The sequence below is a fragment of the Labrus bergylta genome, chromosome 15 (genome assembly GCF_963930695.1).
Source record: "Labrus bergylta chromosome 15, fLabBer1.1, whole genome shotgun sequence".
Taxonomy (NCBI): domain Eukaryota; kingdom Metazoa; phylum Chordata; class Actinopteri; order Labriformes; family Labridae; genus Labrus; species Labrus bergylta.
In genome coordinates, this window is record NC_089209.1 from 3,297,114 (window position 1) to 3,369,054 (window position 71,941).

At 42.5% G+C, this 71,941-nt stretch overlaps 4 protein-coding genes across 4 annotated transcripts in view; 2 read left to right on the top strand and 2 right to left on the bottom strand.

The window, feature by feature from the left end:
- The window catches only part of hivep2a (HIVEP zinc finger 2a), a 117,416-nt gene extending 104,516 nt beyond the window's left edge, over positions 1–12,900 (bottom strand). Inside the window, exons 1-2 of the mRNA XM_065963915.1 lie at positions 12,367–12,900; positions 2,227–2,281 (exon numbers count right to left, since the gene is read on the bottom strand). The gene's annotated coding sequence lies outside the window, so the exon portion shown is untranslated. The remainder of the gene's footprint in view (positions 1–2,226; positions 2,282–12,366) is intronic.
- Positions 12,901–24,165: 11,265 nt separating this feature from the next.
- On the top strand, positions 24,166–41,595 carry aig1 (androgen-induced 1 (H. sapiens)). Its single transcript, XM_020659154.3, has 6 exons — positions 24,166–24,491; positions 28,576–28,731; positions 31,899–32,000; positions 39,908–40,023; positions 40,794–40,960; positions 41,123–41,595. Exons 1-6 carry the CDS (start codon positions 24,351–24,353, stop codon positions 41,140–41,142), a joined length of 702 nt encoding a protein of 233 aa, XP_020514810.1. The 5' UTR covers positions 24,166–24,350; the 3' UTR covers positions 41,143–41,595.
- Positions 41,596–45,220: 3,625 nt separating this feature from the next.
- adat2 (adenosine deaminase tRNA specific 2) lies at positions 45,221–47,575 on the bottom strand. The gene is made up of 6 exons (XM_065963918.1): positions 47,342–47,575; positions 46,359–46,463; positions 46,034–46,184; positions 45,829–45,935; positions 45,598–45,670; positions 45,221–45,339 (listed from the first exon to the last, which is right to left on the bottom strand). The coding sequence occupies exons 1-6, from the start codon at positions 47,414–47,416 to the stop codon at positions 45,311–45,313; spliced, it is 540 nt and encodes a 179-aa protein (XP_065819990.1). The 5' UTR covers positions 47,417–47,575; the 3' UTR covers positions 45,221–45,310.
- A 1,049-nt stretch (positions 47,576–48,624) lies between these two features.
- On the top strand, positions 48,625–57,263 carry pex3 (peroxisomal biogenesis factor 3). The gene is made up of 12 exons (XM_020659152.3): positions 48,625–48,844; positions 50,196–50,327; positions 50,483–50,564; positions 50,765–50,808; positions 50,899–51,020; positions 51,217–51,283; positions 51,403–51,457; positions 51,725–51,863; positions 51,943–52,013; positions 52,113–52,235; positions 52,979–53,075; positions 53,852–57,263. Exons 1-12 carry the CDS (start codon positions 48,772–48,774, stop codon positions 53,933–53,935), a joined length of 1,089 nt encoding a protein of 362 aa, XP_020514808.2. The 5' UTR covers positions 48,625–48,771; the 3' UTR covers positions 53,936–57,263.
- The last annotated feature ends 14,678 nt before the right edge of the window (positions 57,264–71,941 follow it).

Below are 71,941 nucleotides of genomic sequence, written 5' to 3' on the forward strand. Positions count from 1 at the left end.
GTGTCATCAGGATGAAAACGTGAAACAACATATTTTGGATGATGTGAGAACAGAATGACGTCGGCCTCTTTCATTCTCGTTTTAAACAAAGGAGGACCGGATGAAAGCTCGACAATGATCTTATTTTATTTATTCATATTTTCACATTATCATGGCTGATTTTCATGAATCTCTTATTCTGTTTGGTCTTTAGATGACAGGGTGATGGAGTTTAAAAAAAGTCCAAATAGAGAGAAAACAAACACAAGACTTGTTGCCAATGGAGCGTACGAGCCAAAGCCTGTAAATATGAATGTTTGAAGTCTGAGTGTCGTCACCCGTCTGTTCCTGCAGGGGGCGCTGGAGTCCCATCGATGGCGGTCTCCATGCTGGAAATGCTGTCTCAGTCTAACTTTCAGTCAACCTAACGACAGGCTGAGAGCTGGAGCTGAGGCGGGTTTTAAACCTCCTGATGAACCGTTACACCGCACCCACCTGTCAATCAGGTCAGCTACATGCCTTATTGTGAATAACTCTTATCCTTCATCAAATCAAAACTGATGAGTCATCAAAACATTCACCCCCCTTACAGTGTGTGTCCATCGAGACATGTGCTAATCACACCTATTTGGTTTTTTGAACCAGGCTGTAAACATGAACATGTGATGAATTCAGACTGTTGTGATGTGTGTGATAAATGCTCACATTGCCATAGCGATGAACTACAAATAGATCATGCAGCCCTGCCTACAAATCCTCACGTTGTGCCTCCCGTCACCTCTGTTTTACTACACCTGGCATCGCAACACAAACTGTCCTGACAGAGAAATCAACACGACGCTGTGTGTCTGAAAAAGAATCCACAGAAGGCCGTGCCTGTGTCTCTCCTCGCCGTTGTAATCAAAGTGTGAACACAGAATAAGATCCTTCTTCAGGTCGGAGCGACAATTATACAGAAACTTGACATCATGGCACTGAGTGGTGTCTGTGTTTTTTTTTTTCATTTACACTCTCAGCCGAGGTCACACCTCCGGTAACGAAGCTGGACGGTTGCCCCGGCAACAAGCCACAAGGAAACACAAGCGAGAGTAATTCTGGGTTAAGTGAATACGGCTCGACTTGCTCGCTGTCTTAGCTTCTGTTCCTCTGTTGGGAGCCTCTCTCTCTCTCTCCCCTCTCTCTCTCTCTCTCTTCTCTCTCTCTCTCTCTCTCCTCTCTTCTCTCTCTCTCTCTCTCCCTCTCTCTCTCCTCTCTCTCTCTCCCTCTCTCTCTCTGTCTCTCCTCTCTCCTCTCTCTCTCTCTCTCTCTCCTCTCCCCCTCATCTCTCCTCTCTCTCTCTCCCTCTCTCTCCCCTCTCTCTCTCCCCTCTCTCTCTCTCCTCTCTCTCTCCCTCTCTCTCTCTGTCTCTCTCTCTCTCCCCTCTCTCTCTCTCTCTCTCTCTCTCTCTCTCTCTCCTCTCTCTCTCTCTCTCTCTCTCTCTCTCTCTCTCATAACAAAGGACCAGCCAGTTTCATCCACACTGATACTTTCTGATCACAATGTTCTCCTTCTATTTTTTTAAAGACAATCTGTCTTCTGGTTTAAACACATTTATTCCACCGACTTTTTCTTCATTTTAATATAGAATTTTTTTTGAAAACGTTTCATCTCTTCTGTCAGGGCGAGATTATGACCTTTTTCCTCCCACTTGATCTTTCTTTTATTTTTATACTTTTACAAACTCCACATATTAACATAGTTAGACATAGTGTTGTTGTTAAGACCACAATAGCAGAGACCAAGACATACCCGAGGCCAGAGTGCTCCGAGACCCAGACAAGACATACTGGAAACCAGAGTGCCAAGAGACAAGACCAAGACATTTTGGGATCAAGACGGAGTCAAGACCCGGGACTGAGACAAGACCATAAATATCCAAGACAAATCATCATCTTGTCTTTAGGGGGCGTGTCACTCATTTAGACCGTAACACCGCGAAGGTTGCAGCCGTAATCAGGGGATAAAAGACAAGATGGAGAAAAAATGCTTTCGATTCAGAGACGAGACCGAGACCTTCAAGAAGTGGTCTCGAGACCAAGACGGATTTGGAGTACAACAACACTAAAAAGCTTTTTCTCCAAACATCACTTCCATTCAGAGTCACTGTGGACAACACTTCATGTGATCCTGTTGAGCAGTCAGCTCAGTGTAAAGGTGTAAAGACAGCGAGATGCAGAGGCAGTAGTAGTAGTGTTTAACGGCTCCTACCTGATGTAACTGTCCTCCGGTCCAGTTTAACAAGTCCACAAACTGGTCACAGCCCCTGAGAGAGAGAGAGAGAGAGAGAGAGAGAGAGAGAGAGAGAGAGAGAGAGAGAGAGAGAGAGAGAGAGAGAGCATGATAAAGATGTACAGTATGTGTATGAAGAGTGACCGGGTGCACACAACATGGCTGAGCGTTGATGTATCCCAAAATGCAGGTGGATGTTACCTTTGGCTCGTCAGTTGTCAAGTGAAATGAGACATTTTAAGGTGCAAACTACGGTGTGCAGAAAGGGACAAAATGGCACGCGATTAATGCAATAAAGAAATAATAAATGGGATAATTTCAGACCTTAATCTCCTGGTAAATAATGTGTTAACGCTAACAGGATAAACAAGATTAACATCACTGATCTGTTGGCTGACATGGTGTATGTATGTCAAATATAACCATAATGATAAAGCTAGCCTCTGGTTAGCTTAGCTTAGCCTCCACCTGACACAATATATTCTAAATGTTTAAATCTTTGGCTCTTCCTGTAGCGATCCAAATTTCTGATATTTTTTAACCAATCAGATTTATTTATCTGCAAAAAGTTTGGATCTCAGTCAGCACTGAAGCAAGAAACTGAACAAAACACACACATTTAAAAAGCGCCTCACACACTTTTTGATACAAGTTTCCATGCACACATCCGCGGCCCACTACTGGACCCCGACCCACCAGTTGAGAACCACTTCATTAAACCATTTGAAATCCAGATCTTGCTTCTTTGGTTTGACAGCCATGAGAGTCTCTCATCATATAAATATCTGTGTATCATTACTTAGATTAACATCAACGGCGATGTTTTAGTAAACAACAGGAGTGACACGCTGATCCTCTGGTTTGTAATCCGACGTTTGATGAAACACTCCGGCGTACGTCTCTGCTGCGTTCTGAGCGATAGACGCTGACATTCCTAACTCGTCGATGAATCCAACGACAGACTAATAAAAGGAGTGACATCCTGTTTAGAGTTTCTCGTCTCCGCTGTCATCTGTTTGTCACTTCTTGTCTTTTGGGTTTTCTTTTTAAAGCCCGCTGGGGTTTCTGTTCTGTCGCACCCGCTGAGATTGGACTTCTTTTCATCCCCTGATGTTGTTTGAAGTGTTTTTTTTTATCTTTTGTATGGATATGCAAATAACTCCACCTAAACCTACAGCTCTAACCGTCTCTGTGTCTTTCATTGTGCGAACGCTAACGCTAACACCGGTGTGGTAGATGATATCAGACTTTAGGAGAAGAGCATGAAGTGGGTAGTAACATTCAAAAAAACATCTTTATTAACCTTCAGTTCTCCCTGGTGTTAATGCCACCCATTCAGGTGCTTCTCATAATTAAAGGTACAAGATGTAGCAGTTAGATTGAATGTTTAGTATATCTTTTTTTGTCGAGTACTTTAATTACCTCAAAAATGTCCAACGGTTATCAAAGCCAGAGAAATCTGTAATTTCATAGATGTAACGGGACGTGTCTTGTCGTGGTGGCCACCATGACATGTTTATCGTTGTCGTGGAAACACAGGATGTTACGTCAAAGACCGAAGGAAGCGTGAGGTGCTGCTAAAAAGCTGCTGTTCTTTTTTTCAAATTACACTCGGATACATCAGCTCGTCTGTAAACATATCCTCTTCCTCAGGTCGGTTTCGCCCGGTCGTCGTGACTACGGTCAACACAGAGTTCGTTTTAATCGGAGGTGGAGGTTTGAGCAGAATCACTCCCACGATTCCCCGCCAGCCTCAACGTCATCTCTTTGTTATTGCTTTGGGGGACATTGTGTAAAAATCGTTATAATTTTAAGATTATACAACTTTTGAATTCCCAGCATCAGTTGTTAAACAGTTGTGACGTTCACATGTTCACCGCTCTGTTGCATCACCTCTTCTTTTAAAAAACAACGTGTGAGTGTTTTGGGGAAGTGAGGAGAAAAAGTTCCTGTCATTTTGAAAGTTAATCTGAAAGTACCATTCTTGCTTAATGTTGTTTTTTTTCGCTGTTTGACGGATCTTTGTCGTATTTTACTTTTCAAATGCGAGAAAAGTAAAAGTGTGGACCGCAGGCCGGTAGGTTTTATCACCTGGTTCTATGGAGCCATGCTGCTGATAAGCGTGCAGAATGTGGTCGGGCATTAACCTGCTGGAATAAACGAAGACTCTCCTGAAACAGAAGTTGTCTATGTCGCGGAATATGTCGCTCCAAAATCAATCTTAATTTGTAAAGCGCAAATAAATAAGAAATATTATCTCAAGACACTTTACAAAAGAGCACGTCTAGTCCGTTCTCTCTGTTAGAGTATTCACAAATATCTGTATAAATGGTTCAGCTTCAAAGGCAGGGTTGGTGACTTTCAAAATCTAGCATGATTTTGAAAGTAGCATTCCCTCAGTGCTCCGTCTGCACCCCTTTCCCTCTGTGCTCCCTCTAAAGCCACGCCCCCTCACTGATTGGTTCATCAGATTAGTACCTCGTGGCATTGGTTGAAGTTTTTTCAGGATTACAACTGATACAGATGACGGACTTTCCTCATTCCTGTTTCAGAGAACATGAGTTATTAATTTCTGTCAGGATCTAAAGAGAATTTCAACCAAAATCTGAAAAAAACTGGATCTGGAGGAAATGACCAACCCTGCCTTTAATGGAGCTTTAACAATGAGCATGTTACCTCATGACATGTGCACTAATGCAGCCCCCATACCATCACAGAGGAAGGTTTATTAAGTGAGTTGGTAAAAACCAGACTTTGGTGCACTTCAATTTCCCTCTTAGAAAAAGTTCCACATGTAGATCGAGGGAGTGAGTGACTGTAAGAACAGAAGTAAGGATTTCCCACAGAAAGCCAGAGAAAGTTTCAGACTACAGTCATTACTCAGAAGGAGAATTTCTTGCCGTTGTGATGCATCCTATCGTGGTTTCAGTATGCGTGTGTGTACGTGCAGATTCCTCGCGGTATGACTGTAAAAAGTTGCTGCAAAAGAGCGGCCTTAGATCCAGAGAGTCTGATATGAAAAGCTTTGTTTTTTTGGTTGAGTACGCTGAAACCTTCTTTTTAATCACATTTCACCGGAGCGTCAGGGAATTATGTGGTGGTATCTGTACCTGAGCTAAAAAACAAAAACAAGAATCAAACAGAGTGATGAAATATAAGATCAGACTCAGGGACAGACTTTTATTAAATCTGAACCCAGTAGGTGTCAAAACCAACATGCAAGACTTCATATCTCTTATTGTAGGCAATACAACTTTTGGATCTAAAGGCCCTGACTCACCGAGCAGACGGCAAAGAACTAGTGGTGATGAAGGCGTCGCCTCACATCTTGGCTAAAAAGTTGCACTTGAACACACCACAAAGACTACAGCCGACTGCCAACCACCACATGACAGGAAATAACTCTCCACGCCAGCAGGGGGCAGTAGTCCGTTGTTATGATATGAGAAGACCATTTTCACACCGCTGTCGCTCACAACTCTGGAGAATAATGTCTGATAAAAAGTTGAAGATGGCGCTGGCGTTGTCAGCTTCTTGGTCTTTTAGTGGAAAAAGAAAAGAAGAGGAGGAGGAGACAAATAAGGAGAAACCGCACTAATGGGTGAAAGCATGGAGACTACAGCGACATGCTCAAGAGGCTTTACTGAACCTGAGAGGAGAGCTGGAGAGAAATGAAACCTCCAAAAAGCCAATCAGAGAGATCCCTCTCACCGACGCTGATTCAACATGTCGAATCGGCCAAAAAAAGGCCGACAAGTAGGGACAGAGCCGGACACACCACAGAAACTAGGACGACGATCGCTCACTGCCAGTCAACGATCTCCTCGGTGTGTCAGGCTTAAATCAACTAAACTAAAACAACAACTAAAAATATTTTGATCAACAATTCTTCATTCAAGTTAAGAGATTCATGTCCAATTTTCAAGACTTTTCACGCACATTCAGGCCCCAAAAAACGCCGTCATAATAATAATATTCCTTGCATTTCAATCTCTCGCTCTGAGGTCGGTGCTCAAGCCCTAATATGTCTGTACTTTCAGATTTTCAACAGGCAGTTGGTTGGTTGCTCATCATTTCTACAGTTAAATTAAGTAATGAAAATGTTTTGTGTCTCAGTTTTGGCCTGCTGTTGTCATGGTCACTTTTTGTTCAATCAGGAAACAAAGGGTCCTGAAGTCGTGTAGTTTGCTGGTGGCTCTGCTCTCACTGTGCGAGTTAAAAAGGTGTGCTGTGTCTCCAGATTGTCAGTGTCCATCATCTCATCGTCTGCGTATTTCCTCATCAATCGAGGAGCTTTAAAGTGACAACAGCTGCTCAGATTTGAGAGTCTAACACGACTTAAACCTGGAGAGTAACAGTGAGGCTTCCCACCCTGAACGTGATGTCACTGAAACATGGCCACCGTGGGAAAATGGTCTATTGTTTAAATCTTTAAAAGCAGTGAAGCATCGCTTACTTCTCTCAGTAGACCCCTCCCCTAATCGTACACAAAATATCGACATGTACACATCAAAAACTCATCTGCGTGTGACTTACTTCACACAGGGTTTATGATCCGCTCACAGGCATTACTCAGGAAGAAGAAGCTGAACGTCGAGTTGTGTCAGTCGGGGCTTTTCTGATTACAAAACACTGATTTAGCTCGACCGTGTGATGCATAAATTCATGAAGTGAGAATAATTAGAAGCTGTTAAGAAAGTAGGCCAGTTTGGGTAAAGGTCTTTCTCTCTCCTCCTCTCTCTTATCCCTCGGTCTCTCAATTATCTTCCTCTCCACTGAAACAGCCAAACACACACACACACACACACACACACACACACACACACACACACACACACACACACAATCACAAACAGTTTTCTAGTAAGTGTCTCAAAGGAGTGTGCTGCACATCTTTTCTTCTCGTTTCTTCTCCCCTCCTTTCTCCTAGCTCGTCATATTCTTTCCTCCTTTCCTCAAATGTTCTCGACCCCCTCTTTCTCTTCCCCGACCTGTTTCCTCTTTTCTTTCTTTCCTTACTTCCTTTCCTCACTCTGTGTCCTCCTCTTCATCCTCTACCACTCTTCTCTTCCTTTAATGCTTCCTGTCTCCTCTCTCTCCTCCTTCCATTCCTTCATCCCGCATGTCATTTCCTTCCTCTTGTTACCTTCTCCTCTCACTTGTTCTCTAACTTCCCTCTTCTTCTTCTCCTCCTTCTCCTCCAGGTGTTTATTCAAACCGATCTGCAGAGCCACAATCCAGTCAACCAGCTCATTAGCTCCGTGTGTATGTGTGTGTGTGTGTGTGTGTGTGTGTGTGTGTGTGTGTGTGTGTGTGTGTGTGTGTCTTAATAATTCAGCCTGTCTCCGTCAGGAGTCCGGCCTCCGCGGCGCTCTCAGGTTCCTGCACAGCTCTCAGGTGATCTCAGGTGAGACTGACATTGAATGCGATGTGAGAGATGAAGTGTGGATGAGGTTCAGGGTGAAGGTTTTTTTTAAATCGGTGAGGTCATCGCTCAGTCGGCTCACACAGGAGACTAACTGTAACGCCGTGTGTCACTGAGCTGCAGGTGCTTCATGTGAGAGGTCGCCTGCTCGATAGAAAATAATCCACTCTGAGGTGTCTGAGGTGTTAAAACGACAGAGAGAGAGAGAGAGAGAGAGAGAGAGAGAGAGAGAGAGAGAGAGAGAGAGAGAGAGAGAGAGAGAGAGAGAGAGAGAGGGGAGAAGGCTGCGATATTACAACCAGGAAATAAAAACCAGCTCCTTCAGTACCTCCGAGCTGTCCCGATATCAGAGTGTGAAACTTAGATATGAGACTAGTAACAATCAAACTATATCCATTTATGTTTCGGTGCCATGGCAACAACAAAAATCGATGTCCAAGGCACCAAATATCAGATGATTTCTTCTTCAAATTACCAAAAATAGCAGGAAACTCCTGACTACACGCTCCTGCAGCCACATGTATGATGTGTCCTCGGGCAAGACACTTAACCCCAAGTTTCTAGTGCAGCCTCTACCATCAGTCTGTGAATGTGTAGGTGTGACCTGCGGTGTAAAAACGCTTTGAGTAGTCAGAAGACGAGAAAATAAATATACGAGCTGAAGTCCGATCACCGTTTCCTGTGCTGTACAGGAACGTGTTCTAGACCAGCGGTTCTCAACTGGTGGGTCGAGACCCAAAAGTGGGTCTTGGAGGCGTTTTCAGTGGGTCGTGAATGTGTGCACAGAAACAAAAAGCTCTGCCAAAAAGTGTCTGGAAAGCTTTTTAAAACATGCTCGTTTTATTCTGTATGTTTTGGACCGTCATGGACCAAACATCCACTTTTTTAAAAAATATAATAAATCTCTAACTCGTTGAAAAATATTCCAAAATTTGGGTCGCGATTTATCGTTAAGGAGTTGGTGGTGGGACCTGTTGAGAACCACTGGTCTATATGTTGAAAAATGACTCCCACATTTGGGAGGCAGTGGTCAGTTTTGAAAAACTTTGGGACAGCATGAGTCTAGATGGAGATCATTTACGTTTTAAAAAATGGAGTTCAAAATGAAAACCTGGTCATGTAAATGTCGTGAATGATCATCAACTGCACTGGGAGTAAAACGCATTCCCAGTAAGGCCTGTAGTTCTTTTAGTTTTTTTTGTCTTCATCACACATGACTGCAGGTCAGCTCTGGTGCAGCAGTGATTACTCCTCATGATGACACAACTCTGTGAGGAATCAGGGATCGTTACATAACTGCAGTAATTGTTTCAGCCCTGCTGCCGCCCAGTTTTTAGTGTGTCATATATCTGCACACACACACACACACACACACACACACACACACACACACACACACACACACACACACATGCACACACAGAGTTCCCACAAGGCCTGAGTAATAAATTAATTGAATGTTTAGCGCAGAAAATCAAGTCACACCTCATGCACGCTCTCCATACGCCTGTCCAGCCTGCTAACTGTGTGTGTGTGTGTGTGTGTGTGTGTGTGTGTGTGTGTGTGTGTGTGTGTGTGTGTGAGCGTGCATGTGTGTCTGCCTGGACGCTCGCTCCTACACACACTACACCCTGATCGCCATCTGAGGTAGCGGTGGGACAGATGGTACGTAGGCTGGTCTTTTCCTCGTGCACACACACACACACACACACACACACACACACACACACACACACACACACAGCCGTGCACAGTGTGTGTGTGTGTGTGTGCTGACAACAGAATACACACTTTAATGATCGCTTCAGCTGCAGGATTATAACCCCACTGACACCTCAAACACATGCAGGAGAAGTTTCTGTTTGCTGCTGTTCTCTTGCAGCTCGGACGAGAGATTCAACAGCGGAACATTTCACAAAAACAAAATGCTTCAATCCATCAAGAGAAGAACTTAAAGCCAATTCAAATATAACAGGACTGAAATACTTCAAGACATCATTTGTTCTCCTTTCATGATCTCTCTGATTGTCACATATGAGATGCACATGACGCTCAGGCCTCGTTTGTGATTGACACCCCCTCTGCAGTACACACTCTTCTTCTTACTTTGTCTTGAAATGAATCATTATTACTTCTGGTAAGCTATCGGGGACTTGCTGCATTTGTTTTCTAGTATTTTGTCTCAAATGGAGCGACATTGTTAAGAAAGCCGTCACTCCAAAATACAATCAATTTGTACTCCTTAACCGTATGACCGACTACAAAGGATGAGATGTGGCCGGAAAAAGTGTTTAATATTCGGGTCTGCTTGGGTTACTCTGTAGCTAATGTTAGCATTCTCGCACTGCAGTGGTTAGGTGGTCCCCTCTTAGCATGCAGAGCCCGACAGTGAGTCACCAACGATGACCATCTGATGCGGTCTGAGAACACCGACTTCTACCGGACAGAAAAACCAAGGTCCTCCCCCCCAAATGAAGCCAGTGTGTTGCTGGCTGCAGAGCCTGTCGTCCCGGGCGAGCCCTGCTACTGTGATCCCAGTCCTGAAGTAGCGGCCTGTGTTGAGGCCCTAAGCGAGCGTAGAGCTGGCAGACTTCAGAAAAGTTTATTTTCCTTCATATTTAAGTCCACATGAGAGAACTGAGAATTGCTGCACAGATGTTAAAGATGTTTCTCCTTGTTAGCTAACTTACGCTAACCGTTAAAATTCGGTGGTCCGTTCTGATGCGTTTGTTTCCTTAAAAAAATCCATGCCTGTTTTATTAAAACATGAACAAAACTAGACACCTTAAAGTTAAACATGTCTTCTTTTTAGTCTCCAAAAATGCAAGAAAAACTCCCTCACACTGTCTAAACTGCACAAACACATGAGCAGCGTGTCTGTACCAAACGGGTTACCGATGTATTTGTGCAATTAAACGAGACATAAATGCAACTTTTGCATCTTTATGAGACACCGAAAGGATTTAAGAAACGTCTTCCAGTATCCTGACCTGTGAAACCTGACCACAGCTGCCCTCACTTTACTTTACGACACTGTGGATCATTAAAATACAGAAGCGTTTATCCAAAAAGCTATCCAGACATTTGTCAACCTTTACTTCCTGCCTCCTGCAGCTTCCATTACCTATAATTGTTTTTGCAGCACACACACATCGCGTTTCTAAAAATACCTCCTTTAAAGTGTCAATCTGAGTTTAAAATTAGCTGCTTTCACCTTCAAACGACGACAGGATGTGGAAATGTGCCCAAAAAAATAAAGCATTTGATTTGACGCTTGTTTTCCGTGTCATCGTCTCTAATAAATATCTTGATGGATTTGTTTATTTACTGCGTGCCTGCTCGCTTTATAGCTGAACTTTATTTGAGCTTCCTGTGACATGTTAAAAACATCAAAGAGCAAAGCACACAGAGTGGTGTTGGCAGCAGCCGGGCGGCACGCTGTCACACATGCAGGGCCAAAACCCCTCAACACACTGCCCGGCGGTGTGTCCTCAAACATATACAGTAGTGTTTGACCCTGATTTTTGACCTTTGACCTCACTGTGGAGGAGTGGAGGCAGCAGGGCAATAGAGAGAGAGAGAGAGGAGAGAGAGAGAGAGAGAGGAGAGAGAGAGAGAGAGGGAGAGCTTCTCTGCAGCAGGAATGAACAGCGGATCACAGGATTATGACGGCGTGCTTATATGATGAGGCTTTAAAATCTCCTCTCTGCAAAAGAAAGACTGAAATATTTTCCAGCACAAGAGCAACAGCAGAGAGAGAGAGAGAGAGAGAGAGAGAGAGAGAGAAGAGAGAGCAGGGCCCAGGCTGTGTGTCGGAGTCCCCCCCGGCTGGGGCCCCTCTCTAGACGGCAACACGTCATGGAACATTCCCGGAACCAGCCAGCGCACCACCCACCATTTCTCTCACTCTCTCTCTCTCTCTCTCTCTCTCTCTCTCTCTCTCTCTCTCTCTCATACACAGACACACAAACAGGAGCAAAGAAAAAGATGCATATGAGATAAAGTCCTCTCTCTAAGTTAAACTCCTGCCTTCATCGAGGTGTTTAAATGTCGTCTCTCTCCGGACAAACATTTTGAAATGTCTCGGGGAATGTCACCACTGTTGCGGCAACGCGGAAATACTCCAAGCGCTAAGGTCACAGCTTTAAAAACTCACTTTTTGAACAACCCCAACAAGCGCGTTGTGCAAAGATTACAGGAGTGACATGTCTTTTGTTTTTCGCGAAACATGGGGGAACTTGTTTGGCTGAAAGCGAATTAATGCAGAAGATAATCGACCTTCTAGATGCCAAAAAATGTCCCCATCGCACCTCTCAGATCTTGCACTTTCACAGCTTCATATCACCAGCAGTCTCTCCTTTCTCCCTCTGTGTATCCTATCTCTCTCTCTCTCTCCCCCCCCCCCCCCCCCCCCTCCACCCGGCCTTGCAGCCAGCCTGGCCGAGCAGGGCTAACAGCAAATTCCTCAGGATATTACGCAACAGGGGTAATCTGCATGCAATGCAATGCGTTGCCCGGGGTATTCCCCCTGCATAGCCTTGCCCTTATAAGCTAAACAAAAAAGATCAAGTGCAAGCGGAAAAACAGCCCCACAATGTCAGCCAGGGAGGAGAGAGGCAAGAAAAAGAAAGCCCGCTGTCACTGAGATGTGTGTGAGAATATGGTCCGGTAAAGGTTTCGTTTTCTGCTCTTACCTTGTGTGTCTGCTGCGCTCTCCGGCTGCGCGTCTCCGACTCCGTGCGAGAATGACAACAAGCAAACCCCCCCCACCCCCCTGTGACAGGAGGATCCGACTCCGAGCGGGGCTTTGACACCTCCGCTGAGTGTCCGTTAGAAGCAGCGCAGGAAGGCGGGTTTGTTAGAAATCCACAACAAGTCGAGACGTGGTGGTGGAAACCGTCGCGGAGGAAAAGTTGCGCGTAAAAATGGAAGGAATCCTTTCCGACCGGGTTTCTGCTTTGCCGGAGCTGCTCCACTATACTGCAGTCAAGACAGACAGGACAGCAAAATGTGTGTGTGCGTCCGACTGTGTTGTGAGTGTGTATGTGTGCGTGTGTCAGGGTGAAATCAGGAGACACATACACACACGCACACACACTCCGCACACGGGGGGTTATTCCAAAACGCCGCTTCCCAGAATAGCAGCACAGAGGAGAGGGAGAGAGAGAGTGAGTGAGAGAGAGAGAGAGAGAGAGAGAGAGAGGGCGTGTGTATGTGTGTGTCTGCCTCTATGTGTGTCTATATGTGTGTGTCTGCGCTTGTGACGTCGTCGGATCCCCCAGCGCGCAGCCAGGGCAGAGCGAGGGGAGGGGAGGGAGGAGGAGCAGTGGCCGAGGAGGAGGCTCTGTCTGCCGGCGCAGAGGGAGCAGGATTCCCCGGTCACCTCTGGAGCGACCTGTCTGTCTGACTGTCTGTCTGACTGCCTGTCTCTCTCTTTGCGCTCAGCTATAGGTTCAGGCCGGAAATGAATGCAGTATTGTGCAGTTTGCAGCACAGGAGGATTATATAAAATGTGATCACGATGATTATTTTAGTTATGAATGCATTAAGAAACATCTGAAAAATAAAAAGTCAAACTAAAATATAAGATTTAAAATGAAAAATACAGATTAGACAAAAGCTTTTTCTAGTCCTTTCATTCTAACAGGAGAATCATCCCTGCCTGTTTTGTTGTTTTGATTTCTATCAGAGTCAAATGTGTGTTGCTTTAATTTCAACAACATCGACATCCTGAGATCACAATGTTTGTTTTCCCATAAGGAGAGTTTAGTTTCGGTTTTTCTGAGATCAAGACTCATTTTTCAAGGATATCTCAGGATAACAACACTGGCTTTTTACATTTTTTGAGGAAATCTGTAAAACATATTGTAGTCTTGGCCAGAGCAGGAGCTTCCATTGAGGGAACTTTAACCTCTTTATGTTTGTTTTGGAGGATACAAGCTGCATAAGTGGAGATCTCGAAGATGACAACAGGAAATGATTAATTAACACAGACGTATGGATGTCTCTCTGTAGTCAGGAGATATTCATTTAAAAGATTAAAGCATGCCTTTATCAGAGAGACAGGACAGTGGATAGAGTCGACAATCAGGGAGCGAGAAAGAGAGAGAGGGTAGGAAATGATATGCGGAAAAGAAGCCACAGGACGGACTCGATCCAGGGCCGCCCGCCTCGAGGACTACAGGACCTGTACATGGGGTGTCCACAGTGTCTCTGGTGCAGAGTCTTTAATTTCATGTCTGAGAGTAGAGGTGAAAATATCTCCATAGTTTTTATTCTTGTATTAAAGATACAATATGTAGATTTCACCACCAGGGGGCTCTCAATCAATACATACAATCACAAAAGATGACGTCGAGGCGGCTGGCAGGGGAATCATGGGAGTGATTCTCTCTGCGACCCGGTGAAAACACACTCCTCGTCCAGCAGTCTTTGACGTAACATACGGTGTTTCCACGGCAACGATAAACATTCTGTCTGTCATGGCGGCCGCCTCCACAACACGTCCCGTTACAACTCTAACATGAAGGATTTCTCTGGCTTTGATATTGGTTGGAAATATTTTAGGTGATGTAAATGATCAACAAAATAAAATGTAACATGGATTATAATTAATTTCGATATTTTAATGTAAAAATTGTCATAAAATTTGTCATATTGTACGTTTAAGGTCGGTATTGGACGCGTCTTTCTGCAGTGTGTTTCATTTGCACAACAATAGTGATCCATGTCATTCACCTCTGGAGAGATTGAGAGTGAATCCTCGGCACTCAACCCCCCCCCCCCCCCCCCCCCCCGGGCTCTGAACCCTTTCATCTGTCAAACACATTTTAGGAATATAGAGGAGCTCATTCGGGGCGGCCCCTCCTGCTAATACATTCAATCAAAGCCTGATCAGATCTGGGTCTTTGTACCGGTCGGTTACAGCTGCATCTTTGTGTTAATAATCTACATTAGCTGCTGTGTGCAGCAGGTGGCAACGTTTTGATGAATGAGCCGAGAGACAAAGCGTCCTGTACCTGAAAGCATCACATGGTCCGAGCATCCTGACAGAGGGGAACACAGCATGTGCAGCCACTGACATGTGACTGTCCTCTGTCAGACTTTAATGCAGCCTTCAGCAAATAGCCCCCCCCCCCCCTCATTGTACCTGGGAACACCTAATGACACATAATGGTCCATTCAGAGCGCAGCGAGGAGTTACCTGTGATGACGGAGGAACAGTCGCTGCTTGTCTTGGGGTCGGAGTCGTCGATGGAGCATTACACAGTGACCTTTTTGTTGTTGTGTTTGTAGAAGGGCATCGGTCTATCTCCCTGGTTCTAACCTGCAAAGTCCAGCACAGTGCCAAAAACTGCAGTTACTCTGGTGACCACTTGAGGCAGTCTCCAAAAGTCAGTCGATTAAAAAAATATCAAGATTTACAAAAGGAAGAAAAATGTGTGTACAGCCTGGTCCAAAATATGGACTTTTTCTACTCATGACAGCTGCACAGGTGATTCATATTTATAGACAGTTACTCTTCAGTTTTGATGACATTAAGCCTCAAGTGTTGCATATTTTGGGTTGATGTCTTTCTGAGTGACAGGTGGAAGCAGCCAGTTGTCTGACGCCGCGTGTCACTGAACTAAGAGATGTTGGAGATGTTTTAATTAAGGCAAGACGATCTGAGATTTTTTTGGCCGATATTGATGTCGATATATGGAAACAAAAAATCTGATACGATATCTTTCCTCGATCAGTAGAGATAGATCTAGTTATACACATTTATTGTGTTGATCCCTTTAAATGCAGTTATCAAACACTTTAGAAAAGATTTATAATGAAGACGAGATGGTCACTAAACTGGAAAGTAACCGCGCCTGTACGTTCATCACTGCTTGACACTCTGCAGAGTGATGATGCTTGTTGTAATCCATATAGCGCCCTCTGCTGGTGACAAAGAACTGCGAGTGTAATACTGAGAAACTAAAATGAAATGCTATTTGTCTGGTGAATAAATCTGATAATATCGGCACATATGCACGATTAAATAAGCCGATACTGATAGTCACTGGATATGCTGATATCGGTCGGGCTCTAGTTTTAATGCAAATATTAACTTGAAGGTAAACTCCCACACACTGTCAAAGTGTCTACGTGTTTGATGGACACATTGCTCTCCTGCCCACCTGTCTTATGAAATGGATGTGCAGATGTTTTTTTTTCTATTTTAAATGTAAATGTTAGACATAAAACATGTTGTCTAGTTCCTTACACAGAAAGCTCATCAGAGCAGTCTTTGCTCCAGTGAAGATCATCTTTATTATTTCTAATCCCTTATTAGCAGGTTTCTGTGTGAGTGATACTAAAGTTTTAACTTCTTCATTGTTGTCTCCCTGTACTGGGATCAGCACCTGAATAAGCCATAGGTGTTGACTCTCCAGCACCACCTGCTCAGAATAAGATCACTACTGACTCCAGAACACCAAAATGACCCGACCCAAACTGCACAGTGGACGAGTCAGTCAGTCTATGATGCTGTTGCTGTCTCTAACAGACCGTGTGTCTCACAGTGTCCTGTTTCTAGGATATTAGAAAGTCTTTGAATATCACACCATCTTTGTGTATAAAATCATAACACAGGTGTTGTCCTTTAACATTAAACACAACTGGTTTTCATGGAAGTCCGGTGGCAAAATGAAGGTTTTTTTTCTTTGTTTTGCTTTTTGCTGCAATACCACAAGTTGCCACATGGAGAATTTTGGCAGCTTGACTAAGTGACTTGTTGCCTTCTTAAATCCTTCCTCCAAAACAGGATTAAGAAGAAAGGGGAGAGTGAGCACAACATCTGACAACTCAAAGGTTTAACAGCGACGAGCACTCGCCCCGTGTTTGTTAAAAAACGTTTAACTTTGAGCAGATTATTAAACTGAAACATCTGCTTTGTTTCAGATGTGATTATACCTGTATCATGAAAACACTGATGGCTCAGATAATTCTGCCTCCTGCAGCACAACTCCTCCATCTCTGCCCCCCCCCCCCCCCCCCCCTCGCTCTCTTACCCTTGGCGTGTGTGTGTGTGTGTTTGTGCTGGCCAGCGATAAGTGGATTAACGTCTGCTGTTTCCCATAAGAGGCTCATCGGGATGTGACCTCATCACCGGTGACCCCGGAGTCCCCATGGCGACGCCGTGGCAACACAGCACCATGGCGACAGAGCGAAAAAGCAGCAGCAGCAGCAGCAGCCTCTGAGGTGACAATTTGCATCCGCTTTTCATAGACGGCCGCGCAGGAAAGGTGGATGCAGTGTGACGCTGTGAGTCTGCTCTCTGGGCGGAGATGAGTGTAGAGGTAGGAGTACATCGTGTAAACCCGGGGTTCATTTAACAATGCTGCACGAAGAAAAAGAAAAAACTCCTGAGTCATTAGTCAAACTCTGCAGAATGACTATTTGTCAGATAATGACTCATTACTTCAGTGATCTGCCTCACAGCTGTCACTACGATGAAGCAGCTGAGAGGTTTCACATTCATGCACTTTCATTTTAAACTTATTTTTCTCTTTTTTTCCAACCAGATTCCAGGATGTTAGTTAGTTAGTCTTACTTTTAGTTAAGAAAAAAGTAACTTTGGTAGGAAGATATCTAGTGAGTGAGATGATAAAGTTATCTTACTGTCTGATCAGACATTAAGGAAACATGTTGAAGTGCTGGCTTCTCTGACAACAGTGCAGCAGCCAGTATGTCCTCCTTCTAACTTTAGATTCTGCTCCTGAATGCTCTGCATTTGTTTGGACCAGAGAAGGTAGGCGCTTTTAAGGCACCCCCCACACGGCCGTTTTGGACGCCCCTCGGTTTGTCAGATATGAGAGCAGTTATCAGGTCAACAGGTGTTGCAGCGATGGAAGCGGGTCAAGAGAAGTGGTTCAGATAGAAGTGATTGTACCCGACCTAAAAAGCCTCTGCATGTTTCTAATAAGCTCCACGAGCAGAAACGTGCTCAAACTAGGATCAATATTGGAGATGCTTTTGAAAAATGGAGAGAGGTTAGAACACAGAAAGGTTTACAGACCCATGCAGAGCTGGATAAACACTGAAGCTTCAGAGTCCACCACATGGTGACATATTGCTTCTAAGAAATTGTAAATGTGGACTGGTCGTCTAGAAATACAAGAAAGTTGTTAAAATGACGACTGCGTCTCCAATGTTCGAAGGAGAACGTGGGGGACAACATGTAGCATAGGAACGAGGACGGATTCAAACCCACGGCAGCTGCGACGAGGACTGCGGCAGTCATGTCTCACCTGAGCTCATTACACTGATGACTAAAATATTATTCTGATTGCCCACCGCTTCTTAGCATTAGCATTAGCACAGAGCCGTCTCAGACACACATGATTCTCCCTGCCGATCTTCTCCTCTGAGCAGAGTCTCGACTAACACAACGAGAGTGGACACAATCCCCAGGAAGTGAGTCATGTGTCACGCTGTAATGTAGCCGTTCAAACTCCCAGACTGGAGCTCTAAATCTCCCCCCATTCACTGATTGCATCCACCGTGCAGTTTTTAAGAAAAACAGCCATGAACGAGGAACCTGCTGAGCATCTACGGGAAGTTGTGAATAATCCATTTCATAAGAGAGGTGGACACACACACACACACACACACACACACACACACACACACACACACACACACACACAGCTGCCTCAGGCTCTTGTCCCAGAGTCGAACTGTAACACTCTGCAAGACAAAGCACTTCTGTGACAGCTGACTGATTACTAATGCTTACTCATACAGACTCGCGGTCACACACACACACACACACACACACACACATACACACACACACTAACACACACATACGTTACCACACCTAGTTTCCTACAGACTGACAGCGAGCGAGCGAGTGGTGTTAACGCTCTTTTATTCATGTACACACACACGCTAACATTGTGTATCTTTCCATCTTTTGGGTTTTGATTCTCTTCAGGACGCCACATTAATCCCTGTCATCCAACCACACACACACACACACACACACACACACACACACACACACACACACACACACACACACACACACACACACACACACACACACACACACACACACATACATACATGTACAGTCATCAGTGTGTTGAGGTGTGGCCCTCATATGTTACATAAACATCCGAGGGTAAAGGTGAAACTACCAGGGAGATAACAGTTTCAAGAGGACTTCTTCACAGGGTGTGTGTGTGTGTGTGTGTGTGTGTGTGTGTGTGTGTGTGTGTGTGTGTGTGTGCGTGCGTTCAGAGGAGATAGAGAGATAGATGCAGAGTGAGAGATGAAGGGGAGAACACACACACACACACACACACACACACACACACACACACACACACACACACACACACACACACACACACACACACACACACACTAAAGGTTGTTTGGGGCTGAATAGCTCCCCCTGCTGGTTAGCGTCAGTACCGGTGATGAGTCAGTGTGTTCATTAAAATGTTTAATTTTCGGGAATCCAAGCTAATTAAACCTTCTTAAATTACTGAAATTAGTTTAAAAATGTATTTAATAAAACACAAACTTGAATTTTCATTCAAACCTGTATTCTTTTATTTTGCTTTACTTTACTTCAGCTTCATTTGGCGTGTTTCTTTTTCTTTCTTTCTTTTGACAGTACTGTAGCCGCAATAGTTTGGAGCCCCTGAAGTCTCAAAAAAGTATAAAAAAATATATATCATGTGTGCACAAGATATTATGTTAATAAAATCATATTAATTTGTTTGTAAAGCATAATTTCTTTTAATAAGATTATTATTTTTCACTTTTTGGGACTTCATGGCCTCCGTACAAAAGCTTGACATCAAAATGGGAGATTCTCATTATTCATCAGTATCATTACTGTAGTTGTTCACTTGCTTTTTAACGTTTTTTGCTTCTTTTTCTTTACGTTTTTCACATTGAATAGCCTAGTTTAGTTCACCAGAATCAAAAACGACGTTGATAACGTCATGAAGCAGATTCGGTTGCCATGGAGACGGTAGAACGCTCCGGCTCTAGCTTACGTTAACCTGCGTCACACACTGCGCGCAACAGAAGAAGATAACTTTTTAGCTCTTACGTTTACAGATGTCTGAGAGGTCTTCTTCTTCTTCTTCTTCTTCTTCTTCACCCTCCTCAACGTCCTCCTCATTATCCTCCACTCCGTGATGGCCATCGAAAGCCCAAGAAGTTAGTTTAATCATGGCAGAAGTTAGGCTAAATATTGTTTTGGTTGTCATTCAATCAGACTGTTCAGAACCAACCAATCAGGGAGCAGCAAAGTTCTGGTTAACACGTGACCAGCGACGTGACTGGCACGTCGTAAAGTGGCACAAATATACATAAAAACATTTTGTTGTTGTTGTTGTTGTTGTTGTTGTAGTAGTTTGAATGTTTTTTTTGATTTATTTATTATTATTATTTATTTATTTATTTCATCATTAGCTCAGTATTTTTATTATTATTATTATTATTATTATTATTATTATTATTATTATTCTTGTCTCAACATGAATTTGATGACATCTAGATATTGCTCTGCACTGGGTTCGGGACGGGGGGCATGTGAATGTCAGTACGGTGCTGTTGTAAGACGGGTTAAAGATATATGTTACTGCTGCTGGTACTGTCCTGTCTGCATGGTGTCTATTGTTTGGGGTAAAATAAATTAAAATAAAATAACTGAAAAAAAAAACAGTTTTTTCATTTACTGTGGCTCAATCCTCAGACTAGAGTTTACTGTTTTTCAATTAAGTTCAAATCAGATTAGAATTGATTATTCATTCAGGCATCCTGCAAATGTTTTGTTTTGCACAGTGGTGCAGTGGTTAGCGAGAAGCTTCCTGGTTCGAGTCCCCCTAGGACAGCTGGATTCTGTGTGGAGTTTGCATGTCTCTGTGCATGTGTGGGTTCTCTTTGGGTACTCCGGCTTCCTCCCACAGTCCAAAAACATGCTTGTTTTGTTAATTGCTGACTTTAAATTGCCCGTATTTTGAGTGAGTGTGACTGGTTTTCTGTCTCTATATGTCAGCCCTGTGATTGGCTGCGGACCAATCCAGGTTAGATGCATAAAAAAACAGTAAAACAGTTAACCTGTGTAATACAAATAAACAGTAAGCACAATACAATCAATGTAACAATCACTTTATTTCATTCTAGGTCAGTCAAGGTCATGCCTGCTTTTTACTGTACACCCCGACAACACTGTGCAATCTGTTTCTTTAAGGGGAGTCCACGTTATGTAATACCTTCTGTCTGTAACAGTCAGCAGAGTTTCCACTGTGGAGCAATTTGGATGAAGGAGGAAGACGAGGAGGAGGAGGAGGAGGAAGAGGAAACATGCCGCTGCCAACTCTTCAGAGATCCCACAGTGCTGGCATATGTGTGTGTGTGTGTGTGTGTGTGTGTGTGTGCGCACGCGCGCCGCCCTATGAAGTGGTAAGCTGACGTCCAGGCTGGTACAGAGAGGCTTATTTTCACAATGGGAAACTTTCCACACATGCCCACTCTCTGAAACACACAAACACACACACACACACACACACACACACACACACACACACACACACACACACACACACACACACACACACACACACACACACACACACACACACACACACACACACACACACACACACACACACACACACACACACACACACACTCCAGCTTTCTCATGGATCCTCGAGGGTCAGAATATTCCGTCCAATCATCCTGGCATTTTCCACAAAAACTCCTCCAAACCTCAAACAAGCTGCATTAAAAAGTAAAGAAAAACGGTTTTCAGGGAAGGAGCCCTTTAGCAAGGCACTTAATCCTTTAAATATCTCCGGGAGAGCTGCTCAGTGACCGAGTAAATATCCCCTCATCTGCATCGGAAATCTCTCAGCTATGTAAATATTTAGGGGTTAACGGGAAAACTCTGAATTGCTCAATTTGGAAACACACATACAGGCAAAAACAAAAAGACACAAAAGAAGAGAATAGAATCTGATTCTCAAGATGTTGTTGCAACCAAAGGAATGATTGCTGTAACGATCTAAATTCAATTATTTAAGTTGACTCTGGGAAGACTTTCTTGACATGAGTTTTATTGTTGTAGATTTAAGAACTGGTGAAAACTCCAACTCATCACTTCAATCTAATTATCTGTCCTTGGCCTGCAGCCTCAGAGTGATTTATTTTTTCTACAGTGGACGGTCTCTGATCTCTTTCACTGGGTAACAACGTCTTCACAAACCTCTTTTGGGCTGACCATTAAATGAGTTAAATAAGTTATGTTATGACAGGAACGCAAAGACACGATTCAATACTTCACTACAAGATACAATACAAAACAATAAAACATGATAAAACACAGGACGAGACGAGATGATACCATACAACAGGACACAGCGAGATAAGAGACTTTACGATGTGAAGGTATATAAAACATATATATAAACAAATATAGAACATGCAGTAAAAAGTAACAGAGGAGGGTTGGTCATACAGCTGCCGTTGTAAACAGACTGTTGTCATGGAGACAGGTGGGGCGCACAGTCAGCGCTTTTCCGCCCAGGAAAAAAATGCTATAGGTGGACATGAAGTCTCAGGGCTGGTCGTCTTGTTTGCTTTTGTGTGCCATAAAGATGCATCGATATTCATTCCGTTCATATAGAATAGAATAGAACTTTATTTGTCCACAATGTGGAAAATTGTCTTTGGCTTCACAAAAACAGAACAAAAAACATGATGACAAACATGACAACATTCAAGCACAGCAGGAAACCAGGAGAGCGCCTGTAGTCCTCGACAACATCACAGTCAGCATGGTTTGTGAAGTTAATAATAAGCCAGAGTGCTAAGACAGTCATTTCATAAAACAATGCGCAGTTAGAGTTTTTTCCGTTATGAATTTAATAATTTTATTGCATTTGGGACAAATTATTTTTTATGAACATTTTTTGTGGCTCTTGGCAGTCTGAATCACCGACCTGATGGATCCAGATAAAAACTCCTCACAGGACTTTTAAAAAAGCATCTTTGCTCCGACATCAACATGTTTAAAAGAAGCTACAAGAGGAGAGTTTCATATTCGCGGATTTGACTTGTATCAGCACCAGGTTTGATTCCTCTAACACTGAGAGTAATCAGAGAGTGAGTCATGTCCATGTCCATGATAACTATCAACGTGCAGGTCTACAGCATCGTCTGTCAGGGTTAAAAACAGGATGTTTGACGTAAACCTGAAACCATGCGTGCAGCCATCTGTGAACCTGCGAGTGCAGAAACAGCACTTCACTCCTTCCTGAGTAGCTGCTCGGCGTCACCATGGCAACTGCATCACCTCTTTCCGCCGCCTGCTTGAGGTCTATCAGCATCCTCTCCTTTTCTGTAAACCAGTTCATTTCTGTTTCAGTGGATACTTTATTAGCAAGAGACTAAAGGTGATTTTAGACCCTTTTAGGGGGGCTGAAGCACCTCTTAGTTTCCTCTCAGCACCCTTTAAATAATCGTCATTTGACGCATATCACAACAGATTTTTAAGATTTGACAAAAAAAATTCAAACATCTTTATTTTACTTTTAAGATATTATTTAGAAAATGTAGAAAGAATCAGTCATATTTTACATCAAAGATACACCATATCAGGCCATATATCATACCTCAATGGGTAGAATAATCCTGTAATCTTAATGGCTTAAAAATAATTTACAATGACAAAGGCCTGGAGGCGCTGTTGGCCTGAAGGTCACAAAATAAATCCACTTCTCCATGTTTCTCTAACTCTAACATGTGTCTCTAGTCTGTCTACAAATCCCCTGATGATGAGAAAAGTCCATCCTCTCCGTCTTCTGCCTGCTCCACTTTTCAGAAAATGTGTGCTCAAACAGGCCGTTTGGAGATTTTCCCTTCATGACATCACAAAGGGCAGTAGCCCCTCCCCCAGGTGGGTGACACTCCCACAGCTATGTGTTTGTTCTGCCTTCTCACCGTAAACAATAGGACATGGAGCGAGCGAAAGCACCGAGTACACCCAAGCACCTTCCAGAGAGGGGGGCGTGGTCAGACACAGCTCATTTACATATTTAAAGGTACAGACACAGAAACAGCCTGTTCTGAGCAGGGCTGAAATAGAGGGGTTTATAGACATGATCAAATACAGGATCAGAGTGGATTTAGAACAAGAAACTTCACACACATGTTTTGAGGAGCTCTGAGACTTATTTACACTGGTTGAAGAGGATGAAGATATGTCACCTTTAAGGCTTATTTCAGTGTATTCTCACACAAACATTACATAATTTAAAATGTACAACTTTTCACTCAAACTCTTTCATGTTTCCTTTCTTTTTTAAATGTATTCTCCAAATAATTTAATAAAAAAAAGACTAAAAAAAGGCTAAAACATTTCATGTGTTTCTAAGTGTACTGTGGTCTGTGTGGAAGCCCGGCTGTCAGCCCTCCCCTCCCCGCTGCATCATCATCACAACACGGAAGCAGTAGACACACTGTGGGGGGGACAGGAGAGGCTGCACACACAGACAGCGAGGTTAACACAGGTACAAAACAGCTCTAAAGAGAAACAGACAGGGGTGCAGGAAAAGGGGGTGCAGATATATTAAAGCAGACAACCTTAAGATCGGCACAGAGAGAGCGGAGCATCATGGCGCTGATCCCCTCGCAGGTTCTCCGGGTCGCCATCCTGATGTCTTACTTCTCCATCCTCTGCCACTACAAAGCCTTAGACATGCCGGCACACCAGACCTACGGGGGCAGCTGGAAGTTCCTCACCTTCATAGACCTGGTAAGATTACATTTGAACCCTGAAACACCCGGGTAGGTCAGCTGAATGAGTCTGTGCTTCGTGTTGTGGTTACGGTGTCATGCTTATTCAGCGGTTTCCTGCTTCCTGTTTGTCTTTTCGGGTTTTAATTCATCGTTTTAAAGAAAGCAGCTGTTGAAATTGCAGTAATGATAGTTTAGTTGTGTGTGGAGTCGTGTTTTAAGCTACCAACGTGCTCTGCTGGGGAGCTGTGAGTGTGTGTGTGCAGAACCGGAACAGGTGTAACGGTGCAGAATGCTCCCTGTCACAAACGATCCCCCTTTACGCGGGAGTGCGCCTCGTGCACAGTATTGATTTTGCCTTTTGAAGCTCAGGGTTCCCACGTGTCCGGGAAAAACCTGGAGAAACTGTTGGGAAATGAGAGAAACGGGAAAATGTCCTGGATGAATACTTGTTATTCTTTACATAACCTCGTTTTTAAAAAGAAAATGTGGAAAAAAATAGGTTATAAATGCTCAAACTAGTATTGTAACTGACCTATATTTTTCAAATGAAGCGCCATATGATCTGCAGGTGACCCATCATACATTTCATTAACCTTTATGAGCATGTACAGTAAGAGTTCATGGTCCAAAACCCCTGAAAAGCTCTAAATATATTACATTTAATTCTCTGTTTCAGCTGTTTTCTCAAGATATAAACTTATTTATTTACTTTGTAAGATTTTATTTTTGGGCTTTTTTTCCTTTTTTCAGGTAGGACAGTGGATAGAGTAGAACATCAGAGAGAGAGAGAGGCAGCAGGTCGGACTTGAACCCGGGCCGCCTGCTTGAAGGATTAAAGCCTCCTAACCACTAAGGTTTTCACTCCATGAAGATGAGTTTTTTTCTCGAGACCTTAAAAAAAGTACTGAAGTGTTTCACAATAAGCCGACGTTATTTTGAGATAACAACATAAATAAGTCAAGATCTCAAGAAAACAACTGAAACCAACAAAGTTTTGTTAGATAATTGTAATGAAATGAAATGAATGGATGCAGGTTTCACACTAAACAAAATATGATTGAAAACAAAACAAACTCGCTCAGTGATTTTAAACGGCCTTCTTCAATGAAATTAAAAGTCAAAGTCACTAATATGCCGAGTCGTCCTGAATAAAACAAAACGTCCATCATCTCACTCTGTGGGCCGTTACTACTAAAAGTTGACATGACTGGCTAATAGCATTAGCCTCCAACACAACGGCCTCTTTTTGGGACGCTTGAATGCGTGCATTGTTCAAACTGACTGGTGGCCTCGTGTGTGTGTGTGTGTGTGTGTGTGTGTGTGTGTGTCCTTTTTAAACTCGTCATTAAAGCGTGAAGTCCTAAATTCAATTTCACTTCAGGGTTCAGATCACTGGTTCTGCAGCTCTCATCAGAAGCTTTTATAAGACCAGTATAAAGAAGCTATTAGCCTACGTTGACTTTTATGTGCCCAGATTTTATGAAGTCAACATTGAAGTCTCTGCTGTTGTTTTCTTTTTTTTAAGATGTATTTTTGGGCTTTTTGTGCCTTTAATGGAGAGATTGTTGATAGTTGATAGAGTCGGAAATCAGAGAGAGAGAGAGAGAGGGGAATGACACGCTGGAAAGAAGCCACGGGTGGGATGTGAACCCGGGCCACCCGCTTGAGACAACAGCCTCCATACATGGGGCGCGCGCACTAACCACTGCACCACCAGCGCCCCCTACGGTTGGACCCAACAGATATGGGACTTTTGGGGCCAAAACGATATTGGAAAGAAGAAGAAAATGAGATACTGATATTTATATTGGGCGATATCTTCCTTAGATCTCTGATCTGTAGAGAGAGATAGATAAAGATAGGGACATTTATTGCATTAATCCCTCAAATGCAGTTATCAAACATGACAAAGATTTATAATGAAGACAAGATGATCACTCACCTCTTCATCACCGCTCGACACTCTGCAGAGTGATGACGCTTGTTGTAATCAAGCATCAACCTCGGGTCTTGAAACATGAAGCCAATGCTCAAATGTAAAATCCTGCAGTTCCTGGAGTGTCCACTTGAGGATGAGACAGCATTTCCATCATGGAGGCCGCCATCGATGAGCCTCCAGCGCCCCCTGCAGGAACAGACGGCTGACGATACTCAGGCTTCAAATATTCATATTTACAGTGTGTGGTTGTAATCCATACAGCGCCCTCTGCTGGTGAAAGAGAACTAGTAGTGTAATACAATTAAACCCAACTAAAATTATATTTAACTGCTGAATAATATCGACACATATCTGCGATAAAATTAGCCGATACCGATAATCAGTGGTTATGCTGATATCGGCCGATGAATCGGTCGGTTTTATCTTCTGTATCTTACCCGAAGTTAAAGTGTAACCTAAGAACAGTTCTTTAAATGTAGCCTCACTGTGTGTGTGTGTGTGTGTGTGTGTGTGTGTGTGTGTGTGTGTGTGTGTGTGTGTGTGTGTATGTGTGTGTGTGTGTGTGTGTGTGTGTGTGTGTGTGTGTGTGTGTGTGTGTGTGTGTGTGTGTGTGTGTGTGTGTGTGTGTGTGTGTGTGTGTGTGTGTGTGTGTGTGTGTGTGTGTGTGTGTGTGTGTGTGTGTGTGTGTGTGCGTGTGTGCGTGTGTGCGTGTGTGTGAGAGAAAGCCGAGTCATATTTTCCACATTAGACTTCTCCTCCTGGTTAACTGAGCTCTTAATGACCTGTGCACACCAGCAGCCAGGAAACACACAACGCTACAACATCTGGACCTCAATGATACCTCGTGTGTGTGTGTGTGTGTGTGTGTGTGTGTGTGTGTGTGTGTGTGTGTGTGTGTGTACATGCAACATGAAGCCCTGCAGAGAAGTGCTACACCGAGGCTGAACTGCAGACATGAATACTGTGAGATCCTTCGAGAGAGAGAGGAGACTGTGTCTGTCACTTCTCATCATCAGAGAGCCTCATCGCTAGCTGAGTTCTCATTGAAATCCATTATTCATGTAGCAGTGGAGCTAATTCATGCAGGGGCTTCTTATTTATATTCATCCTGACGTCCACTAAGATGACAGAATACACACCCAGGAGCGTCGTGTTTTTTTAGACCGAACAATGAGATTCATGCAAAATTAAAAACAACGCATCGGCATGTGATCTCTCTAAAAACAAAAAGCTTGGAGGCCGAGGCGTCCCCACACCCCACACTCAGAGAACGACACCTGATCCTTCCAGCTGGGATTATCAGAGGAGAGATAAGTGTGTGCATCCTGTCCAGTCTCTCCTGGCTGGAGGTCAGATCCATCACTGTGATTATGGTGATGTGAGTGTTTAATTACACACAGAAAAGAAATGCAGAACTGGTTCCTCTCTCTCTCTCTCGCCCTGCAGCTTCTTCTCATCTGTGCATGTGAACTCTGTGATCAAAGTGAAGTATATTTTTGATGTGTTTTTATGCACATTTAGTTCTATCTGAACACAGTTTGTCTCAGCAGAGGAAGCTTGTGAAAGAGTTTCCGACTGTCGGAGGGTTGTTTCACAGTGAGGCGAGGAGTTTCAACATCTTACATGTCAGAGTTTCTGGAGAAGTGCTGAATTCCCAAGCTGCATTATAAGTGTGGTAGTTAGTTTGTCTGTTTTATGACTCCTGATTAGCACTATTAAAAGTGGATTTCTAGGGCTGCGGCTAATTTGCGACAGTCCTGATTATTTCCTTATACGATAATTAGGCTGTTTCTGTGTCTGTACCTTTAAATATGTAAATGAGCTGTGTCTGACCACGCCCCCCTTTCTGGAAGGGCTTGGGTGTCTCTGGATTTCTTGCTCCATGTCCTATTGTTTACGGTGAGAAGGCAGACTCAGAGGGCAGAACAAACACCTAGCTGTGGGAGTGTCACCCACCTGGGGGAGGGGCTACTGCCCTTTGTGATGTCATGAAGGGAAAATCTCCAAACATACTGTTTGAGCACACATTTTCCTCATCGCTTTGTGTCTTTGAAGTGTTTGTCATGAGAAAAGGTGTAAGCGCTCTCTCTCTCTCTCTCTCTCTCTCTCCCCCCCCCCCCCCCCCCCCACCTCTCTCTCCCGCCCCTCTCTCTCTCTGTAGGTGATCCAGGCGGTGTTCTTCGGTCTCTGTGTCCTCATCGATGTCTCCAGTCTGCTGACTAAGGGCGGCGACAGCAGGGAGCAGGAGCGTCAGCTGAGGAAGCTGATTGGCCTGAGGGACTGGATGATGGCTGTGCTGGCCTTCCCTGTCGGAGCGGTGAGCAGATGGATGCAAACAAGCATACACACACACACACACACATACACACACACACACACACACACACACACTCACACTCACAATAGCCTCGGGATGGATCAGCCTGGCTTGCAGGAATCAAAGGCTCGACTCGAGCATTTGTAGAGTAATCAGCTCTCGCTCTCTTTGAACTGTGGCCCAATTTCTGTTCAGAGGGATTTTTTCCTCTCTCAGAAGTCTGAAAAAAAAACTGTTTGTGAACTCAGAATGCGGATGTCACAAGTGTCAACAGCTCACCCTGTTAGGATGTGGACATCACAGAGCGATCCCTGTCCTCTCCCATACATGACCGTGACCGTATTTAATGCATTATCCCGCTCGCTCTCATGACCTCAAAGTGTGCTCTTAGATTTAAAACACGACTAGTTGAGCTTTCCCTCCAAACCCGGCCCGATGCTCTAAAACACTTCCTGCTTGTTCCTGTTGCTTCTACTCAAACATATAGATCATGACATGCACAGATTTCCGGCACTCAACTTAATGCAACAACACTGTCACATCTATTTTGTCATTTAAAATAAGAAATTGGACTTAGACTATTGTTGCCACGGTAACAAAACATCGTATTAACATCGTTTTGTTTTTACTGGCATCAAATGGAAGTCTAAATATCTGGTAACCAGTAAGTATGAGGTTAGTCGTCTGTTGCCATGGTATCAAAACAGGTATTTATTGACACATAAGTCTTTAAGGAGTTCTGATTGGAATAACTCATAATTACACACGTATCTGTGATGGTCGTATATCACCTGTTGACATCATCTGACATCTAATTCTGAAGTTATTAATCAAGCTAGCTATCGACAAACTGATTCTTACCTGACCGGGATTATAATTTTCAACGGAGGAGGACAACGTCTGCCCGTCTACGTGTGGGCTACGCCGTAAAAGTTGTGAAATATTGGTGACATTTCTGTAAATGAGGTGATCGGTGACGACCTTCAGCGGGTCGGTCCGGCTGTGAATGAAATCAGAACAGAAGAAGAGAAGCGGTGTTGAGACGTCCTCCGCTTCCTTCAGACAGCCAGACGGTGACCTCTGTCTGATCCACACACACACACACACACACACACACACACACACACACACACACACACACACACACACACACACACACACACACACACACACACACACACACACACACACACTTTATTCAAGATTTCACTTGGCACGTTGCCTTGTAGCTTCTGAATGGAGAAACTTGTGTCTGTTTGACCATGCCCAGATCCTTGGTTCTCGACACACACACACACACACACACACACACACACACACACACACACACACACACACACACACACACACACACACACACACACACACACAGTCATTAATATTCACACTGTTTACACACACACCTGCACAGAGATGGTGATGACACACAGTTGATAGCAACAGGAGAACCTGTGAGATAGATAGCTGCAAACCACACACTTAAGAGAAGTGTGTGTGTGTGTGTGTGTGTGTGTGTGTGTGTGTGTGTGTGTGTGTGTGTGTGTGTGTGTGTGTGTGTGTGTGTGTGTGTGTGTGTGTGTGTGTGTGTGTGTGTGTGTGTGTGTGGTTTACACACAGCACAATAGACTGATTATCACCACAGCTAACGTCTGCAACACTAGCCTCACTGATACGGATACAACGTGTGTGTGTGTGTACGTGTGTACCAATAGCGAGATGATGTGTGTGTATATGACACACAGGGACAAAGTGTGTGTGTGTGTGTGTGTGTGTGTGTGTGTGTGTGTGTGTGTGTGTGTGTGTGTGTGTGTGTGTGTGTGTCGCTGAAAGCAGAGAACTTTCCGGTCAGGGTACAATAAGGGGGGATCGGTTCAGGTGCCTCAAACTGGAGCCCAGGTGACGGTCAGGTAATTCCACCCCCCCCCGTCCTACAGAACATGGTCTGGCCCGGGTCCAAACAGTCTGCTGGAGATACATTAGACTCTTCAGTTATTTAGCTTTTGGTGCGTTTAAGGACTCATGGGAAAGACGATCGCTGTAACTTCCAGCGGGATGTTGTGGATGCACAGCTGGGCCTGAACATCTGCAGCCATGCTAATGGAGTCTTTATGGCCCCACTCTAACTGTGGATCAGAAACCACATCAGTCTTTTACTTCTTCAGGTCCTCTAAGGCAGTGGTACTCAACTGGTGGGTCGGGACCCAAAAAGTGGGTCACCGAGCCGTTTTAGTGGGCCAGGAAAAACTAGTTGTGTCAGAAAGTTTATAAGTGGTTGAAAAATATCCAACGTTTGGGTCAGGAGTTTGAAATGGGTCCTGAGGCTAGACCAGTTGAGAACCACTGGTCTTAAGGGATACTGGAGCTCAAAGTGAAGCAGGATAAAATTCTAACACAACACTCACATTAAACACTTGTTATGTTATCATATCTAGCATCTTAAAATGTGGCAAATGCTAAGATTAAGCTATCCTTTAAGTTAAGTTTTACCTGCCAGTCGTCCAGGGAGGGAGTTCACCTGATCGTGATCACCTTCTTCTCTTTTAATGAGGGCCCGACTGATATGGGACTTTTTTGGGGGCCGATACCGATATCAGTGTTGGGAAGAGAGAAAATCCAATTCCGTTAAATCTGCAGATACCCTTCACGTTCGATCTTTAGTGATACATAGATATAGATTAACACATTGAATGCATTGATCCTCAAATGCAGATATCAAACAACGTGCCTCACCTCTTGACCCTCTGGAGAGTGATGATGCGTGTAGTAATCCATATAGCGCCCCCTGCTGGTGGAAGAGAACTGCTAGTGTAATACAATGACACTCCAAGGAAATGCTATTTGTCTTGTGAATGAATCTAGCCATCATAAAGCTAGGTATAATCAGCCGATATCGATGGTTAATATCGGCTGAAATTATCGGCTGGCTGATTAATTATCGGTCGGGCTCTACGTGTAGATGATCAGGTTTACACGGTTCCCTTTGTCCTGAATATGAACACAGTTTGAAAGGTTGCATTTGTGTTATTCTGCTGAGTCAGTTAATAATAATAATGATATTCAGGTCACAAATGTAACTGCGTTTCTATGAGATGAAAAAGTAGTTTTTGCACGGTGCTTGGTTTGCTAACTTTTCAGTTTTGTCCCTCTCTCTCTCTCTCTCTCTGTAGTTTGTGGTGTTTACCTTCTGGAGTCTGTACCTGTACGACAGAGAACTGGTCTACCCCAAACTACTGGACAACTTCATCCCTCAGTGGCTCAATCACGGCATGGTGAGTCCAGCCTCCTCATGATTCGGGTCGTTACTTTGGAAAAGCTCGCTGATGATCATTATCTCGGCTGCATCACCTCTAAATGGATCAGTTATTATCAGACAAAAAAGTCACTAAGAATACATCACCTGCAGGGGGCGGAGCCTGAAGGCAGAGCAGGTTCCATCCCTCATCATCCTGCAATGAGCTTTTAGACATTTACACATTTCAATAATGATAATTACCTTTAATTTAACCAGGAAATTGACTCACGGGGGGTTATTATTCAACTGTAAGGAAGACTCAATAAATTAGGCGACATGAGATCAGACGGATGAAGTGAAATTATGGTACCATATTATTATTACAGAGGAGTTTAATAGATGTGCAAAAATTGATTTAGAAACCCTAAAATGAATGTCAACTGGGGTACAGTGGAGGGATGACATCACTGACATGCAGTTTTGCAAAATCATGTCTGCAAAACTCCACTTAAAACAAAGCTAGTACCAGAATGTATTTCCGCTACGCTGCGTTCATGTCATTTGTTAATGATGGAGAAAATGCATGACAGTCAGGCTTCAAATAGAGTGGGGCAGCATGCAGTCCTGACATGGCACTTGTTTTATTTGATTTAAGTTCTTTGACAGTAAAGCTGTTTTCACATATGCACTCCTGAAGATATCTAGATAATTTCAGGAGGACTGCTCCGGCAAGGAAGTAACGAACGAAGCAACAGAGAGAATACTTGTCTTTCTGTCAATGCTACGTGTAGTTGAACAGAATCACAACATGAACTAAAGAGTGGAGAAGAACATCCTGGAGAACAGGAAACAGAATGCAGCAGGTTCATTAGAGCACAGATGGTAGAGTTCGTCAATGCACCGTGTAGCAGTCACAGTATATAAACCTCACTCCCCCCTCCTATTGGCTTGAGTTGGATTCTACGGAGAATATCCTGCTGCGTTCTCACATCAGCACACTCAGACTTTCTGCAGAAAAAAATACTCGGGGTGAAGTCAGAGTGAAAAATGTGGATATTTGTGTTCACATATTCAGCTCCTCCGGGAAATCTCCAGAGTTTTTCATGAGGTTTCTGCAGGTGTGAACGCTCTATAAGAGTACTGCTGTGTTCCTATTGTTCTACCTCTGTGTCCAAACACCCAAACTAAATCCTTCAGCGTGTAAACCTTCTTCTGAAGAATGAAAAATAATATTTAAGTTAAAAAAAAAAGATCATCTGCAGTTTAAGGATTTTTAAAAATGTTGTTAATGTTGTAAATGTTAATGTTAAAAAAAAAAGAAAGTTCCTGCTTCTGTTTGATGCCACCTGTCAATCATGTCCACATATTTCTCCCCATCATCGCATGCAGACCTTTCCAGATTTTTTTGGGTCACTGGGTCAAGTGCAGCACTTACCAGAACCACCATGCTGTGCAAACCGCTGCTTAATTATCTTAACTTCTGAATATTTGATAAATCTTATCGGTGGTGCAGGGGAACCTTTTGGATTGGACTACAGTCAGAGGCGTCTCGCGGCCTTTGATTTGCCGTCTGGAGGAAACTGTTTTTTAATCTAATGTTTATGTAACAACTACCACGCCGACTGACTGATAACAGAGTCAGCCACGTGTGAGATAATCAGAACATTTTCAGTCCATGCAAAACAAACCTCCTCGCGAAGCAGCTTCCTCCCGCCAGAACTCGCCCACTGAGCCGTGTGAGGCGAGGTGAGACGGTGTGTGTGTGTGTGTGTGTGTGTGTGTGTGTGTGCAAAAAAAAAGATCATTCCCATTAAAACTAGTCAAACAGAAAGAAACAAAAGACAGCGTGTGTGTCTGTTTGTGTATCGTCTCGTACTCCAGAGCATGATGTAATTACTCAGTTGTTGCTATTGCGGCGTCGCCAAGGACCAAAACAACCAGAACATCACCAACCGCCTCCTGTGTGTGTGTGTGTGTGTGTGTGTGTGTGTGTGTGTGTGTGAGTCCAGTAAATATTTTGCGGTATTCCATGGTATCACTGTTGTTTGTGTATGCTGGCTGCCATAGCAACCGTATTGCCATTCCCATCGGAGGGAGGGAGGGGCCATTTGATGCAGAGCGAGGGAGGGAAAGTATTTTATTAAATCTCTTTTTAAGACCGAAGCCAACAAAGTGATTGGACGTCAGGCGGCTTTTGTTTTGACAGACTGTACAGACTTGTTGTTGATTTATTTATCGTAGTGATGATGGAGCATCTTGGCTGAACGCACTTCATGTGGAGGTGACTCGGCTAAGTGTTTTTCTCCTTCAGAGTTTATGACATCTTTATCAATTCATGAGTTATTGATTTATTGATTTATTGTCTGTTTCTGCACAGGGTTTATATTCTTATAGAAACTTTGCAATCAAATATAGTTTATAGACGGAGCGTGAAACGGACAGTTTGTAGCTTTGGCAAATTTTCAACAAATCTCTTGTTGGGCGGGTTAATGGACTTGAGCTTGTATATTTCTTTTCTAGTCTTCTGACTACTCAAATGCGTTTACACCGCAGGTCACACCAACACATTCACACCCTGATGTTAGAGGCTGCTGAGTAAAGAGTCATTCAGAAGTAACTAATCCTATTCATACACATTCATACACCACAGACAAAGCAGCAGGAGCAACTTGGGGTTCAGTGTCTTTCCCAAGGACACATCGAACATGTGGCTGCAGGATCTGGGGATCGAACCCCCAACCTTCAGGTTGAGAGACGACTCTACCACTGAGGCACAGCTGCCATAATTAATATAACAATACACACATGTTAAACACTTATATTGTTAGAAATTTAAAATACAACAACCCACTCTGGTTTGATCTTAGTGACCTCTTGACCTTTGTTGCAGAAGGTTTTTTGTATCCAGAGTGGGCAGTCCTTCATGAAGAAAGATGATCAAATATAAACTTTATTTGTGGTTGTTTTTTGGTCTGATTCAGAAGATGTTAACTGTGTGTGTCAAGCAGCCACTGAAGCTAATCTGGAAGAACAACAAACATCTGCAGTTCCTCGAGTGTCCACTTGGGGTTGGCACCAAAAACCAAAGAATGCCAATAGGTCCCATATTAAAACCTGTGGACATGTCTACAGCTGGGTTTTGATCATATTAGACTTAAGAGTTTTGCAGCTGAGTTGACAGACAGGTGAGTGACTTGTAGCTGTTTGCAATGAGCTTTAAGCCCCGCCTTGCTGCGGAGAAAATACCCGGAGGCTTGCTTGGTGAAGTCAGAGTGAAAAATGTGTCCGTTTGCGTTCACACATACAGCTCCTCCTGCAAATATCAGGTGTTTAAGCTCTTTAAGTATTAGAATTAGTTTGAAAGAAAATGCAACAACATCAGTGTGAAAGAAAATAAATTGCATGAAAATAATGACCTAACATTGGTACATCTTTAAACGCTGCCTCAAACGGCTTTAGTCCACAGCGTTGCTTCAGATTCTCAGAGTGTGTTTGTGATAGAAAGTGGAACACGGTCGTCCCTCCGTGACACGATAAGCTTCTTAAGTTGGACAACTTTTACCAAAAATGTCGACTGGAGACGTTTCATCAGCATTCAGGGTTCAAGTGGAGTTCAGTTTAAAACCATGTATCTGTGCAGGACACCAGGACTGAGCAGAAACCACTCTGAGCTGCTGCTCTGTGTGTAACAGCTCCTCCTTAAAGGGCCCTCACTGCTCATGGAACAAAGTGAAAACTAGAAAATACACAAAACACTTTCAAGCTCAAAGGTCCAAACTAAGTGATAGGATCATAAAAAGTTTACTGTTTTTTGATCTGTGCTGCACCTAGCGTCTTTGCCGTTTGGTTATGTGACTTAGAAAACCAGTGTTGACCAGTATAGATGTTTTCTCTATTTATTTGGGTGTCTGGAATTTAGTACAGGAAGTGTTCTGGTAGTATTCAATTTAATCAGGAGAGACTTGAAGAATGAACATTTATGTATTTAACAATTCAGGAACTAAAAGTCTTTGGGGATTAGACTCTGTCATGATGACTTCATGCACTCAGAGGGGTAGTGAGGCTGACAGCAGGATAAGATACCCCCCCACCCCCCCCCCATGGAGTCTAGACCCTGGTGGTGGTGATAGAAGAATGCAGGATGTGATGAGGAGGGGGTCTTGTCTCTTTAAGCTCCCAAAAATAACGTATTTCTTCATTCAACTTGAGCCACTAATCTGCCCGACACTCTGTCGCTAGAGCCAATCAATGAGATTTCCTGACTTCCTTAAATGCATCAGAAGTGATAGTTTAGTATCCATTCCTCTTGAGGACAGACCAGACAAAGCTTGACTCTTTATTTTTATTTTTTTTTACAAATCTGCATCATGAAGATGTTGTTTCATACCGCTGCAGAGTGAAGCCTCGGTGTAACTTACTATTTACAGTTCAACTCAGACTCACCAGAAACAGATGAACGCGCCCTCCTTCTGAGGATGCAATGAACCAAGTGATTAGGGTGTTTGTTTTGCAGACGTGCAAGATCACACTGTCTCTTTTCAAGCTCCTCATCGAACAGTAAACCATGCAGCGTGATCTATTTCTAGTGCGTAGATTTCAGTTTTTTCTAAGAAGAAAACCCACGAACCTGACCTCACCCAACCCCAGCTGTGTGAAATGGTTTGTCCCAATTTTAGCTCCGGACCACAAGAATGAACCACTGCTGTTCGCCGAACAGGGGGGGATTTTCCGCGGAGGCTGAAAACTGGCGGCTGGAGCAAAACCCCAAAACCTCTGGGGGGGGGGGGGGCAAGTCAAACAGACCGAGACAGACCGAGGGAGAGAGGGACAGCGAGGATAAAGGGAGTATTATTTACGAGTGGCAGAGACTAAACTTAAACATGACCAAGAGACTGGAATTCCACAGAGGCACCCTGGGTAAAAGTGCAGCGTCAGCGTGTGTGTGTGTGTGTGTGTGTGTGTGTGTGTGTGTGTGTGTGTGTGTGTGTGTGTGTGTGTGTGTGTGTGTGTGTGTGTGTGTGTGTGTGTGTGTGTGTGTGTGTGTGTGTGTGTGTGTGTGTGTGTGTGTGTGTGTGTGTGTGTGTGTGTGTGTGTGTGTGTGTGTGTGTGTGTGTGTGTGTGTGTGTGTGTGTGTGTAGTATAATGATGGGAGGGAAACCTAGAATTTAAGACCCCAGGAGAGAGAGCTCTTCTGCCCATCCTCGTCTGAGATGTTTTTATTCTTGTTAGTTTTTCACATTCTTGGCGTCTTCAGTCTGACCGTTTTTAAATCCATCGGAGAAGCCGGACCGGTCACAGGAAGGTTGTGACACCATGACCTCCTCCATCTGTGCACAGAACACAAAGCACTCTGCCCGATCAGAGACGGGTTTGGTTTTCCTGCCACACCAACTTTGAAACTCAATTAACAATACAAGAGGCTTTGGTTACATAATCCCTCCTCTTCCTGAACGTCTGCAGGACTCTGAGGGTCGCATGTAAGATCACACCTATAGATCGTTTGCTCTGGTCTGAATCATGGAGCAGGTTCTTCTATGCATTTAGGGCCTGATGGATATGGGATTTTTGGGACCTATACCAATTTCGGGGGTAAAAAAAAGCCTGGCTCAGTTTCGGCAGATGGCTACTCGTCATGAGTCTGGTTTTGCCCAAGATTTCTGCTTCTTAAAGAGGACATGTTATCCCCCTCCTCCATCTTTTCAAACAGCCCCCTGTGGTCTAAATGAAACATCTGTGCTGTGCTTTGGTCAAAATATAACATGAATCAAGCACCAGAGGAGGTTTGTGACCCTATATAAACCAGCTCTCTCAGAACGCTCCGTTTTGGTGTGTGTGTCTCTTTAAATGCAATAAGCCCCGCCCCCTGAGTTTTCCCCGTAGACATCACTCCTCCGTAGAAAAAATAAAACCTGCACAAAAGTTTTGCTCTAGTCTGGTGGTGGAGTCCATGGGTGGAGATACCAGGGGAGAGGAGGGGATTTTTTTTTACCAGAATCCCACTGTGACATCACAAGGAGAGCACATTAGAAATGGAGCATTTTCCTCTGTGTTGTAAGACTTATGCAGAACACAAACAAAGGACTGGATGGGTTTATTTCACATTTTGTGGGTCAGTAGACTCTCAGGTTACCCAGATATATGTTCAGAAACGCTGTACAAGTGGATTTTTCAGAATATGTCTCCTTTAAACATTTTTTATTGATGCTGTCATTTTGCTAAATGTTGACCCGATCATCTTCCGAGGAGATTGGGGAGGTTAAAATCACTCGTACCACACCTCGCACCACAGGAGAATCTGACAAGATAACCTGGCCTTTGCTGACTTCAGTCAGGGGGCGGAGTCAGGCCCGAAATCGGACCGATTATCTGGTATTGTGTTCCCTGCTTTAGACAGTGTGCAGGAGTTTTACCGTGGTTTGGGTGCTCAGGACTTCTCTTTTTCTCGTTGTATTATTGAAACTGTCGTCGACATTGTTTGTTTTTTACATGGTACCCTGACGTCCCTACTTGTCTGAGTCCGATAAAAAACAATGCGAAGAAACATCTCTGTCAGCATCACATAAACACTGCTCATCGTCTCCAGCAGCCAGTCTGGGAGTAATTAACAGATGGAAGATTCCCAGTTGATGTTTTTCTCATCGTAACATAACGAGGCTCGACTGCTGGAGAGACAAAAGAGCCCAGAGGTCTGACTTCACCCCCCCCACACACACACACACACACACACACACACACACACACACACACACACACACACACACACACACACACACACACACAGCTGTGCTTCTGAGAGTGCAGCTGAGGTAAGAGGTCTCAACTCTGCAGAGACAATTACGCCTGGTTGTGTGTGTGTTTCTGTGTGTGTGTTGCTGTGAAGGCTCACTGTATTTTGACTGTGCGTGCCCCCTAGTGGACAAAGGAGGTAGTTCATTTAAAATCAGTCCAGACAAGAATACATTACTGACCCTCGTTCTTGTAAAAGTTGTGTGATTTCCGAGGCGTTGTGTGTTTGTTGACTCACAGAGAGCACAAATAAAACACACATTCTCAAGTGTGTGTCGAATACCGCTCGACAGAAAATAGCAGCTCATGTCATGACCTCCATTACGTGTGTTTGTATGTTTAGAATAATAACACACACACACACACACCGGCTGTATAAAGGGATGAATTAATTATTTAAACTGAACAAACTAACATCCAGTAATCACCGTTTGAGGAGGTGGAGAAGAAGGACAATCTTCTAACCCTTAAAGGTACAGTCTGTAGCTTTGTCCTGAAAAATTAAATTAAAAAAAATAAATTTAAATTTATCCATTTATCCATCATCCCTTCTGGGCCTCCGTACATGTGTGATGGTGCCTGAGTCTGTAGAGATCCTGTCCTCTGACTGGATGTGGATGTTCTGGTTGACTCTGGATGTTTCTAGGCGAGGAGCTGGTCTGTTTCCTCCAGCCAATGACAGCGCAGCAGGTAAGTTTAGGAATGGATACAATTCAGCGATTGTGATCATAGTGAGACGAAAAGTCAAGAGGTGAAAGCTCGTTCCAAAACGAGGGTGAACCTTGTGTTTGGCTTTAACCTGCAGACGTGGAGTTGGTCTACTTCCTGTTGGACAGGAAGGTGACAAACACCAGCCGTTAGCTTGTGTTAGCGTGTGTTCGCTTGCAGAGTAGGTACAAGCAGTAAACGTTCACCCTACGTCCCGCAGAGAGTGTGAGCTGAGCCCAGGAGGACGAGGAGCCCAATCTGAATCTAGTGTTTACAAGCTTCAGGGAACATGTCTACTGACTCCACCTTTAAAGGAACGCAAAAAAACACAAAACGTGTTGTAACAAAAATCTGTCAGTCAAATGTACTGAAGTATTTGTATGAATTTAAACATCATAGAAAGACTGAAGTATGTACCACCTCCTCTTTTCTTGTGTCTGTGTCTTTCAGCACACCACTGTTCTTCCTTTCATCATCATCGAGATGAGGACCACCCACCATCGCTATCCCAGCAGGTCTTCGGGTCTGGTGGCGGTGTGCTGCTTCGGCGTCGGATACATCCTCTGGTAACAAATGTTTGACTTCTTCCAACACACCAGAAACAACAACACACGCTACACATCCAGTTTAAAGTCACCTGGACCCTGTTAGGACTTTTTAAATCTAGTGAACGTAGACTGTGTATGAAATACAAAAGTGTGTTTTTAACAACGGAGGGCAAAACAGTGACCGCCATCTTATTCAGCTTATTCAGCTACCTGAATACCAGTAACTATGAAACACTTGATTCAGCCTATAAGAAGATTGGAAAACCAAGAACAAAGACGAATGTAAAAGACATCATTGTTTCCAGAACTACACATCCCACAATCCATTGCACCCTTCGTTCAAAATGTACACAGACCTTCTCTCTACATGTATCTTTGTCGTAGTGTTGATGTTGTTAATGTTGTAACATTTTTTTTGGGGCCGGTAACATTTCCATGGTAACAGCAGGCTCCACCCATCAGAGACGCTGCTGAGATGCTGTAGGATTGTTGGTTGTGTAGTTCTTTTAGCCAAGATCGTGAACGTAATCATACAAAGTTAAACAGGTAGCTCGTGGTCAGTCCTCCGTAGAAGGTTATGACATCATGGCCAATAATTAAAATCCAATATGTGACGATCTTCTCTTCAAACCCGCCCCGTTTAGCGTTTCTAATATAGTTTACATTTATTAGAATTTGTCCTAAGTTAAAATCTTTTCTACAATGAAACGTATCCACAAAGGTCCTTAATGGACTCAACGTTGACTCTCCTCTGTGTCCCCGCCCCCTCTGTGTCCCCGCCCCCTCAGGACGTGTTGGGTGCACGAGGTGACGGGCGTGTGGGTGTACCCGGTGCTGGAGCGCATCACTCCGCTGGCTCGGGTCGCCTTCTTCAGCGCCATGACCGCGGTGATCTGTGTTTTCTACACGCTCGGAGAAATCCTCAACAGCTACATCTGGGACAAGCAGCAGACTGGTACACACACACACACACACACACACACACACACACACACACACACACACACACACACACACACACACACACACACACACACACACACACACACACACACACATAAACCTCACAATCTCTCACACATGTTTACACTCTCATCTGTTTGTCTCTTTCTTTCAGATAAAGTCAAAGGTGAGTGACCGTCTCTCCCGTCTGTGTGGGCATGGATAAGCCCCGCCTCCAGAAGAGGACGAGCTAAGCCCCGCCCACCCAGGACAGCACAAGAACAGGAAAAACAAGCGACCTCTCCCGGAAGTGGAAACAACAATAATCTTTGAACTTTACTCATAACAATAACTTAGACAAAGACAGAAAATCCTCTCTTCATTTTTTTTTTTTTTTTTGATGTTTTGTCGTGTCATAGGTTCAAGGTTGCGTCGGCGTTTGTGTTGTGGAGGACTTTGGACAAACGCACAAAACATACATTGACTCATAATGTGAACATATTAACAGACACGCTGTATTTGTAAATGAAGGATTTCTTTCAGAAGCTGCAGCAGAACGTCATTATTATTCATCTCATGAGCGACACTACATGTACGGAGGAAACTTGATGTTGGTACAAAATCAATAAAGTTTGAGTGGAAAATGTTCTCTGGCAGTGACAATCATCAATAGTAGTTATATTTCAGAGGATCCTCGTAAAAGAATGGTCATTTTAGGATAAAGTATTGGTTCCAGACAAGGCTCTGTGTGCTCAGACGGGCTGTTTGGAGATTTTCCCTTCATGACATCACAAAGGGCAGTAGGATGAGGATGCACGGACCCATAAGAGACCGGAGCGGACACGCAATGCACACATATCTGGTGGGAGTTTGCCGTTTTTGGGCACCGGTAACTAGGGACGTAGGTTACTACTCGTCCTGATTGGTCCGCTTGACGTCACCCAGCGCTTTTCTGAAAAGTTGAAATAATTAAACTGAAAAAGGCGTCATCCTTTTTCTTTTTCCATAGGTTTGTGTGTAAAAAAGGCGCTGGCAGTTGAAAAAAGAAGTCAAGTGTGAACACGGCCTGAGTCTGCCTTCTCACCATAAACAATAGGACATGGAGCGAGAAAGCCAGAGACACCCGAGCCCTTCAAGAGGGGGGGCGTGGTCAGACACAGCTCATTTACATATTTAAAGGTACAGACACAGAAACAGTCTGTTCTGAGCAGAGCTGAAATAGAGGGGTTTATAGACATGATCAAATACAGGATTCATCTTGATTCCATGATGGTGTAATGTTAGTGTCTCTGTATGAATTCATATTGTGTTTCAGTGTTGCAGAACAAAGTGTTAAAGTTTCACATTCATCAATCTTTCATATTTATATATTTTTAATTCATCACCTTCTCGTTCTGAGTCCTAAACAGGTTTGTTTGAATGAAAAATATGGGAAAAAGGGCGACTCGGCGTCTTTTATTAGCATCTAAAACAGATGAATTTATTTGCAGCTTGTCAGATAGAGGTCTGTCTGAAATGAGGAGTACCTATTTTGGTCACAAGGGGGCGCCACAATCAAGATTCAAGTATTAATTGACTGCAGAACAGAACAGTGACGCGTCTCCGTTAGCTGAGGAAAACTAAGACGCAGTATTAAGAAATATGACTAATAGCTTTGGAGATACTCAGATGATTAAGTAAAACATATTTATATTAAAGGAATGGGAACACTACAGTTTAACAAAATAGAATCAAAATACAGCAGAAATATGTTGTGCTTCATTTGAACCACTAAATAAAAGTGAAGAACTTCTCGATGTTTGATTTGTTCTCCTCTGAAGAGTGACTCACGTCTGAGAGCGTTTCAGGTAGTTTCCTTTTGTCTTCTTTGAGACTTGAGAGAAGTGAAACCACACACACACAAAAACACGACTTCCTGTCCCCCCCCTCCCCCCCCTCCCCCCCCCGTGTCGTCTCTCGGGTCGTTTTGTAGTAAAATAACTAAATATACACTCCTCCTTTGTTCTCTCCTGCAGTGTTTTTCTTTCACCTTTACAAAAGATGACATCTCATGTTACACCGCTTTCTTTTTACGCGTGTGTGTGTGTGTGTGTGTGTGTGTGTGTGTGTGTGTGTGTGTGTGTGTGTGTGTGTGTGTGTGTGTGTATAAATGTGTGTGTGGCTCCTCGTGCTGTCATTTTGAAAAGGAGAGTTTGACACATCACACTTTGTTCATTAGCGCTTTACAGCTAGCTCTGCACTGCTCTCCCTCTCTCTTTCTCTGTGTGTGTGTGTGTGTGTGTGTGTGTGTGTGTGTGTGTGTGTGTGTGTGTGTGTGTACGTGTGTGTGTGTCTGTGTGTGTGTGTGTGTGTGTCTGTGTGTGTGTGTGTGTGTGTGTGTACGTGTGTCTGTGTGTGTGTGTGTCTGTGTGTGTGTGTGTGTGTGTGTGTGTGTGTGTGTGTGTGTGTGTGTGTGTGTGTCTGTGTGTGTGTGTGTGTGTGTGTGTGTGTGTGTGTGTGTGTGTGTGTGTGTGTGTGGTCCCTTCATTAACACGTCAGCTCCTCCACTCTGAGGTGACACATTAAAACATTCTGGAATATTCTGCTCTGCATTAATTAGCATAGATTTGCATGCTAACGAGCAGAGAGGAGCTGGTCTGCGGCGCCGGTTCAGACGCAAAAGAAAATCCCAAACCTGTCGGTGAAGGATCTGAACAGAGCAGAATAAACACCTGCAGGTTTATAGGACATCTGATTGAACAGGAAGAGGAAGTAGAAAAGGGTTACTGTAAGACCACAGACTGTGTATAAAGATGGAAGAAGCATTCCCAGCTCCTCTCGTTGTTCTAAAGTGAAGCCAAAATACACCCACGGCAGCAGAGACACTTTAGATTCTGCTCTGGATTTGTTTGGACCAGAGAAGGTAGGCGCTTTTAAGACGGTTACATATTGATAGTTTGACCTGTGTCTCATCTGTTAACATGGAGGAGGCGGAGCTTATGACCTGCACTGCAGCCAGTCAGCAGGGGGAGAAATAAATGTTCCAGCTTCACTTTTGGGGAGTTTTCAAAGACTACTAAAAGTTAGACGACATAAGAATTGAGAAAAGGAAGGAAATAAGATTTTAAAAGTTCACGTTTGGATAATTTCTATCTCAAAGTAACGACGCTGTCTCTTTAAATAAATCAAATGTTTGATGGAAAAAAATAAAAAGGGTTAAAAATAAAGAAACAAGAGCAGCTGGGAGGTAATATGAATGAATTTAAGTAAGCAAAAGATCAATTGTGAGAAAGTATGAAAGGAAGGATGTGGTGGAGGAAGGAAGGAAGTGGTGGAGGAAGGAAGGAAGGAAGTGGGGGAGGAAGGAAGGAAGGAAGTGATGACGCGTAAAAAAACAAAGAACAGACTTTTTTTGCATCTCGTCTCTTTTAGATCAAAGAGATTAAAACTCTGGACACCTGAAACACACACACACACACACACACACACACACACACACACACACACACACGAAGATCACAAATGATCCCAAACACACATATGCCACAAACATTCTCTCTTACACTCGGCACACTCAGTTTCACAGCTGGGGCGAGCTAAAAAAAACACTGAGAACACACACACGTACACACACACACACACGAGAGGAAGTGAGACGGCAGAAACGGTCTGAGTTGTGACACTGTGTGTGTGTGTGTGTGTGGGGTAGTGCTTGTGTGTGTGTGTGTGTGTGTGTGTGTGTGTGTGTGTGTGTGTTGTATGAGCTGTTTAGTTCACCCTCTTTGACAAGCACTACCCCCCCCCCCCCACACACACACACACACACACACACACACACACACACACACACACACACACACACACACACACACACACACACACACACACACACACACACACACACACACACAGTTTCTCACTTTTCTTCTGTCTCGTTGTCAGAGACGTTGAACAGGAAATGGTTTGTTGGTGGTTTCACATTCACACTGACACAGAAAGAAGACGAACAACACGACCTCACACACAAAGAAATGAAAGAAGATCAAATCTAATTGAGTTTGAAACTCTCTTTTTAAAATATTCTGACCATTTCATGTTGTAAGTTTCAGTTTTACACTCTTATCTGTGAGTGGACACATCTCACACCAACAGCAGATAGATGACACGTTCAGTTCATCGTAAGTTTGTTTAGAGGCTTCATCTTTCTTTGAAGCTAGCTGCTGAAGTGCGCCCCCTGCTGGGAGACTGATGCGCAAACAACGACAGTGAGAGGACATCAGAATGAAACACAGAACATTTTACATAAAGTGTTGTTTATTAAATTAAAACAAATTTAAAAAGGCGCAGTACAGGAATGATAAAAAGTAGATATATAACAGAACGTTCAGTCCTTCCTTGTTTTGGGTTTTGGGGCTGAAACAGACAGAAAATACAAAACTGTTAAAGGGAGGAGAACCAAAAACAACTGAGAGTAGGAGGGAGAGGAGTAGAAGAAATCTAAAATCTAAGACAAGAGGAGAGAGAGAGAGGAGGAGAGGAGAGGAATGTCACTATTTAGAGGGAGTATTTTTTCAAACAGAAGAAGAGAATAAGAAAGACGAGAAGAGGAGGTAAAGAAGGAAGCGAGGACAAGAAGTAAATGAAGAAGACTGAGGGGTTTTTATTCTTCACCGTTTGGATTCTCCTGTTTGTAGAACGACTTCAGCATCTCTACAGCTTCTTCTGCTCTGTGGCCTGAAACACACTGAACACACACACACACACACACACACACACACACACACACACACACACACACACACACACACACACACACACACACACACACACACACACACACACACACACTTACTCATACACACATTTTAAAGCAACTAACACAAAGATAAAAAGACCCCACACCTTAAATGTGTTCCCTGTGTGAGGTAAGTCTGCAGAGGAAACATCCAGAACTGAACCACAGCCTCCAAACCGCTCGTTCCTGCAGCCGTACACGACCACGGGGATGTCTGACCGCTGGTTAAGAAACAGACACTGAAGCACACACAGACTATACACACACACAGATACAGTATTTAAAACACACACTTTGGGGGGGGGAGGATACTGCTGAGGCGCAGCGCTGCAGCACACATGATGCACGGCTCCACGGTGACGTACAGCGCCGTTCTCTTGCACACGCTGCTCACATCCAGGTTGCTACGGCGACACCAATCCAGGAGCTGATCCAGGGCGACCATCTCTGCGTGGCGAGTGGCCTAACACACACACAAACACACACACACACACACACACACACACACACACACACACACAAAGATTAATATAAGGTGTGCAAAGACTGTGTGTCATGATCTGTTTGAAGCTGGAATTAGCTCGTTCAAACCAGATTCAGTTCTTTTAAAAAGTGGTTTGTGTCATTTCTTTCTTACATTTCTGGTCTCGTTGACTTCGTTTCTTCCCTTCCCCACGACTTGATCGTTGTAGACCATCAGACATCCCACCGGCACCTCTCCGTTCTCCAGAGCGTCTTTGGCCTGCAGGAATACATCACACACAACAGCATGTCAACACCTGGAGACCCCACTGCACATTCTCTAAACCAGAGACTCTACTAGTTAATGTGTTAAAGGTCTCATATTCTCCTTTTTGACGAGTGTAAATAAGTGTCAGAGTTCCTCAAAACATGTGTGTGAAGTTTCTTGTTCTAAATCCACTCTGATCCTGTATTTGATCATGTCTATAAACCCCTCTATTTCAGCCCTGCTCAGAACAGGCTGTTTCTGTGTCTGTACCTTTAAATATGTAAATGAGCTGTGTCTGACCACGCCCCCCTCTCTGGAAGGGCTTGGGTGTACTCGGTCTTTCTCGCTCCATGTCCTATTGTTTACGGTGAGAAGGCAGACTCAGAGGGCAGAACAAACACCTAGCTGTGGGAGTGTCACCCACCTGGGGGAGGGGCTACTGCCCTTTGTGATGTCATGAAGGGAAAATCTACAAACGGCCTGTTTGAGCACACATTTTCTGAAAAGTGGAGCAGGCAAAAGACGGAGAGGATGGACTTTACTCATCATTGGGGGGTTTGTAGACGGACTAGAGACACATGTTAGAGTTAGAGGAACATGATGAAGTGGATTATGCATCATATGTTACTTTTACTTTTCTTACAGTCGTTGATTCATAGTTTTTTTATTACCTTTGGATAACCTTGTGATGTCTTTACAGCTTTATTAAGCTCATAATTAAAGGAAAATGTGCTTAAAATTAAGGAATTATCTCAAAATGTTAAGTATAATAGATGACTTTTCAGTAATTACTTTGAAATCTGTTACTCTATAAAACTTATCAGGCACATGCAACAACATATTCAACCTTTTTAATTAATTAATTAACATAAATGTCATGTATCTCTCACCATGTCAAAAGCGCTGCACATCCACCTCTCTGTTTCCTCCTCACTGGGAGAGAAACTCTCCTCCTCTGTTCCCATGGCAACTGCGACGACTTTACTGCTTTACTTGAATAAAAAATGACATGCTTAAAAACTGCTTTTGAACTACTTTAATGCATCATAATCGTGCCCTGCAGTCTGCTCGCCATGTTCTTTAGAACGACAGGGGACGATAATACTTGACGGACCAAAATCCAGACAAGAACAATCGACCTGCTCGGTCGATCGTGCCTCTCCACGCTCATCCTCGTGTTTGCGTTGGTTGCGTCAAGTGAGCGACAGTTAGTCACATTCAAAGCGGAAGTAAAGTGGATTTTGGATACAAAATAAAAGTATGACTCCCTCCCTTAATGTTGGGCTTCATTAATAGGATCATGTGTCCTATGAGGGACAAAAAATGACTAAAGTATAAATAAATAAATGTTGGGAGAAATGCATACAATAATGTATAAATAAATAAATAATTAAATAAATGCATCAATAAATAAATATATGCTGAAAACAATACATCAAAGAATAAATAATAAATACACTTTGTTAATGAAAAAAGCCAAGTTATATATTTTTACATGTATTTATTTATTTATTAGCGTATTTCTACAGTTATATATGTATCAATGCATACATTTCCACATTAATTGAGTTATTAATTTAATTCCGTATTTTTACATTTACACATCTATTTATTTCTGTATCCAGGGCGCAAGAAGAAAAGTATTTATGTAAATTTGCTTCTGTCTGTTTTTCAAAATTGACCAATCCTACTTCAGTAATGTTAGGACGGCCCACTTAATTTACATATTTACTTTTCCTTGTACAACATGGACACAGAAATACATAAATAAATATATTAATATAATTATTTAGATATTTATTGATGCATTTATTTATTTATTTATACATTATTGTATGCATTTCTCCCAACATTTATTTATTTATTAATTAATTAATTAATTAATTAATTTATACTTATACTGACTATACTAGTCATTTTTTGTCCCTCATAGTGTCCTGGAGAGATATATCAAAATATAAATATCTCTGCCTATCATATAAACGGACAGACTATGGCTGCGCAAACTACATGTACTAAAATTCTAAAAAGACAAATAAATGGTTTTATTCTGGAGAAAAACAACCGGAACTTCTATAACTCACTATGCGCCACTTGACGGAAACACTTTAGCACTTCTGACAGTTCTCACCCAAACGGGGGCGTGGTCACTCTGGCGAGCCGGAAGTGACGTTAGACTGCTCCTGTGCATGCTAACACGGAGTAGCCCGAAAGTCTTCAGATGAAATGTCCGTGAAATAGTTATCACGAAGTTCAAAGTACGGAGTGGTGTTTTTTTTTTTTTTTTAGTTTAAGTTTCTAAACTTCTCGGTCTACAAAGATGTTTTCATCTGTGTGGAATTTTATTAAACGTCACAAAAGGAAATTTATTTTCACCGGAGCTTTTATCGGAGGTGAGTTCCTGTTAGCTTCTGTTAGCTTCTTGAGCTAGCTGGTAACTTAGCAACACGTTGGACCTTCCTGAGAATATGTCATATTTATCATTATTTACTTTATTAAAACAGGCCGGAATCATCCCAAAGACTCAAATCTGTTAAACCCTTTTAACTGAACTCATTTTAATTCAGGCTTTTTAAACAAACAGCTGATCTTTAAACTGACAGAAAGTTCAATGAGGTTCGGCCTTCCACCCAAAACACATTAAACACATTAAACACATTAAACACATTAAACACATTAAACACATTAAACACATTAAACTGCTATCATCATAACAACAGGTTAATAATGCATTAAACTTAAATACTGACCTGCTGTGATGGAGATTTCTCCCAGGTGGTTTAATACAAACTGAAAGGTGTTTTATCTTGTCTTATATTTAATTGCTTTACAAACAGTATTTAGTATTTTTTATCTTTGCATTTATTAGATGTTTGGAGGGTTTTATTGTGAAAATGTGTTTTATCTTTGCATTTATTAGATGTTTGGAGGGTTTTATTGTGAAAAGGTGAAGGTATGCACATCCTTCCTCTTAATGCATAATGCTGGATTTCAAAGTTAAACTCAGAACAGTTATTTTTTCAAATCACTTAATTGCTTTTTCTTAATTATTGTTGTAACCAGGACTTTTCGCCTACATGGAAAAACACTGATTTAGACATTTGGGGCTTTATAGAAGTAGAGCTGGAGAACTTGGATCATATCTCCATGATCTTCAGCTGAATGACAGTAAATGGACTTAAAGTTGTTTAGCTCTTTTCTAGTCTTTAACACTGCAGGTCACACCTCCACATTCACACACTGATGGTAGAGGCTGCCGAGTAAAAAGTCCATCAGAAGTAACTAATCCATTCATACACCACTGATGAAGCAGAGGGAGCAACTTGGGGTAGCTGGATATTTTTTGAGCTGGAAACTGGGAGGAACTTCAGAAGCCAGTAGAGTTAAAAATCCAACATGATGGCTACATGCATCAACAGTAAAGTTTAAGATGTGACTGTTGTGTTTAGTAGCAGTTTAGTCCTTTTTTTGTCTAATTAAATCAATCACACCGATAGTATCGTATCTGTGGACGAGTTGTCGTGTTATTTTTCGTACAAAACTAAAACGTACTGTGTTGTTATCGACACATATCAGCTAACAAAACACAGGTTACTCGTGGAGGTGACCATGCAGCTCGTCCAACTTGTTGCCAACCAACATCTGGGACGTGGTAAACTCGGGTGTGACATCTTTTCCAGCTCGATATATATCGCCTTGCCCTACTTAGTACTGCATCTTATGTCCGTCTTCTCGATCCCTCAGGAGTGTACTTTCTGGGTAAGTATGCTCAGAAGAAGATCGGGGATATCCAGGAGAAGGAGGCGACGGAGTACATCGCTCAGGCCAGACGACAGTTCCACTTTGAAAGCAACCAGAGGACGTGCAACATGACGGGTAACGCCTTCACCTCCGAAGACGATCAATGCTTTTAATATCCCTGAATGAGTTATTTTATTATAAGTCACTGATGCTCTGCAAAGTAAATGTTTAGAATGAATCTCTGCTCATGTCGGCACAAATCATTTAAACTGTGTTCGTTCTGTTTGCAGTGCTGTCCATGCTCCCTCCACTAAAAGAAGCCATCATCAATCAACTCAACTCAGAAAGTCTCACAGCACTACTAAAGACCAAGTGAGTCTGAACGTCTTTCCCTCTTGGATTCAATCAGTCAAACAATCTATCCTCTGACATGTCGTAGATTTAATATCTGACTTTGTCTACGTTGTTTTTAATGTTCCTGTTTTACTAAACATCTTTGTTGTGTTCACCTGAGAATAATATGTGTATTGTAATATGTGGATCAATAAAGGAAATCTTCTTCTGACTTACAGACCAGCCAACAAGCTTGAAGTCTGGGAAGACTTAAAGATCATCAGTAAGTTCTGCTCTGTTCAAGCAGATGAAATGCTAACTTTTTAACAACATATTTGATCACAAACGTTGTGTGTCTTGTTGTGTGGGTCAGGTTTCACCCGCACCATCGTCGGGGTGTACAGCACCTGCATGCTGGTGGTTCTCCTCAGAGTCCAGCTGAACATCATCGGAGGATACCTGTACCTGGACAACTCTGTGGGCAAGAGCGCAATGGTGAGGACGCACGACATGTACGAGCTTCTGTCCCTGATACAACCTGTGGTTCAACCCAAATACTTCTCTGTTTGGACACTGAGTTATAACCAAGACAAAATACTTGAAAGGGAAGAAGAGATCCTGGATAATCATGCCAAACTGTAAAACCAGAGAATATTAAGTGTGTTTGATTGTCTCTGTTATTTCCTGTCAGACTCCTCTGGCTCCTCCAGACGTCCAGCAGCAGTACCTGTCCAGCATCCAGCACCTTCTGGGAGACGGTAGGATGATGGACACACACACACACAGCTCTGTAAAACACTGTTCACCTCTGTCTGTCTGTAAGTCTGTGTAACATCACCTCTGACTGCTGTGTGTGTGTGTGTGCGTGTGTGTCCAGGTTTGACAGAGTTGATGACGGTCGTGAAGAGAGCAGTTCAGAACTCACTGGGAGGGTGAGTGTCCGTAACTCGTCATTATTCACATTTTCATCCAAAAAAAACCTTCATGTTGGAAACAAGTTCCAGGAGCTACACGGGACATTTTCAAATCGCAACCGACTTTCTGAAACAAACGACAACTTTGATTTATAACATGTTGAACGGGAGAAAAAGGAGCAAACATTGTCTTTTTTAAAAAAAAGTTTTTGCTGAATAAGAGACTTTTAAAGGATCAAAGACCGATCAGAGTAGCTGTCATGTGACTCTGTGTTGTGCCGTCAGCATGTCTCTGAAGCAGAGTCTGTCTCTGCTGGAGTTGGAGCAGCAGCTCAGTTGGATCAGGGCGGAGGTGGAGGCGGGATCAGAGCGGCCGCTGTCCTGGTACATGCTGGCTGACGACGAGAACACGCTCGCCGATCAGGTAAACAGAAACGTGAACATGTTCACAGATATTTAAAAAAAATCACCCGAGTATATGATGTATATCGTCTCCTCTTCAGGCCTGTGGGCTGACAGAAAACGACGCCGTGACCATCAGACTGTTAAACGAGACGAGAGACATGTTGGACAGGTAGAAGTCACACCTGTGTGTTTGTTTGATTTCACACCCGTTGACTTGTTTTCTGTTTTTGTGACTCTGATGTGTGTTGTTTTTTTTTTCGGTCTTCAGCCCAGACTTCGGCACCGTCCTCAGCACCTGTTTGAACCGAGGCTTCTCTCGTCTTCTGGACAACCTGGCCGAGTTCTTCCGCCCGCCTCCTGGTGACTCCTCCCCTGAGTCCGCACCTGACAGGTGAGCCACTTAACCATCGAGACAACATTTACTGATGATGCTTACAGCTGATTGTGTCTTGAGTTAAACAAAGAAATGAATGCAGACTCTTTTTAAATCCTTTAAAAACACTCCAGAACACTCTCTCTCTCCCTCTCTCTCTATCTTCTCCTTCTCTCTCTACATCTCTCCCTCTCTCTCTCTCTCTCCCTCTCTCTCTATCTTGTCCTTCTCTCTCTCTCTCTCTACCTCTCCCTCTCCCTCTCTCTCTCTCTCTCTCTCCCTCTCTCTCTATCTTCTCCTTCTCTCTCCCTCTACCTCTCCCTCTCTCTCCCTCTCTCTCTCTCCCCCTCTCTCTGTCTTCTCTCTCTCTCTCTCCCTCGCTCTCTATCTTGTCCTTCTCTCTCTCTCTCTCTACCTCTCCCTCTCTCTCTCCCTCTCTCTCTCCCTCTCTATCTTCTCCTTCTCTCTCTCTCTCTCTCTCTCTCTCCCTCTCTCTCTATCTTCTCCTTCTCTCTCTCTCTCTACCTCTCCCTCTCTCTCCCTCTCTCTCGCTCTCTCTCCCTCTCTCTATCTTCTTCCTCTCTCTCTCCCTCCCTCTCTCTCTCCCACTCTTTCTCTCTCCCTCTCTCTGTCTCTCTCTCTCTGTCTCTCTGTCTCCCTGATTTCTCTGCTGTTACGTTTCTCTAATAAAGGTATAAAAAGTGTGTGTGTGTGTGTGTGTGTGTGTGTGTGTGTGTGTGTGTGTGTGTGTGTGTTTCCAGTCTGTCTGCGGTCAGTCTTCCGCTGGCAAAGATCATCCCCATCATGAACGGTCAGATCAACACCATCTGCAGCGAGACTCCCAGTCACTTTGTTCAGGTGAGAGCCGACAGATCTTGATTTTGATGTTGTTCATGGTTTTCTGCTCGGTCCGCTGCTAAATAAACAAAAGACAAACAAACATCAAACAGGTCAGGTTGCACTTGTTTGTCGCGTGTTTGGCTGCACACATCGGCAAAGTCCACACTGCAGATCGATAATGAAACAAAAGACGGCACAAAGAGTTGTTTTTCAATACCTGTCGCTGCTGTCCTTTCAGATACAATATTTCAGTTTGAATGCTTTGAGTACGATATATTCATTATACTTATCAAGTGTGTTACGACCCTGGCTCAGGGGAAGAAACGTAAAAGAGTCTAAAACATTCTGCTCAAAGAAAAGAAAAAGTTGTGGCTGAAGCCGTCCTTCTGATCCTGGCTGCAGATTTAGAGAGAAGGGGGAGGAGCTTGACTCAGGCTTTTGTGGCCAGCCCACAGTGAGGAGTGATGATCCTTTTTGTAATCCACATAGCGACCTCTGCTGGTGACAGAGAATTTCTAGTGTAATTCAACGATATGCAAAAGAAATGCTTTTGCCCTGGTAAATAAATCTCTTAATATCAGCGATAAAATTAGCTACAACCGATAGTCGCTTGATATGCTAATATCGGCGGATATTATCTACTGGCAGATTAATCGGTCAAGCTCTAATCTGATGAAAGTTTTAGAATAAAACAAAACAACGTCCTGATGGCAACAGAGAAACTTCACTTCAAAAACAATATGGAGACTAATGATGATCTTTCTGTTCACACTTCTCTGTCATCATCTAACCAGGACCTGCTGATGAACGACCAGGTGAAGGAGTTTGCCGCCAACGTCTACGAGACCTTCAGCACGCCGCAGGAGCTGCAGAAATAAAACAACAGCATGAGCATGAGGAGGAGGAGGAGGAGGAGGAGGAGGAGAGGGATGAAAACAGAAATGATACAAGCCTCTGGACTGTGACTCCCTCCTTCATTTTCCATGAGACACTTTCCTCCTCCGCATCCCGCAGACTTCTCGCTTCGTGACGGATAATATTTGAGGGAGAAATGACCACGACATATCTGCATCTGGAGAGTGTGTCACTCTGTGAACAGCGCCATCATAGATTCATAAACTGCTGCAGAGAGACGCGACTCTCTGGGTGTCTCCCTGGGACAACTGCATCTTGGGAACTGGAGTCTTGTTTGACCTGGTGATGTAGTCTGTACCCCAGAGAGAAAGGAGAGATGCACAGAGTTCTGTGAAGGAGTATTCAGGAATGGTTAAACACGTGGAGGCATCGTCAGCTCATCACAGATTTTAGGAGTTTTTTTCCCCCCCCTGTTTTCCTCGAGCAGTGGTGAGTGTTTTATACTTTCTGTTCTCTCTGCACCTTGGCTGAAGGGTTGGTGTTTATATTTTCACAAGTGTATCAAGGTCTGTAGGGGGTGTCGTGCTTAAAAATTGTGATTATGATTGTAAATAAGAATCTGTTCTTAATGACCTGCCTGGTTAAATAAAGGTAAAAATAAAATTATTTTTAAGGGGGGCTTAAACACCAATATTTATGGTTATTAAATTTATTCTTTTCCTTGTCAAGATCACAAAAAATATGAAGTATTTGTTTAATTTTAGCAACACTACAGATTCTAAAAATCCAACAATCAAGAGAAACAATATGAAGCAGCTGATGTAAGGACGTTGAGCACAGCTGATGCCACTCATTGGATGAAAAGTCAAAGGTATTAAGAATTAAGAGGACCTTCAGTGGTTCAGTGTTATCTAAACGATCTGGTTCGACAGCAGTTACGTGATTCATTCTTTTCAAAACATCCATAGATCTAAAAATATGACATACAGACTTTCAAATAGAAAATAAAAACACAAAGTTCTGATTTAGGATCTCATAGTTTCTAAGAACCAGTTTTTATTGTATTTCCTGTTTTGCCCACAAGGTGTCACTCTTCTTCAGCTGTAGTGAGGGCTTCGTCCTAAATGTTTTCTCCTGCTTAAGTCACAGGAAACAACAAGGAGGATAATGGCCTAACACTCTTCCTTGCACCAAAAATAGCTCTAAAATGTTGTGGTTATTTCCCTCACAAGTGGAAAAGAACAATGTCTGAGAATGAAAACGTTTAATGTGCAGTACAGTGGGTTTCCCCCCCGGGTCTTTATGTTTGATGCTTTTCAAGATTTCTGTGACTTCTCCAAAAGTTGAAGCTATTTGAGGTTTATTCTGTGGGTGAAATCTCACAAGTGTTATCAGAAGAGCCGAGAAATCTGATACGGGTTCCTAATTTACCCAGACGGTTCTCTGAGCTGCTGCTGCTGCATGTTGTCCAAATCTTAGCAAATCAGGTGTGATGAACTTATCACACAGATTAGATACTCACCTCTATGATTCTGTATTCAGTATCTGAAGGCGGAGGATTGCATCCTGCTATCAGAAGTGTTCTGTTTTTACTTCTGTAGTATGAATTCTATCGTCTACTAGAGTTTCAGCAACCTCAACGAGCGTAGCTTTCCGTCACGTGACCGGCATGGAGACTTGGAGCGCAAAAAGAGTTTGGGAAAGTAGCGTCCACCATTGATCAATATGTAGAGCTGCAGCGGGGGCTTTGTAATTTTCCATCACTTCAAAACGTTGCATGTTTACATCACCAGACAACCACAGAAAAACAGATTATAAAAAATCAACAACTATGAGATTTTGGCCAGACTGACCTTTATACCGCACACGGGGCACCATTTAAATCGCTAGAATCTTAATTTTAGTGATGTTTACTTGTATTTACTGGAGAATCCTTCAACTTAAGCTGCTGCAGGATGACAGTCTACTAAAGTATAAACAGCTTTATGTATTTTGAATGTGTCAGTTTGGAAAGTGAAGGGCAAGAAATTCATCTTCAAAGCATCAGTGAGTGCTAATTAGCTAACATTAGCTAGTTAACGATCGCATCAGGATCACTGTCAGCTGTCAGTCAATGTTCTGTGGTAGCAGTTTGTTTCCTAAATTGACAGCGTAGCATCTAATAGTGTTAATCCACAAGCTCCTCCTCCTCCCCATGTTTTCTTTCTCAGATTAATTTCTGTAGAAGAACAACCCGGGCTCGTTCCCTCGTCGGTTAGTTCATCCAATTGAACAACAACCGTCTTATAACCGGTTAAAACACAAAGGTAACTTCTCCATAGCATGTTGTCTGCAGGTAAACAGTTTGTGCGGCGAGTAAAAGAGGCGTTAAACATCCGCTAAAAAGCAATCCTGGAAGTCATCAAATGACGATTTAGCTTCAACTAATTTCTATAATCAGATATCAGCATGCAAGTGGAGCTAAAAATCTACTGTTAGGTGTCGTTTCTCAAGTTGGTGGTCGGACTTTAAACGATGGCAATGCACGGACCAGAAGCCCTTAACGCTTATAGAGATACTTACGGAGCACAGAGAGAGGGATTTAATTAACTAAGAGATTTTAGTGAAAGATCAGAGCTAGTGAGACGATATGGAGGACGGTTTAATCATGACTCCCTCCACTCATGTCTTTTTTTAATCAATATTTTCACATCAATCAAAACACAGACACCGATAAGATTACAGCGTTTATACAAGTAACCAGAGCGTTACTTTTTTTACTGACAAATCAAACACTAATCAAGCTTTGGCTCATATTTTTTTTGGCCTCTCAGTTAGTGTTATATAAACATTGGTGGGAAGAGAAGTTAGGTTTTTCTTTTTCTATAACTGACAGCCTCTTCAATGAATACTAAGCTCTAACAGTTTCATTCAGCTGATGCTTTATCTGTCATGGTCGATGTATTCAGTTCACTTTTGTTTCTAGAGAGGGGGGAAAAAACACCTCGTAAAGTCCTCTGATTGGTCAGTCAGGTCCACAAATAAATAAAGGAAAGCCAATTTTTGAACGTCAAAGAAAATGTTTGTACAGCTGTGTTTGCCTCTGGACTTCACCAGAAACCAGGAGGAGAAAAGGCGAGTGGAGCTCTTCCTGTCTGTCCCATGTCTGTGGGTGTCAGAGCAGGTGTTCGCCTCCTCGGCACATCAGGTGACTGTTGAGCTCGCTTCCCTGCATCATACAGGAGAGAATGTAAACCTCTGTATATGATCAAAGATTTCATGTTCTTTTGAAGCACGACTTCCTGAATGACAGCTGAAATGTATGTTTGTAGCAAATTACTGAAGAGATAATAAACCTAAATTGTGATTTCATATACATTTTTGTAGTTTTTATGTTTCCTTTATTCTTCAAACTGCAATGCTTCATCAGGTAGCAGTGAGACTATTGTGTCAATAGGGGGCAGAAGAAAACAGCAGAAGAAGATAAGATCCAACTGATTGGAAAATACTGGTCTTGGAAAAACATTCACTGTGTTGTGAAAAACTCTGACTCATAACACACCGTGGGGATTAAGTCATCTCTTGATTACTGATTAATGAATTTAGATAAGATGGTATTTTTCCAAAACAGAGATATGGCATTTCACAATAAAGCCCACACTGTACATTTCCAAAGACAAATCAGTTTTTTTCCCTCAGTTTAGTGTTTATGGAGAAGAAGATTAGAGATGAACACAAGGGCTCCTATTTTAGGATCAGGACTTCATTTATTACATCCTGTTATTTAACAGATCTGAACCTGGGCCGCCCGATTGGAGGACCATAGCCTCCATATGGGGCGCACGCACTAACCACTGAGCCACCAGCACCCCACTGCTGCATCTTTGAATGTCTCGTTTCACTCTACCAACTCTCAGACAGCTCAGCTGACGAGTCCAAAGTAATATCCACCTTATGACATCACACATTGACCTTACGACATCACACATTGACCTTATGACATCACACTTTGACCTTTGTTAGCGTTCCTTTGAGCTGTTTGATGTCAGTTTGGGATCCCTAACCACTTCCTGTTTCTGTGTTTAAGTTCATGCCATAACCTTACTTTCAGCTTAAGACAGTTCAAAATAAAAGCCCAAAAAATGTTATTTGTAAATTCAAAACATGCGATTAAAAATGCGATTCATTGCAATTAACTCTTGACATTTTTAATCACAATTAACTTTTGTAATCATCTGACTGCCCTCGTAAATTATTCTGAAATGAACAATTATTACATCAACATGTTGGCCTCATGTTGTGCATCATGATTTGACTTGCAGTGTCTCAAACATTTAGCTAAGTTGTCCCCAAAACTTTCCAGTTACCTGACACGTCGGGTTAAGGCATGAAAGCATCGTTAGTATGAATCTCTGGGAGGTTTCACATCCTCTTGAGGGCACATCTTTATAAGATTCTGAATATATTTTAGATGTAGTAATGATCAATTTGTAAGGCAAAATAAATCTGTACCAGCAGTTAACACTTTTCATATGTCTTAAAGTGGACATCTTATCCTCCTTCTCCACTTTTTTTCAAACAGTCCCCTGTGGTCTAAATGAAACATCTGTGCTGTGCTTTGGTCAAAATATAACATGAATCAAGCACCAGAGGAGGTTTGTGACCCTGTACAAACCAGCTCTCAGAACACTCCGTTTTGCTGTGTGTGTCTCTTTAAATGCAATAAGCCCCGCCCCCTGAGTTTTCCCGGTAGACATCACTCCTCTGTAGAGAGAATAAAAATGGCAGACCTGTGCAAAAGTTTTGTTCTAGGCTGGGGGTGGAGTCCATGGGTAGAGATACCAGGGGAGGGGATATATATATATTTTTTTTTACCAGAATCCCACTGTGACATCACAAGGAGAGCACATTTGAAACAGAGCATTTTTCTCTGTGTTGTAAGACTTATGCAGACCACAAACAAAGGACTGGATGGGTTTATTTCACATTTTGTGGGTCGGTAGACACTCAGGTTACTCAAATATATGTTCAAAAACACTGAAGAAGTGGATTTTTCATAATACATCCCCTTTAAAGTCCAGTTAAAAGTCTTTGAATTATGTCCCAGATAAATATAAAAGTGAATAATGTCACTTAAGGTACTTTTTAATAGCTGTATGATTTTACTGAATTCAGAGGAATAAATCTTACTGCTACAACATCCCGCAGATTTTCCCACATAACCGTGATTTAGCATGATGTATTCGACAAACCAAAGTTGATATCGCTTTGAAGGTTGAAGATAAGACGAAGCTGTTGGAAAAAAAACAAATATCTTAAGCACTGAAACCAAAAGCTGACATCACAGCCGAGAGGTGGAAGGAGCCTTTAAAACATTGCTCAATCATCAGCCTGATTAAGTTATTATATTTCAGGCAAACACATTTAAAATCAAACTGTAACTTAAGACAAGTACATGAGAATCGGGGAGTGGATGTACGTGCGTCGGTGTGTGTAATGGGACACATAATGACATTCATTCTGTTTCTGGTTGAGTGTGACTCAAAGATGACGTCATCTAATTCACGGACCCCGTCTGATATTTACCTAATAAGGACAGTAGGTTTTCTGGTTGGGTGGATGCATTGAATGGTTAAAAAACACATAACTGAACTGCTGTCCTGTGTTATCAGAGGCACATTTAGGACTTTCTTCAAATCTTCACGTGTTTAAATCTGAATAACTAAGATTGAATTCTGAGTTGGTAGGAGTCTAAACATCTTGATTTACTGTCATGAAGAGGAAGGATCATTTACTGTAAGTGATGTGACGTAAGTTTCTTAAATACAGTGTCAGCACTGAGTCCTGTGTGCTGACGCCGGTGTTCAACCGGATAATAAAAGACAACACATTAAAACAAAAGCTGTAATATTATAAAACATGTCTTCATGCTGTTAAAAAAAACAATTTTTGAAGTGTTAATATCCTTCAGCAATGCTTAATCAGGAAAGATGTTTCCTAATCTATTTATAAAAGTCCCAAGTTTTCCTTTCAGATAACTAGAAGAGACAGAAGAAAACACTCAATATTCTTAGTTTTTACTATAAAAATATGTTTTTATAACAAAGGACTTCACTTTCAGACCGCTATATAATAATAGCTTTATTTTATAATATAACAAGATATATATATAACAAGTTACAAATCTTCTTTGCGAAAGAAAACAGAAACACAAAGCAAAGGTGAAAAATAAATATGTTAAAAAAGGGTTAAAAGGACAATTTAAGTGATTTAAAGTTAAGGAAAAGGTCTTTCATAAAAGCAGAAGATAAAAAAAGTTGAAAAACAATACAGATAAACTCCCATTTCCTCAGACAGTAAAAAGGTGCAGAGCTGTTTTTAAAGAAGCCAGATTAAAAATACTGCTAAAGGATAATAAAGAAAATAGATAGTTTAGGTAGGTTGTAAGAAGTTAAGATAATGATGTGTAAGAAATTCATATTTTTCAAGCAAAGATTGGCTGTTAAATGTTTTTAAAATGTGACAATACTTTAGAATCTGAAACCAAAAAATACTATTGGACGTCTGTCACATTTACAAAAACATGGAGGCTGGCTTTTAATGTGTTCAGACATTGTCACAAATTGAATCTGTTATGGTAAATGGAAAAATGGACTTGAGATTTTAAAGCGCTTTTCTAGTCTTCTGACTACTCAAATTGCTTTTACACTGCAGGTCTCACCTACACATTCACACACTGAGGACAAAGGTTGATATGTAAAGTGTCCATCAGTATTAAATAATCCACTTATTCACACTCACATGCCGCAAATTAAGCAGTGGGAGCAACTTGGGGTTAAGTGTCTTGCCCAAGGACACATCGGACATGTGGCTACAGGAGCTGGGGATTGAACCCCTGACCTTCCAGTTGAGAGATGACCAACTCACTGAGCCACAGCCGCCTGTTATCCGTAATTTAAATCTAATATTCACTTAAATCAAAGTCTGAAAAAAAATTGATTGAATGGTTTATTTGTTTTTGGACCCTGTTTCTTTTCACCAAATTGGAGTCGAGTCCCCATGACGTCAGTTTGTAAGCACACTTCATGAGGACTTGTGTTAAAATGATACATTTTCAAAAAGTCTATTTATTGTGATGCTCCTTTAACACGACCGATCCAGCATGAAGTCCTGACCCCATTAACAGAAAAAAGTTAAGAGGGAAGAAATGTCACTTTGCAAATGGTCCCCACTTCATAGACTCAAAACTACATGGTCCTCAAATAGATGAGTAAACAAGAATACAAACACACACACACTCAGGATGGCAGATGGGTAACAGTCTCACAAAAAGAAAGAACAAAGCCCTGTGGTCTGCATCACTGAATGTGTGTGATGTGTTTGACCTCAAGTCAGTTTCTTGAGAGTTTCGACACAGTGCTGCCTGTCAGCTGTGGCCTCATGATTTCAGCTCAGCAGATGATGAAACCTGGAAATGATCCTCTGCTGATTGTCCGATACCCGAGTGAAAAAAACGTGTCACAGGGCCTTTTGTGCTGACAAAATAATCGTACATCCAAAAATAGGGCTGGACCCGCACATAAACATGAACAGTCATGCACAGTGGCAGAATGGATGCTTTGTTTCATTAAAAAAAAGGGCCTTTATTTGCTGAGTAACAGTGAGCGGTTTTCCATTTAAGTGCTGCCAAACAAAGTCACGTTCAAAACAGCCAAAAACAGGTTCAGCTGAAATGAGCCGGCAACCATATGACTGTGTGTCACAAATTGAACTTTGGTTCTTTGTTCCCGCTCTGCTCTGCTCTGAGTGATTGTCTTTGCCCTGTTTGTGGCACAGAGCTGGAAATCCCCCTGTTGCATGTTTTTGAGCCTGCTGGTGTTTCTAAACGCCGTCTGGCAGCGTAATACAGCTCATGTTGGGGAGCATTTACCCACATTGCAAAATACAAAATATATATTTAATGGACAATGTTTGAAAACCCCGATGTGTAATTCAAGTGCCATTGTTAAACGTAATCTCGAATTTATTGTCACAACTCCAAAATGCCCAGAGACGATTCTGAACCCATGACCTTGTAGGTTTAACCACTACGCTCTGCTCCGTTTCAAACACGCTGCGAGTCTATTTTTCGACGGAGTACACTACAGGAACGCAGAATATGACAACCGAGACAGGAAGTCAGACAAGGAAACGCACAGAGGGTCCGATCATTTTCAAAATAAAACAAAATATATAGACTCACAATCATATTTTTCATCACTTTATCAACATTACGTCAAAAACAGGCATCAAACGAACAACAAATCATCCTCAGAGGGGTTTAGCTGACCAATGTCTCCAGAGGCTAATATACATATAGTACTATTGACAAGTATCTCATGCAACCCCACTTCCAAAATACCAAACAATCCCAGTCAATCCAGTCTGACTGCTCTGATTATGATGGTGGAAGCGCTGAAAAATGTTGTTTTTTTAAAAGCTTTATATGCGATTTTTTGATCCAGCAGATGTCGCCCTTGAGCACCAGCATGAAACCAAAACAACTCGCACTGCATTGTTGTGTTAGCATGCTAATGCTAGCGATCTTTATTATGCTGGTATCTTCACACTGCATGTAAATTTACCTGAAATTTGCGTGATCTAGAAACACAGTTAAGCAGTGAGTACAGTATGTTATTCTTCTTTTCTCTAGTCCCTCAATTAAACAACTTTTATACACGAGGGGAGGAGTCAGCCAGCCGTCCCGGCGATGTAAACAAACTGAAGATAGGACTCTGAAAACTCTGAAAACATCACAGACAGTGGGACTCGGGTGTTACACCCATTGTAGACAGTCATGACTCACAGAGTTATTTTCAGAGGATATACTTGATTTCTATTACATTTAAGTGTGAAAAATCACATAAAGACTTTAAGAAAATCTTAGTTATCGGTATCTAAAAACTCTGCACGCCAATGTTCTGTGTTTGAAAAGTGTCGGTTGAACTTTTGCCTTTTATCAAAATAAACAAAGAACATAAAACACAATCATCATCATGGGATTCACATTAAAGTTCAACTTCACTTAAATATGAGTCATTTTTTCCGTCTCTTAACCTTTAGGGATCATTCCAGCTGCTATATTTGGAGTATGACTTCCAAAACGATTAAGTGGGCTGTATAAAATAATTTTTCCCCACGTTTGAAGGAAATCTCCCCACCCACTCATGGCTTAGTGACGTATTAATCTAAGTGGGTGCAAAGAGCAACAAAGGCTATTTTTTAAGTAATGTTTTAATTGTTGAAAGGGAAGGATTTGGGTCGGAAACTTGTGTGGGAAAATGTATTCTCATATGAATTTCAGTAAAGTCAGTAGATATCGGAGTGACACAAACCTTGAGCAGTCGGGTTTTGGGTCAAACATGGGATTTACAGAGTTACAGCACACTTTGTAACGAATCAATGAACAGTAAATAACATGCTTACACAACGCACACTGTGTCCCCGAAATGATGAGACACAACAGGTGTCATTGTGTAATGACACAAGCAATATGTTTCGTTTCAACATTAGCCACGCATGCTTGTAGACTCTGGAAATGGGGTTTTAATTGGTCATTCTTTTGAAAAAGACTTTGGTTTAAACTTCTTTTTGTCCGTCCACTACATATTGTAAAAAACTGACAGTAAAGTTGACTGTGATTTCCATAGTTTGAGTATCGTTGCCATTGGGGGAACAAAAAGGCTGCGGACCTTTGAATGGAGCGTCCGGCTTGTTTGAATTCTCCAAATGCTCCAATATCATAGTTGGTCCATTGAGTTTCACTTTGTATTAAGTTGAGCTGATTCCATTTTGTTTACCCGAACATTTGTTAGAATTTTGTTTGGCCAAACCAGAGTTCCCTTACATGAATATAAGTTACCCTTCCACCTTTTCAAACAGTCCCCTGTGGTCTAAATGAAACATCTGTGCTGTGCTTTGGTCAAAATATAACATGAATCAAGCACCAGAGGAGGTTTGTGACCCTGTATAAACCAGCTCTCTCAGAACGCTCCGTTTTGGTGTGTGTGTCTCTTTAAATGCAATAAGCCCCGCCCTCTGAGTTTTCCTGGTAGACGTCACTCCTCTGTTGAGAGAATAAAAATGGTGGAGCTGCTCAAAAGTTTTCTTATAGGCTGGGGATGGAGTCCATGGATGGAGATACCAGGGGATACCAGAATCCCACTGTGACATCACAAGGAGAGCAAATTAGAAACAGCATTTTTCTCTGTGTTGTAAGACTTATGCAGACCACAAACAAAGGACTGGATGGGTTTATTTCACATTTTGTGAGTCGGTAGACACTCAGGTTACTCAAATATATGTTCAGAAACACTGTACAAGTGGATTTTTCAGAATATGTCCCCTTTTAAAGGTTGGGATGGCAAGAAGCAGTACAGCAGCAATTTAAACAGTAAACGACACATTTTAGGAAAGCACCCAACATGTCCATGTATCACGTAGAACATGTTGAAACCAAAGACAATAAATTATTCACACATTACAGACAACATGACAAGTACAGAGCAAAACAGGAAGTAATCTAGTATTGGGAAGGGAGGAAGTGGATCATTGCTTTCTTAAAGTCGACAGATGATTGGACATGTCTTTAGTACAATTGGAGAATAAAAAAAAACTGTAACCCAAATTCAGATTCAGACGACTTTATTAATCCCAGAAGGGCAATTCAGTTTCACAGCCTAGTACCAAGTCATTAAAAGAAGTGAAGACAATAATGAGGAAACGAACACAGTCACAGCAGCTTTCACATGCTAGTAAAAACAATTCAACAATTCAACGGAGAGGTGGCCAAATGAGAAGCAGGAACTAAAAAACAATTGTAAATAGTGAATAAATAAAACGCCAGGAATGTAAAAGAGTTGGCCTATCTGTTGGTTCTCCTTGGAGGGGCAAGATGGCGCTGTCCAGAGAGCATGAAAGGAAACAGTGGTGAAAGAATGACTTATGATTCCTTCCTAAAGGTGGCAGTATTCCACCTACAAAATAGAGACTTACTTTTTTCTAAAACTTAAAATGTTGTTTCCACACGCCCCTGTGCTCAGGTTTCAAGTCATCACATGAATATCTTGCAGTGGTTCCCAACACAGTTTTGTCAAATGACTGCATTAGATTTCAACCTCTAACCACTTTATGTAAATCCCTCTGATTTTCGCAGCTTTAAACAAAACAAATCAAAACTCCCCAGAATAGATTTAGACAACAATACCTGTTTTAGTACCAAAACCACTTCAACCAGACCAGTCAGTCAAACAAAGCTCCCTGTGAAACCTGCTGAGTGACACAGTGACTCAGGTCATGTGATTTCTGAGTTGGCATCAGGTTTTTACATAACCACTACAGCACTCAGCAGCCAGTGAGCAGCTGAAATTTTCCCCTCAGTGTGACATTTCCTACTTGAGTGATGAGAATCTGTGAAAACTACGTCAGGTGTGTCTGTTGTTCCAAAACATTTCAGCATGACACAGTGACTCAGTGGGATTAGACTGTGTGTTTTCTGTTTCGGGTATGTAGGTTAAATCGACTTAATGAGCCATGAAAAGGAGTTGATGTACAATGCAGATTATCTCAGGGATTATCCCAGGTTGTTTTTTTTACAGTCATTGAGCCAAGGAACATACACTGAACAACGCGTTTCACCTGTAGCTTCCTCAGGTATGAACAGAATCTGGGCAAACCCGAGGAAACTACAGGCGTGGAGTGGGGAATGATATGCAGGAAAGGAGCCACAGGTCGGATTTATGAGGCATCTTTAAGAAAAAGCTAAAGACCCAGCTCTTTCATGAATACCTACTAACTTAATGATGATGGTCTCCATATTATTGATGATGATGATGGTAATGACGATGGTTTTTGTTTGATAACGACGATTTATAAGATGGTTTCTATACTGATTAGAGCTCTCAAGAACTGCCCTCAATGTTGTGCTTTGCCTCTGGTCACTTCCTGTCAGCACCTGTGTGTCCAATCAGACTCAAAGCTGATCGTTTGCTCTTACTCATATTGTTCCCTTTTTTCTAGATCCTTGCTTGTGTTGTACTTACTCTCTGATGTACGTCGCTTTGGATAAAAGTGTCTGATAACTGAATTGTAGGTGTGAATTAACTGCTAGGACATCAATTGCCCCCCAACATGTAAAAGGAAGTTATATATAGGTAGTTTAACAAAGTTGTTAAAGGACACATGTTTAAAAATCCATTTCTACAGTGTTTTTGAACATATATTTGGGTAACCTGAGTGTCTACGGACCAACAATGGGTGAAATAAACCCATCCAGTCCTTTGTTTGTGGTCTGCATAAGTCTTACAACACAAAGAAAAATGCTCTGTTTCAAATCAGTTCTCCTTGTGATGTCACAGTGGGATTCTGGTATCTCCACCCATGGACTCCGCCCCCAGACTAGAACAAAACTTTAGCACAGATTGGCCATTTTTATTCTCGCTACAGAGGAGTGATGTCTATGGGGAAAACTCAGGGGGCGGGGCTTATTGCATTTAAAGAGACACACACACCAAAACGGAGCGTTCTGAGAGAGCTGGTTTATACAGGGTCACAAACCTCCTCTGGTGCTTTATTCATGTTATATTTTGACCAAAGCACAGCACAGATGTTTCATTTAGACCACAGGGGACTGTTTGAAAAAGGTTTAAGAGGGGGAGAATATGTCCTAAAAAAGATCCCTGCTTGTGTTGCACTTACTCTCCGATGTATGTCACTCTGCATAAAGATGTCTACTAAATGAATTGTGGAAGAGCTTTTGATTTTAATCTCCATTATTTTATCTTCTTTAACTGCATTAATGTATCAAACAGATGTTATAGTCTAGCTTGTAGGGTCAACAAAACAACAGAGCAGTAAATCAATCTTCCATATCTAACTCTTTAAGTACTCAAAACTCGTACTACTCCTGTTTCAAAACAAAACATTAAAAAAACTGAAACGCGCTCACACTGTAAAATAAACCCAGCTGATACAGATAGGGACAGTGAGTGATATATTAATCTTATCTGACTCCATCGCTCTGGTTTTAAGTTGCTCTCAGAGTGGTGACTCACAACAGTGAATCATACACAAAATGCTGAGATCATCCCGTCTCCCCTTTTTGATTTTTTTCTCTCCACTCACACTTTTCTCTCCTTCTCGTTTCACTCCCTCTCCTCACCACGTGTGTGTAAGTCAAGTCTGTCGTCCTCTTTTCTCTGGTACACGATCTGCCTCTGAGCTCCGTCACTTACTGTAATGGTAGTAAGAGCACGCTCAGGGAAAGTGTGTGTGTGTGTGTGTGTGTGTGTGTGTGTGTGTGTGTGTGTGTGTGTGTGTGTGTCTGCATTATTGATTGATTTGCCCCACTAGGCAGTAATCTGTGCGCTGCAGTGTGATTGGCTGTGTGCTGTCAGGCCTCATTACCTGATAATCCAGGCCTCTGCTGATTGGCTGCCCTCAGTCTACCCGTTAGAAATGCATGATGATGCAGACTGAGGTCACAGTGCTGAACGGAGGGGATGATGTCATCTCTCACCTGAGCACTGTGATTGGCCCAGATTGACCCCAAGATATTTAATAGCCATGAGATGCTTACACATGGAGAAATAAAAGTTGTTTTTTTACAACATTTATTCTGCTTTACTGCTTATTTTGGGTGCTGTACCAGAGATGTTGGGGTTACTATCTCACTGTACAAACATATACACAAACAAGCCAAAAGCCGTACATTAATTTATGGACAGATATCAGAGTGAGGGGGGGGAGGGGGGGTGCAGAGGGACTGCCGCTCGGAGCAATTGGGAGGTTCTGTGTTTTGCTCACAGGTGCATTGGAGGTACTGCTGTGTTTTAAGTAGGAAAATAATTATAAGATTTGTCCAAAACTGTATTTATTGATTGCATAGATGTAACGTGGACATTTGAGATATTACCCTTTTTGACATGCTATAGGTCCGTTCTTGATTTGTACTTTGCCTGTTATTGTGTTTGTCATTTATTTCTACTTTTGTCTTTTTCTGTTCCGTCTTGGACTTTTTTGTTTTTATAATTTAATTTGTGTGGATTTTAAATTCATGTTTGTTTGTATGAGTGGACCCCAGGAAGAGTAGTCGCTACTTAAGTAGTGGCTAATGGGGATCCAAATAAACGATACACAATAAACTCAAGATGTGAACTGGCACCTCTAAAGCTACCAGACCCCATCTTCGGATTTAGTCCTTGAACCAGAAAATACAGGAATGAAACTTTGCGTTACTTCATGCAGCACACAGAAGTCATACGCCCCAGCTGACATCCATCACAGCTCATCCTCGAGGTGGTCCATCTAAACACAACTTCTGTCGGTCTCTGATCTCAGCTACACCAATGCTGCACACACTCTGCTGCTGCTGCTGGCAAAGTTTTCTGCCTCTTGCCTTTTGAGGGTTTAGCGCTGCACTCCCTGTAAAGCTGTGGCGTGCGGCTCAGCTAACCCAGGGAGCATCCTTGGACGCCAAGCAAAACTGTTTTTCAAGTCAGGAGAGACTTCACTAAGAGTTGAGAATTATTTTTAGGAAGAGTTTAGGAAATTACAAATATGCAAAGTCTTTGGTGATTCGACTCTGTCATGAAGAAAAGTCCATCCTCTCCGTCTTCTGCCTGCTCCACTTTTCAGAAAATGTGTGCTCAAACAGGCCGTTTGGAGATTTTCCCTTCATGACATCACAAAGGGCAGTAGCCCCTCCACCAGGTGGGTGACACTCCCACAGCTAGGTGTTTGTTCTGTCCTCTGAGTCTGCCTTCTCACCGTAAACAATAGGACATGGAGCGAGAAAGGGGTTTATAGACATGATCAAATACAGGATCAGAGTGGATTTAGAACAAGAAACTTCACACACATGGTTTGAGGAGCTCTGAGACTTATTTAAACTGAAGAAGAGGAGGAGAATATGTCACCTTTAATGTTGCTGATGCTAAAAACTAATTACATTATGTACTAGCCTTACTTTCATACTCATATTGAGCTAAAAACCTTTTCTAAACCATCCACAACCTTTCAATAATTGGACAACCAGAGCTTTCAAGGAGACTGAAACAATCATTCAAACACAGAAATATTCAAGCTTTCATTGAATTCCTCACTTGTCTTTGTGTCTGATGCAAGTTTACAGGTAAAAGCTTAAAAAATGATCTTACATGAAGTGAGGTGAGTTTTCATCAGCTTCATAACAACACAGTAAACATGTGCTGAAGCAACATGACAATGCAGGCAGAGCTGTTTTCAAGTGAGTCACAGTTACATAAGGTCAGCAGAGATGAAGCAATATGATGAAACAAAGTCTATAGAAGCTGAAAACCAGGCCACATAATCAGCCTGACTTCTGCTGTGTCATGCAGCCCTGAGAGCGGGGAGGAACGAGAGCACAAACAAACACGTGTTGAAGCTGCTGGGGAAAAAAAAGTCATGGCGCTGAGTCATGGTTAACAAGAGGGAAAGGTTTGGTTTCAGGGGAAAACGGTGCTGCTATTTGTGTCCCATGTGTTTACAATCTGATATCAAAACTGGAATCAGGAAGCAGTTTGACTTCTGCAGAAAACAGGTGGAAGTCGGGGGTTAAACTTTAACTTTAATGATGGGACGGTAGCATGAGAGGGAACGGGGCTCATTCCTCTTACAGATTAGTTTTTGTACATCTGCTCATATTTGACGTCACTTGTGATGAAAACATTTAAATCATTGAGTTTGTTCACATCGATTTCAGTCCTTATCCAGATTTTAAGAAACACGATTTTGCTACTTGGAGAACTCGGAAAGAAAACAGGAGACAGCTGCAGACAATCATCTATCACTTATACAACAAGACCATGAAACAAACGTAGAAATAGGCTTCACTTTGTTTTGTCTTCGGGATTGAACATGTAGAAAAATAAACTCTGCATACCTGTCTGTGTGACAGGATGAGTCAGAGGAGGGTCAAACGTCAAGACAATGAGAAAGGCTCCCGCACCCTGTCTCACTTTATGCTGACATATATTTATTTAATCACACAACGTTTCAGTCAAACAAACCTTCTTCAGGTATGATGATGATGAAGGTCAGTATGTAAGTAATAATGCTTTCAAACATGAAAAAACTCCTGATATTTCCAGGACGAGCTGTATGTGTGAACGCTAACAGCTGGATTTTTCGTTCAGACTTCACCTGGAGTTTCTCCGAGTATTTTTTTCTGCAGCAAGTCCGAGTGAGCTGATGTGAGAACGCAGCAGGATATTCTCCGGAGAATTCACCTCGAGCCAATAGGAGGGGGGGAGTGAGGTTTCTATACTGTGAATGGAGTCAGCGCATTGACTGTCTGAATGTTGTTCTCCACTCTTTAGTTCAGATTGTGATTCTGTTGGACTACATCTAGCATTGATATAAAGACAGATATTCTCATTATAGCGTTGTGTAGCGGACTCTGTTGCTTTGTCTGATACTTCTTTTTACGTCTTGTCTTACCTCAGGAGGCCCCCGCCCCCCTCCCATCTGACAAGGATAGTCTCCAGCTGTGAGGAGTAGAATGTGAACATCCAGGTCAGGATATGTGACAACAACTTAAGTAAGTAAGCTTTTATTTATGAAGCACTTGTCCCAGACAAAGATCACAAAGTGCTTCACATCAACACAATAACATTCAGACATATGAAGACAGACCAATCACAGAAGGTAGACTGGGTGGATATGATCACTAACTGTCAGCGTAAAGCAAGACAGAGTGTGGGAGCTCTTCTTATCGTCTGTTGTTTCCTGAGAACAGGATTCATCTCGAGATAATAATTTCCCAAGATCAGGGTTCAGAACTTGAGAAAACAACTGGAAATGACCCGTTAGTTATCACTCAACAACTGAGGTGATAAAAAGTTGTAAAGGTCACTAGACGCTGCATTGTTGTTATCCTTAAAGTTTGTTTGAACGTTGCTTCTGCCACGGACGGAAGCCTTTAACCGACCTCCTACTTTCCTGTTGTCTCGATTCAACAGGGATGTACGACGGAGGATTAGGGCCATGTTAAAAACATACTTTTTTAAATTTCGAGATTAAACTCGTAAATTTACGAGAATAAAGTTGTAAATTCCAGAGTTTAATCTCGTAAATTTACGACTTGAGACACAAGGCAGACAAGTGCAACAGACAAAATGAGTTGTGTTGGGTTTTTACTTTTGCAGGTATGAAACTACACGTGCTTTTGGCACATCGTCATCTTCAGATTGTCATAAAATATCAGGAACCTGAAAAGAAACTGCAAGAGACTGCGGCTTTTCCGAAGAAAGAACCACACTGACTTGGAGGAAGTTGTCTAAAGAGGAAAAGACTCTACTTTCATCATTTTCGCGCAGGCTGGTCTCGAACTCGTTAATTTACAAGATTATTCTTTTAGATTCACGAGTTTAATCTCATAAAGTTATGACTTTATTCTCGTAAATTCACGAGATTAGTCTCGAAAAAAAAAAAAAAGTTTTTTCCTCCGTCGTAGGGATGTGACGCTTCATGTGGACACTATTTTGCTCTTGATGGAACAGTAGCCGTACAACCGGGCTTTGTAAGGTTGATGTGGAAACCCCGTACACGTGTGGTTGTGTGTTAGCTAACTTATTGTCTCCGACGTTAACCAGGAGGCTAAGACCTTCAAAACGTCACAAACTTTAGAAATTTGCGGTTGATTCCTTTTTTTTCCTCGTCTTATTTTTTGTGTCCTTTTTGAACTAAAGACAAAATAACATAATGAATAAATGTTATATATATATATAAAGATAACGCTCCAATTATACTGTACAGACGCTAATATTAGCCGCTGACCCAGAAAAGTCACTTCTGACTCCGAGTCTATTTACACACTTACATATCTGCGTCCTTATTAATAACAGTGATGTCATGTCTTCTTACACGCCGCTCTGCTCCTCTAGAACACAAATAAAGAGATGTCGTGTTTTGACGTCACAGAAACCTAAAAACAGGTTTGTGTGTGTGTGCGTGTCTGAGAGGTGTGTGTGTGTGTTTGTGTGTGTGTGTGC

Excerpts from the sequence above, each read along its gene's own strand:
- aig1 (XM_020659154.3), top strand. The coding sequence starts at position 24,351 with ATGGCGCTGATCCCCTCGCAGGTTCTCCGGGTCGCCATCCTGATGTCT. Across the intron at positions 40,024-40,793 it reads GGCGTCGGATACATCCTCTG|GACGTGTTGGGTGCACGAGG; the intron begins GTAACAAATGTT and ends CCGCCCCCTCAG. Across the intron at positions 40,961-41,122 it reads CTGGGACAAGCAGCAGACTG|ATAAAGTCAAAGGTGAGTGA; the intron begins GTACACACACAC and ends TCTTTCTTTCAG.
- adat2 (XM_065963918.1), bottom strand. The coding sequence starts at position 47,416 with ATGGGAACAGAGGAGGAGAGTTTCTCTCCCAGTGAGGAGGAAACAGAG. Across the intron at positions 46,185-46,358 it reads AAGTCAACGAGACCAGAAAT|GCCACTCGCCACGCAGAGAT; the intron begins GTAAGAAAGAAA and ends TGTGTGTGTTAG. Across the intron at positions 45,671-45,828 it reads ACACAGGGAACACATTTAAG|TGTGTTTCAGGCCACAGAGC; the intron begins GTGTGGGGTCTT and ends GTGTGTGTTCAG.
- pex3 (XM_020659152.3), top strand. The coding sequence starts at position 48,772 with ATGTTTTCATCTGTGTGGAATTTTATTAAACGTCACAAAAGGAAATTT. Across the intron at positions 48,845-50,195 it reads CACCGGAGCTTTTATCGGAG|GAGTGTACTTTCTGGGTAAG; the intron begins GTGAGTTCCTGT and ends TCGATCCCTCAG. Across the intron at positions 51,021-51,216 it reads CTGTGGGCAAGAGCGCAATG|ACTCCTCTGGCTCCTCCAGA; the intron begins GTGAGGACGCAC and ends ATTTCCTGTCAG.